The 60,948-nt window shown below is 44.4% G+C and overlaps 2 protein-coding genes across 3 annotated transcripts; both read left to right on the top strand.

The window, feature by feature from the left end:
- The first annotated feature begins 19,229 nt into the window (after positions 1-19,229).
- On the top strand, positions 19,230-49,229 carry LOC131259413 (serine/threonine-protein phosphatase PP1-beta catalytic subunit). 2 transcript variants are annotated; one of them, XM_058260895.1, is made up of 8 exons: positions 19,230-19,367; positions 20,518-21,062; positions 38,386-38,466; positions 47,977-48,108; positions 48,190-48,405; positions 48,470-48,609; positions 48,695-49,033; positions 49,104-49,229. In XM_058260895.1, exons 2-8 carry the CDS (start codon positions 21,011-21,013, stop codon positions 49,209-49,211), a joined length of 1,068 nt encoding a protein of 355 aa, XP_058116878.1. In that variant the 5' UTR covers positions 19,230-19,367; positions 20,518-21,010; the 3' UTR covers positions 49,212-49,229. The 2 variants fall into 2 exon arrangements, with proteins under 2 accessions (XP_058116878.1, XP_058116879.1); XM_058260896.1 differs by lacking the exons at positions 19,230-19,367; positions 20,518-21,062; positions 38,386-38,466 and adding an exon at positions 46,612-46,621.
- On the top strand, positions 49,229-50,963 carry LOC131259414 (uncharacterized). Its single transcript, XM_058260897.1, has one exon. The coding sequence runs from the start codon at positions 49,497-49,499 to the stop codon at positions 50,187-50,189; it is 693 nt and encodes a 230-aa protein (XP_058116880.1). The 5' UTR covers positions 49,229-49,496; the 3' UTR covers positions 50,190-50,963.
- The last annotated feature ends 9,985 nt before the right edge of the window (positions 50,964-60,948 follow it).

The raw sequence follows: 60,948 nt of genomic DNA, 5'->3' as shown, positions 1-60,948 counted from the left end.
CGAACAATACCGTTAAAATTGATTTAGCCTACAACGCTCCAAAATAGGGGGTTCTCAAGAAATGTCCGTGATGACGACTCACTGTATGGCTTTTAGCCCATAAATTTTTTGTAAGAAAATAGTTTCCGTGTGGAACATACCTGTGTCTGCAGCTCATTCTCTTGTTGTTTCAGCCGTTGCTGTTCTTGTAAGTGATGTTCCATATTTTTCACTAGTTGTTTTTGTTCAGCAAGCTACAAAAGAATAGGAAAACAATAAGTAAAGGCTTCAAATTGATAAGCAAAAACTATTTATAGCTTATCTTCTCGATTATCTCGAGATAGATTGTAAATAAAATGATAGATTTTAGCCCATAAAATGTTTATAGGAAAAAGGCTTCCGTGTGAAACATACCTCAGTCTGCAACTCAATAATTTGTTGGAGCAGCCGTTGCTGTTGTTGTTGGTGCAGTTGTTGCTGTTCTTTCAACTGTTGTTCCAGATATTTTATAATTTGTTTTTGTTCAGCAAGCTGCAACAGAACATTAAAACAGTTACTAAACGCTTCAAATGGATAAGTAAAAACTATTGAATGTTTGAAAATAAAATAATATTTTGAGCGTAAACTACAATAGAACCATTGAGGTATTCAGCAACTGATTGCCTGCATCTCTTACTGTTGCGCTGGAATAAACTTTCCGGTGGCTAACGAAAGCTATCTCAAATGTTCAATGCGATCATAGGTCAAAATAATGTCGTCACTATGTTATATTTTCTACAGTTATCCAAGTAACTATGATAATAATATGATAAATTATAATTATGTTTATTATATAGACGTACATAGAATATCCTTTAAGCTGAAGATCGTATTAGGATTAAGAACCAGAATTCGGTCTTTCAATGGCAATTGGAAATTGTCAATCTTACCTCCGCAGGAGGCTGTGGCTCATTCGCTTGTGGAGGCTGCGGTTGTAACTCGGCATTGCTGCTACCACCGCTGACAGCAGCTCGTGGTATTATGCGGACACACAGTTGCGGTCGTTCGAGCAGCATCCTTTGAATCGAGTCTTCAGCCATGTTTAACTGAATAAGAGACAGTATAAGAGTTCCATAAAGTAATAATGTACGGAAAAATCTGTAGGGGGCGGTATGAAGGTGGCCCCATGGACCACACATTTTATGACAGAAAAACTTGCACGCTAAAAAAGATTCGGATCAAGTACGAGTAAGATCGTACTTCCAATGCTTGTTAGATTAGGATAGCGCGAAGGACACGAGAGTAGGAATAAGCGACGATAACCGATAACCGATAACGCGGTTGGTACAACGGGACGCGCCCGTAAATCTCGCTAGGCTTAGAATTTGCATGTGTAAACTCTCGGTACAGTTGCGATTGTGATCCTTAATAAAAGGAAAGGACACGACGCGTCGGTACCAAAAGGTTTAGGCGATGCGTGGGATCGACAAACGTTGCGCATGGCGCAAATGTAATCATCAGAAACAAAATGCGAGATAGGACCCACGCATCCCCTTTCGTTGAAAGCAAGATGAGGCTAAGGTCATAAAATTTGGGTCTCGAAAGTTAGAAAGATCTCACTTACGTTCATTAGGAGATAAGGAGCGTCTTACTATATAAGCGCTCGAAAATTTGAATAAAGCAGATATTTTCACCAGGACACCTGCGAGTAAAGAACCCGAAATTCTTCTCTCCAGCATCCAACTTATCCGAAAAATCCAGTACACTTTCAACTTACGCTTGATTCTTCTCTGTTCAGCGGCACGTCACGCTGCAGACCGGGTTCTCGGTTACCTTAACTTTAGATTGAGGTATCACACGTTGTTTTCTCCGGGGTTGGCACGTCACAGCCCGGACCGAACGAGTTGATACAAAAATCGACGGACCTCCAAATCCGGCGAAGATTCTCGCGTGGCAAACGACGACGCACTCGGTCTGTGTTTGTACTTTTTATAAACATTGAGTTTAGACCAGTCGGTTGATCCTTGACATAAAATTAAGCACCAATCACTAGGCACACATTTCTCCCTAGAAAAGTATAAATAAGAGCGAAATAAACAAAATCTCTCTCTTGATCCTCGCACTTCGTTGTCACCGTTTGGGTAACTATTTGTCGCGTCCGAAACAACGATCCGAAATTTCGCGCTAGATCATTGGTGCCGTGACCAGGATGTTCACGAATTTTGGTGTGTTTTAAGTCTTCGTGAATATCAATCGTTGTTAAAAGCCACGCATAGGAAAGTGTGCACGAGTGCATAGCGACTATGCGGGACCCATCTACTGGGAGATCTTTCTAATCATAGTTGACGCATTTTCGAAGTGGCCAGAAATTGTCAGAACATCCAGTACTAACACGTTGGCCACCATAGCAATTTTGAGGTCAATTTTTGCGCGTTTTGGAATGCCAGAAACAATAGTCAGTGACAACGGCACACAATTTGTCAGTATGGAGTTTCGTGAGTACTGCAAAAAGAATGGCATCAATCACATGACTACTGCTCCGTTTCATCCCCAGTCAACGGCCAAGCTGAACGGTTTGTGGACACCTTCAAAAGAGGCATCAAGGAGATAACTTTCGAGGGAATGGCTATGCAAGAGGCCTTGGACTTATTCTTGCAAACTTATCGCTCAACGCCAAATACCCAGCTTCCAAACAAGGATACACCAGCGGGTGTTATGTTTCAAAGACCTATCCGCACGTGTTTGGAATTGCTACGGCCAACCGGATCTCTGGAAAACAGTAATCAGCGTATAGAAATTCGAAAGTTCGCCAAAGGATCTCCAGTCAACGAGAAAGCGCATCAGGGCAACGGATCTCCAAGATGGACACCAGGAGTTACCTCAAGCACCAGGGGGCAGAGTCATGTATCGTGCAATGACTGACGAGCGTGGTATGGTGCGATGCCACATAAATCAACTGCAGACGGATGAACAACACGCAAAGCTCCTCCAAAGTCGGCTGTCGATCGATCACTTCTATTCATGGAATTCCAGCGGGCCGGGTTTTTTTTTATAATATAAATATTGTGGACTTGTAACACTTACCTTCGCGCACCTTCGATTGCTAAAGAATGTTAATTTACAGTTCGCCGAGGTCCTCTCGATTGCAAATCGTTTAGGCAGCAACTATCACGAGAGTCACACTCTACAATAGACGATACGCCGGAGTTAACGCTCCAATCGACGACCTGCAATGACACGGCAAATTAATGGAAATTGTCACTACTTTCATTATTATAATGATATTAGGTAAACAATACCTGTATACGAACCGAGTATTAACGATGTAGAGGCGTTATATTATAATGTTAAACTTAATTTGTTTCTAACGTCAATACTTTGTGCAATTTTGTCGAGGACGAGCAAATTGATATTCGTTGAACACTTTTTTGTAGAAACTGACTCTGAGATTAACAAATAAAGCGAGTGAAAACTATTCGCACAACACCAAACCTTTTAATAAGCTCAAAACTAAACTCCACTTGAATGATAAAAGTTATCCAATCGAAAGTCGCAACGTAAAGACGCTAAATAAAATTTAATGCTGGCAAGTTGGTAGCTCTGCAACAAATCAAGGTTACTGGAAAGAAACAGCTTGCTTCAAGTGAAATGTTTCATTTGCCCTGCCCCTTTAGGGCGTTTATAAATAAATAGCGTTTATTTATTTATTTATTTATTTATTTATTTATTTGGCTAAACCTCAAACGGTGGTCGCAGTGGTGAGCGTGAGCCAGCGCCGGGCAGTTGTGAGAGAGCCCGGGTCGTCTCGCTCATGCTCATTTCTCACTCACCCAACGTTCTGCTCGACTGGTTTGAACTGCATGACTATTTAAACTCCCGCTGTGGAGCTTTCTCCCGTCCACCCGTCTTACCCTCTCTCTCCTTTCCTTCGCACCCCTCTGGCCCATATACACACCAGCCAAACCGGCTCTGACAGCCGCGTGCGCAGCGTTCTCGTGCATGTTACTATTTCCATTTTTATTGAAAAGTCTGCGCAGTATGTTTCTGTGTTTTGCCATCGATTAAGCTATCCAAATTATTGCAGATATATTGTATCGTAGTGGCGGTATACGTTTTATTGCTTACCTATTTTTCAGCACAGCAACTCAATATTTACAGCTACATATTGCCAATTTCATACTTCCCATGTAGGGTGCACTGCCGAACATAAATTAAGAAGGTAGGTGACTATTTGTTTGATTTGCCGCCGAAGATTTAATATTTCACAAGCATTATATCCAATATTGGTGATATATCCATATTTGTCTATATTGTCATAGAACATTGCTGCGTTTGCCGTGCTGTGAATGAAACGCTATGTCATGACGTATTTTTTAAAGAACGGTGTGAAATGTCTGTGTAATGCTCAAATACAATGTATTATCTTAAATTTCGTTGAATCGCAATTTTTGATTACGTAGCAAATGTTTACGAAAGCCCCTGAGATCTCCACCGAAGAAAAAGGAGAAGATCAGCCTTGTGGTCTGTGAAATTTAAAAACAACTTGCGTGAAGCTGCGGAGCGAACTGCTACACATTAAAAGCCAAGCCTTTCGTAAGCTGCGTTCGCTGTTTACGGTGATTACCCGATCCCAAAGGGTGTAAAGTTCGATCTCTAACCGGAATACGGACAAAACCTTGAAGTGCACTCAACAACTGGCTTAAGCGACCGGGTCAGCTGAGAAGGATTGCCGTATTCCTGGTCCCCGTAGTTGAAACTTGATTCCCCGCTCCATTTGGCCAAACTTTGAAACTCCTGGGCTCCCTTGATACCTTTCGTGGAAACGCCGCCCCAAGGTAGGGTGGGTAGTGGTGCTTCTTCTTTTTTGAAAGCACAAGGCTCGGCCTCGGCAATTTGCAGATTACCTCACTGTTCGATGGGGGTGCTAGGTGGTTGTCTGGGGATCTCAACCCCTCCCTCCCATCCCCCCTTTTCACCTTTTCCTGCTCGTCCTGTATCCCTATCTGTGGCCGCAACGATACCAGACGGTATTGGACGGTGTTGATACCTTCGTTCGATCCGTCGTCGGCTTCGTGGTGGTTGTGGCCGCTCTTCATTTCATGATGCTTCGAACAGGAAGGCAAACGACCTCCCCGGGCTTTCGACTGGTGCAAATCTGCTGGATGAGACTTTCTGCGCAGCCAGGGTTTCTTCGGGAGCGCTAGATCACATGACAGGTGTGGTAAAAACGAGGGCATGTGAAGAGGATGTGTAGGGCCTATTCGTCTTTGTCCAAGCAAACGGAACAGTTTGCTGTACCCTCGAGGGGTTCTCTGTCGACACACTAGGTCAACAGAAATCCGTGCCCGGAAAGAAGCTGAGCAATGAAGACGTCCGTTTCCTCATGCTAAAATGAGGAAAGGTCAGGACTTCAAATAAAATGATCACCGTCACAAAAAAACCAACCGTACTCGTCTTTAAAATTATGGAACATGAATTCGTCTTTGCGCTATTTGGTCGTGTGATTGAATGGTACCGTAAATGGAGGTGCTCTCGTAAATTCTAAGCGTAAAACTAATTTTACGAAAATGATTAACGGTATCGCGAACGGTGATAACGGTTTATGCGTTTGAAACGGACGATCGTTTTCGAGCTGTTAGCTCTCGAGCGCCATCTACAAAAAAAAACAAAAAGCTCGTGTGATAAGCTTGCGAGTTGAATTTCAAAAAAAACCGATTACTTGACCGGTAGCCACATCTACATTGTCTGAATTTAGCCAAAACCAATAGTTGAATTTCTTACTTGATTGACACTGCTGTAACATTCATATAAAAGAATGGATGGATGGCTCCGAAAGTGGGCTGCCGAATTACATGAGTTTCTGCCGTATTTGTTGGCCCGACGGCCAGGTAATATGGATCCACGTTCCTATGGTCGCAAACCTCAAACGATGGTTTACGGTCGAGCTGAGAGAGAGTGTGCGCTGCTTGGAGCGTGCGTAAGTGAGAATGTGCCCCACAGCTTGAGCCGAGCTGGTATGATTGATGGTGGACCTCAAACGATGATTTCAGCGATCGGGAAGAACCTCTTGAGCCTCGGAAAAATCATCACCACGTATATTTGGAGTAATTATGAAGCACAGAAGGATGTAACCACCGTTTGAGGTTTGTGCAATATACACAAACCTCAAACGATGGTTGCAATAGGCGATCTATGGTTTTAGCCTAAAAGTATGCATCGATTTAAAAGGATATTTTTGGGCAGACGCCATGACCAACGCCTTGGATATGGTCACAAACCTCAAACGATGGTTCATGGATGAGCCAGGAGGGTGTGAAAGAGACTCCTCGCTCAGTGAAGCGCGCGCGGCTTGAAGTGTGCGAGAGCGGGAGAGTGATCCACGGCTTGGGCTGGTAACATTGCTGGCGGACCTGAAACGCTGGTTTCACCCATGAAATGATGGTTTTCTCCTTGAAAGGATCTCTTGAGCTTCGGATAAATCATCCCGAAGTATATTTGGGTCTATTTTGACAAATAAAAGCTTGAAACCACCGATTGAGGTTTGGATTTTGACAAACCTCAAACGCTGGTTTCACCCACCTAGCGATGGTTTTCCACATATTTAAGGGTATTTTGAGGTCTTGAATGATGTAAAATGCATAATGATCGATTTTCTGCGATTTTTTGAGCCCACGGCGTGGAAATTCGTGCGCCGCCTTGGTTGTCGGCACAAACCTCAAACGATGGTTTACGGCTGAGCTGACGGAGTGAGCGAGAAGGGGAGTGTACTCGACGGCTGCGGTTTTACCTGTTGGCGGACCTGAAACGCTGGTTTCACCCATAAAATGATGATTTCCTCCTTGAAAGGAGTTGCTGATCTTCGGAAAAATCATCCCGACGCATATTTGGGTCTATTTTGACACGTAGAAGCTTGAAACCACCGATTGAGGTTTGGGTATTGACAAACCTCAAACGATGGTTTCACCCACCTAGCGATTGTTTTCCACATATTTAACGATATTTTGAGGTCTGGTAGGATGTAAAGTGCATATTGATGGATTTTCCGCGATCCTTTGAGCCAACGACGGGAAAATTCGTGCGCCGTCTTAGCTTTGGTCACAAACCTCAAGCGGTGGTTTACGGGTGCCGTGAGAGTGTGCGTGAGCCGTACGGTGCTCCACGGCCTGGGCTGGTAACATTGTTGACGAACCTGAAACGCTGGTTTCATCCATTAAATTACGTTTTCCACCTTGGAAGGAGTTGCTGATCTTCGGAAAAATCATCCCTAAGCATATTTGGGTCTATTTTGACACGTAGATGCTTGAAACCACCGTTTGAGGTTTGGGTTTTGACAAACCTCAAACGATGGTTTCACCCTCTTAGCGATGGTTTTCCGCATATTTAACGGTATTTTGAGGTCTGGTAGGATGTGAAGTGCATAATTATCGATTTTCAGCGATTTTTTGAGCCCACGGCGTGAAAATTCGTGCGCCGCCTTAGCTTTGGCCACAAACCTCAAGCGGTGGTTTACGGGTGCCGTGAGAGTGTGCGTGAGCCGTACGGTGCTCCACGGCTTGGGCTGGTAACATTGTTGACAAACCTGAAACGCTGGTTTCACACATGAAATGACGGTTTCCACCCTGGAAGGAGTTGCTGATCTTCGGAAAAATCATCCCGACGTATATTTGGGTCTATTTTGACAAATAAAAGCATGAAACCACCGATTGAGGTTTGGGTATTGACAAACCTCAAACGATGGTTTCACCCATCTAGCGATGGTTTTCAATTAATTTAACGATATTTTAAGGTCTAAAATTATGTAAAATGCATAATTATCAATTTCCAGCGATTTTTTGAGCCGATAGCGGGAAAATTCGTGCGCCGCCTTGACCTTGATCACAAATCGCAATCGATGGCTTACGGGTGCCGTGAGAGTGTGCGTGAGCCGTACGGTGCTCCACGGCTTGGTTTGGTAACATTGCTGGCGGACCTGCAACGCTGGTTTCATCCATTAAATAATGATTTCCTCCTTGAAAGGAGTTGCAGATCTTCGGAAAAATCATCCCGACACATATTTGGGTCTATTTTGACACGTAGATGCTTGAAACCACACGTAGATGCTTTGTCAAAGTCCAAACCTCAAACGATGGTTTTACCCACCTAGCGATGGTTTTCCATATATTTAACGATATGTTAAGGTCTAGAATGATTTAAAGAGCATAATGATCGATTTTCCGCGATCTTTTGAGCCAACGACGGGAAAATTCGTGCGCCGCCTTACCTTTGGTCACAAACCTCAAGCGGTGGTTTACGGGTGCCGTGAGAGTGTGCGTGAGCCGTACGGTGCTCCACGGTAACATTGTTGACAAACCTGAAACGCTGGTTTCACACATGAAATGACGGTTTCCACCCTGGAAGGAGTTGCTGATCTTCGGAAAAATCATCCCGACGTATATTTAGGTCTATTTTGACACGTAGAAGCTTGAAACCACCGATTGAGGTTTGGGTTTTGACAAACCTCAAACGATGGTTTCACCCATCTAGCGATGGTTTTCCATTAATTTAACGATATTTTAAGGTCTAAAATTATGTAAAATGCACAATTGTCTATTTTCAACGATTTTTTGAGCCGATAGCGGGAAAATTCGTGCGCCGCCTTGACCTTGGTCACAAACCGCAATCGATGGCTTACGGGTGCCGTGGGAGTGTGCGTGAGCCGTACAGCGCTCCACGGCTTGAGCTGGTAACATTGTTGACGAACCTGAAACGCTGGTTTCATCCATTAAATAATGATTTCCTCCTTGAAAGGAGTTGCAGATCTTCGGAAAAATCATCCCGACACATATTTGGGTCTATTTTGACACGTAGAAGCTTGAAACCACCGATTGAGGTTTGGGTTTTGACAAACCTCAAACGATGGTTTCACCCATCTAGCGATGGTTTTCCATTAATTTAACGATATTTTAAGGTCTAAAATTATGTAAAATGCACAATTGTCTATTTTCAACGATTTTTTGAGCCGATAGCGGGAAAATTCGTGCGCCGCCTTGACCTTGGTCACAAACCGCAATCGATGGCTTACGGGTGCCGTGGGAGTGTGCGTGAGCCGTACAGCGCTCCACGGCTTGAGCTGGTAACATTGTTGACGAACCTGAAACGCTGGTTTCATCCATTAAATAATGATTTCCTCCTTGAAAGGAGTTGCAGATCTTCGGAAAAATCATCCCGACACATATTTGGGTCTATTTTGACACGTAGAAGCTTGAAACCACCGATTGAGGTTTGGGTTTTGACAAACCTCAAACGATGGTTTCACCCTCTTAGCGATGGTTTTCCGCATATTTAGGGATATGGTGAGGTCTAGAATGATTTAAAGAGCATATTGATCGATTTTCCGCGATCTTTTGAGCCAACGACGGGAAAATTCGTGCGCCGCCTTAGCTTTGGTCACAAACCTCAAGCGGTGGCTTACGGGTGCCGTGAGAGTGTGCGTGAGCCGTACAGCGCTCCACGGCTTGAGCTGGTAACATTGTTGACGAACCTGAAACGCTGGTTTCATCCATTAAATAATGATTTCCTCCTTGAAAGGAGTTGCAGATCTTCGGAAAAATCATCCCGACACATATTTGGGTCTATTTTGACACGTAGAAGCTTGAAACCACCGATTGAGGTTTGGGTTTTGACAAACCTCAAACGATGGTTTCACCCTCTTAGCGATGGTTTTCCGCATATTTAGGGATATGGTGAGGTCTAGAATGATTTAAAGAGCATATTGATCGATTTTCCGCGATCTTTTGAGCCAACGACGGGAAAATTCGTGCGCCGCCTTAGCTTTGGTCACAAACCTCAAGCGGTGGTTTACGGGTGCCGTGAGAGTGTGCGTGAGCCGTACAGCGCTCCACGGCTTGAGCTGGTAACATTGTTGACGAACCTGAAACGCTGGTTTCATCCATTAAATTACGTTTTCCACCTTGGAAGGAGTTGCTGATCTTCGGAAAAATCATCCCGACGCATATTTGGGTCTATTTTGACACGTAGAAGCTTGAAACCACCGATTGAGGTTTGGACTTTGACAAACCTCAAACGATGGTTTTACCCACCTAGCGATGGTTTTCCACATATTTAACGATATGTTAAGGTCTAGAATGATGTAAAATGCATAATTATCAATTTCCAGCGATTTGTTGTGCCGAAGGCGTGGAAATTCCGTGCGCCGGTCACAAACCGCAATCGATGGCTTACGGGTCCCGTGGGAGTGTGCGTGAGCCGTACAACGCTCCACGGCTTGGTCTGGTAACATCACAGACGGACCTGAAACGCTGGTTTCATCAATTAAATGATGATTTTCTCCATGAAAGGATATCTTGATCTTCGGAAAAATCATCCCGACGCATATTTGAGGTTATTTTGACACATAGAAGCTTGAAACCACCGTTTGAGGTTTGGGTTTTGACAAATTTGGTTTTACCCATCTAGCGATGGTTTTCCATTAATTTAACGATATTTTAAGGTCTAAAATAATGTGAAAGGCGTCATGATCGATTTTCTGCGATTTTTTTAGCCCACTGCGGGAAAATTCGTGCGCCGCCTTGACCTTGGTCACAAACCGCAATCGATGGCTTACGGGTGCCGTGAGAGTGTGCGTGAGCCGTACGGCGCTCCATGGCTTGGGCTGGTAACATCACAGGCGGACCTGAAACGCTGGTTTCATCCATTAAATAATGATTTCCTCCTTGAAAGGAGTTGCAGATCTTCGGAAAAATCATCCCGAAGCATATTTTAGGTTATTTTGACACATAGAAGCTTGAAACCACCGTTTGAGGTTTGGGCTTTGAGACACCACAAACGATGGTTTCACCCACCTAGCGATGGTTTTCCACATATTTAACGATATTTTAAGGTCTAAAATAATGTAAAACGCATACAGATCGATTTTCAGCGATTTTCTGAGCCCTCTCCGTGAAAATTCGTGCGCCGGTCGCAAACATCAATCGATGGCTTACAGGTGCCGTGGGAGTATGCGTGAGAAGGCAGGTGCACCACGGTTTGAGCTGGTAACATTGCTAGCGGACCTGAAACGCTGGTTTCACACATGAAATGACGTTTTCCTCCTTGAAAGGAGTTGCTGATCTTCGAATAAATCATCATCATGCATGTTTGGGGATGTTTTTGAGAATATTCCCGTGCATGAAGCATTAGCGTGGATTTTTCGACACATTTAGGCCGGCGATATCGTGCATGTCAACGTGTGTCAACGCATTGACTGGGCGTGAGTGTTATAGCGTATGTTTTGCATTCGTTCTTCAATCTAAATAACTAGGTCAAACTTGGGCGATATCAAGTTCAAGGTCGAGACGAATTTTGAACCCAATTTCCATGCGATTTGTTTTGGCGCGCTTGTGCAAAACCTGCAAACCGTGGACTACGGGTACACGCGCTGCTGTGCGAGTTACATTGTTTTCCAATTCTATGGAAGAGACTCGCCGCTGCGTGAAGCCTAAGCGAAGCTTAAGCGGGAAAATGCGTTCGTAACGGGATAAATTATTGTTCATAAACACCAACCCATGGATTGGCGCATGGGATGATGATTTTCTCCTGGAAAAGATCAGTCGACTGACAGGAAAATCATCACCACGAATATGTAACGATGGGTTTTCAGTACAAAAGGGTGCATAATGCATAGAAATTGATTCGTCAACTTATGATATTTTAACGCCTTTGTGTGCGTCGCCCTAACTTTAGCTACTCACTACAAATAACAAGGGCAACGTTGGTAGAAATTCAAGATCAGTTTTGTAAATCCAATGTTCTTGCTATTTGTGTGGGAATAATTCATCATACAATGTGTAGTTTACCGTTATTTAATAAATGCAATCCCTGTCAAACGGGTAAATAACGGAAAAAAAACTTGAGGGTTTGCAAGGAAAATACGGGTACAAGCGCTACAGCGGGGAACGCTTAACGGTGCGAGTTGCATTGTCTTCTGATTCTAGGGAAGGCTTCGGAAATCATCAAAATTGTTTCACCGAAAAGCACGTGTTGATATAGAGAAATCACAATCGCATCGCATTTTGTCCAGCATGTCTAAGGTTCTGTTGGAAGGTCCACGTCGTAGGGCTGATCAGTCACTTGAGCCTGAAAGACAATCATGGACTGAAGCGGCTCAATTGTCGATGTTCAAGCGGTCAAACCGATAAAGTGTGGAACAGAGCTTCGTGTTATTGAATTGCAGAATTAAATCTTTGTACGTCTAATTTTTTAACGATTTACAAATAAAGTCAGAACGATACACAAATGCTATCGACCCATTCTGTTTGTGCCATTCCGATGCACCAACTTGATATCTCAAGTTGTAAGATTGTATCCTAAAATCTCCAAAGAACTGCTCTTTGCAGTACACAATTCGGGAAAAGGGAGGTAGAATGATTCAAAAAACCATTTGATGTAACCCAGTTACTATTGCCCGTCTACTAATTCTCAACTACTCCCCTAATATTATGTAATTTTCCAACTCCTTTAGCTTACATGCACTCTCATATTATTTAGGAACCTTCAAAAACTCGGACAATTTTGGTGAAACCCTTTCCCTCGAACGCACCATATGTATCGCCTTCTATCTGAGAAAAAAATGCGAATTTTTGTGTCAACTGTAAACAGGACATGCACAAAATATCATGATTGTTTAACTTTAACTATCTTTTCGACGTAGAATGAAATAATTTGTTCCTAAAATCATTATATTTATCGATATCAGTTCTAGCAACAGAATCGTAGTTTTCAATTTTTCTCCGATATTTATAATTTCTCTCCCGGGGTTCTGGCATGCAGCCCATTCCAGTGTAAATAGTTCCTTATAGTTAGAGCACTTAACAAACACTTTTAGTAAAATTTCTTTTAAGTAGTAAAGTAGTAAAAGGGATGAAACGATTGGTTCTTCCTCCCCTTTCCCGAATTGTGTGCTGCAAAGAGCAGTTCTTTGGTGATTTTACGATACTTTTTGAAGTGTTATACTTTTTAATGATGTCTGAATTTGTTAGTTTGCTATTGTAAGTCTAATTTCATATGCTTTGAAATCTTTTTCCATCGTTATGATGGATAAATGATGACGTTTCGTTCCAACAAAGTAGTGTGACGCATATTTCAATAAAAACTTCAATAATATAATAAATCGAATTATCCGTTTTTCTTACATCTTGAGGGGGTCCGCGACAGCCGAGCGGTAGCGCCGGTTAAAAAATCGGCCTATGAGCGCCGGGGCTCACCACCTCGACGGCGTGGGTTCGAATCCCAACCGAGACCGGACCCTCCCCTGTACGAGAGGACTGACTATCCACGTACAACAGGGAAACAAGTCTCGTAAGCCCTTAGCGGGCAGGCATGACCAAGAGGTCGTTACGCCAAGAAGAAGAAGCATTGATTGAAATATTAAAACTATCGTTATATTTTTTGTTTTGTTGATTATCATGTCGATCGACTGATTTTTTCGTGCTTGCGAAAATCATCATCCCACTCGCCAATCCATGGGTTGGTGTTTCCGAACAACAATTTATCCCGTTACGAACGCATTTTCCCGCTCAAGCACATTTCAAGCTGCGCGGGCTTCACGCAGCGGCGAGTCGCTTCCTTAGAATTGGAAAACAATGCAACTCGCACCGCAGCGCGTTTACCCGTAGACCACGGTTTGCAGGTTTTGCACAAGCGCGCCAAAACAAACCGCAAGTGATTGGGTTCAAAATTCGTCTCGACCTTGAACTTGATATCGCCCAAGTCTGACCTAGTTATTTAGATTGAAGAACGAATGCAAAAACTACGCCATTTCACTCTCGCCCAGACAATGCGTTGACACACGTTGCCATGCACGAATGCCGCCGGCCAAAATGTGTCGAAAAACCCACGCTAATGTTTCATGCACGCGAATATACTCTACAACATCCGCAAACATGCATGATGATGATTTATTCGAAGATCAGCAACTCCTTTCAAGGAGGAAATCGTCATTTAATGGATGAAGCCAGCGTTGCAGGTCCGCTAGCAATGTTATCAACCCAAGCCGTGGCGCACCTGCCTGCTCACGCATACTCCCACGGCACCCGTAAGCCATCGATTGCGGTTTGTGACCAAACCCAAGGCGGAGCACGAATTTTCCCGCCGTTGGCTCAAAAAATCGCAGAAAATCGATCATGACGCCATTTACATTATTTTAGACCTTAAAATATCGTTAAATTAATAGAAAACCATCGCTAGATGGGTGAAACCATCGTTTGCAGTTTGTTAAAACCCAAACCTCAAACGGTGGTTTCAAGCATCTATGTGTCAAAATAGACCCAAATATACGTCGGAATGATTTTTCCGACGATCTGCAACTCCTTTCAAGGAGGAAATCATTATTTAATGGATGAAACCAGCGTTTCAGGTCCGCCTGCAATGTTACCAGCCCAAGCCGTGGAGCGCTGTACGGCTCACGCACACTCTCACGGCACCCGTAAGCCATCGATTAATGTTTGCGACCGGCGCACGAATTTCCACGCCATCGGCACAACAAATCGCTGAAAATTGATAATTATGCATTTTACAATATTCTAGACCTTAAAATATCGTTAAATATGTGGAAAACCATCGCTAGGTGGGTAAAACCATCGTTTGAGGTTTGTCAAAGTCCAAACCTCAAACGGTGGTTTCAAGCTTCTACGTGTCAAAATAGACCCAAATATGTGTCGGAATGATTTTTCCGAAGATCAGTAACTCCTTTCAAGGAGGAAATCATTATTTAATGGATGAAACCAGCGTTTCAGGTTCGTCAACAATGTTACCAGCCCAGGCCGTGGAGCACCGTACGGCTCACGCACACTCTCACGGCACCCGTAAACCACCGCTTGAGGTTTGTGACCAAAGCTAAGACGGCGCACGAATTTTCCCGTCGTTGGCTCAAAGGATCGCGGAAAATCCATCAATATGCACTTTACATCCTACCAGACCTCAAAATATCGTTAAATATGTGGAAAACAATCGCTAGGTGGGTGAAACCATCGTTTGAGGTTTGTCAATACCCAAACCTCAATCGGTGGTTTCAAGCTTCTACGTGTCAAAATAGACCCAAATATGCGTCGGGATGATTTTTCCGAAGATCAGCAACTCCTTTCAAGGAGGAAATCATCATTTTATGGGTGAAACCAGCGTTTCAGGTCCGCCAACAGGTAAAACCGCAGCCGTCGAGTACACTCCCCTTCTCGCTCACTCCGTCAGCTCAGCCGTAAACCATCGTTTGAGGTTTGTGCCGACAACCAAGGCGGCGCACGAATTTCCACGCCGTGGGCTCAAAAAATCGCAGAAAATCGATCATTATGCATTTTACATCATTCAAGACCTCAAAATACCCTTAAATATGTGGAAAACCATCGCTAGGTGGGTGAAACCAGCGTTTGAGGTTTGTCAAAATCCAAACCTCAATCGGTGGTTTCAAGCTTTTATTTGTCAAAATAGACCCAAATATACTTCGGGATGATTTTTCCGAAGCTCAAGAGATCCTTTCAAGGAGAAAACCATCATTTCATAGGTGAAACCAGCGTTTCAGGTCCGCCAGCAATGTTACCAGCCCAAGCCGTGGATCACTCTCCCGCTCTCGCACACTTCAAGCCGCGCGCGCTTCACTGAGCGAGGAGTCTCTTTCACACCCTCCTGGCTCATCCATGAACCATCGTTTGAGGTTTGTGACCATATCCAAGGCGTTGGTCATGGCGTCTGCCCAAAAATATCCTTTTAAATCGATGCATACTTTTAGGCTAAAACCATAGATCGCCTATTGCAACCATCGTTTGAGGTTTGTGTATATTGCACAAACCTCAAACGGTGGTTACATCCTTCTGTGCTTCATAATTACTCCAAATATACGTGGTGATGATTTTTCCGAGGCTCAAGAGGTTCTTCCCGATCGCTGAAATCATCGTTTGAGGTCCACCATCAATCATACCAGCTCGGCTCAAGCTGTGGGGCACATTCTCACTTACGCACGCTCCAAGCAGCGCACACTCTCTCTCAGCTCGACCGTAAACCATCGTTTGAGGTTTGCGACCATAGGAACGTGGATCCATATTACCTGGCCGTCGGGCCAACAAATACGGCAGAAACTCATGTAATTCGGCAGCCCACTTTCGGAGCCATCCATCCATTCTTTTATATGAATGTTACAGCAGTGTCAATCAAGTAAGAAATTCAACTATTGGTTTTGGCTAAATTCAGACAATGTAGATGTGGCTACCGGTCAAGTAATCGGTTTTTTTTGAAATTCAACTCGCAAGCTTATCACACGAGCTTTTTGTTTTTTTTTGTAGATGGCGCTCGAGAGCTAACAGCTCGAAAACGATCGTCCGTTTCAAACGCATAAACCGTTATCACCGTTCGCGATACCGTTAATCATTTTCGTAAAATTAGTTTTACGCTTAGAATTTACGAGAGCACCTCCATTTACGGTACCATTCAATCACACGACCAAATAGCGCAAAGACGAATTCATGTTCCATAATTTTAAAGACGAGTACGGTTGGTTTTTTTGTGACGGTGATCATTTTATTTGAAGTCCTGACCTTTCCTCATTTTAGCATGAGGAAACGGACGTCTTCATTGCTCAGCTTCTTTCCGGGCACGGATTTCTGTTGACCTAGTGTGTCGACAGAGAACCCCTCGAGGGTACAGCAAACTGTTCCGTTTGCTTGGACAAAGACGAATAGGCCCTACACATCCTCTTCACATGCCCTCGTTTTTACCACACCTGTCATGTGATCTAGCGCTCCCGAAGAAACCCTGGCTGCGCAGAAAGTCTCATCCAGCAGATTTGCACCAGTCGAAAGCCCGGGGAGGTCGTTTGCCTTCCTGTTCGAAGCATCATGAAATGAAGAGCGGCCACAACCACCACGAAGCCGACGACGGATCGAACGAAGGTATCAACACCGTCCAATACCGTCTGGTATCGTTGCGGCCACAGATAGGGATACAGGACGAGCAGGAAAAGGTGAAAAGGGGGGATGGGAGGGAGGGGTTGAGATCCCCAGACAACCACCTAGCACCCCCATCGAACAGTGAGGTAATCTGCAAATTGCCGAGGCCGAGCCTTGTGCTTTCAAAAAAGAAGAAGCACCACTACCCACCCTACCTTGGGGCGGCGTTTCCACGAAAGGTATCAAGGGAGCCCAGGAGTTTCAAAGTTTGGCCAAATGGAGCGGGGAATCAAGTTTCAACTACGGGGACCAGGAATACGGCAATCCTACTCAGCTGACCCGGTCGCTTAAGCCAGTTGTTGAGTGCACTTCAAGGTTTTGTCCGTATTCCGGTTAGCGATCGAACTTTACACCCTTTGGGATCGGGTAATCACCGTAAACAGCGAACGCAGCTTACGAAAGGCTTGGCTTTTAATGTGTAGCAAGCGGTAGTTCGCTCCGCAGCTTCATGCAAGTTGTTTTTAAATTTCACAGACCACTGATCTTCTCCTTTTTCTTCGGTGGAGATCTCAGGGGCTTTCGTAAACATTTGCTACGTAATCAAAAATTGCGATTTAACGAAATTTAAGATAATACATTGTATTTGAGCATTACACAGACATTTCACACCGTTCTTTAAAAAATACGTCATGACATAGAGTTCCATTCACAGCACGGCAAACGCAGCAATGTTCTATGACAATATAGACAAATATGGATATATCACCAATATTGGATATAATGCATGTGAAATATTAAATCTTCGGCGGCAAATCAAACAAATAGTCACCTACCTTCTTAATTTATGTTCGGCAGTGCACCCTACATGGGAAGTATGAAATTGGCAATATGTAGCTGTAAATGTTGAGTTGCTGTGCTGAAAAATAGGTAAGCAATAAAACGTATTCCGCCACTACGATACAATATATCTGCAATAATTTGGATAGCTTAATCGATAGCAAAACACAGAAACATACTGCGCAGACTTTTCAATAAAAATTGAAATAGTAACATGCACGAGAACGCTGCGCACGCGGCTGTCAGAGTCGGTTTGGCTGGTGTGTATATGGGCCAGAGGGGCGCGAAGGAAGGGAGAGAGAAGGTAAGACGGGTGAACGGGAGAAAGCTCCACAGTGAGAGTTTAAATAGTCATGCAGTTCAAACCAGTCGAGCAGAACGTTGGATGAGTGAGAAATGAGCATGAGTGAGACGACCCGGGCTCTCTCACAGCTGCCCGGCGCTGGCTCACGCTCACAACTGCGACCACCGTTTGAGGTTTAGCCATTTATTTAATTATATTAAAACCCCTTTATCTGAATAATTGTTTCCTGTTCTATCTGCCTTCTTTTGACTGCCGTTAGAATAACCGGCCATCGAAACGAAGTTTGTGAAATTGCATTTTCCAACGGATGCTTCGTTACTAGTGGTGGGTAAATCGAATCCCCAAATCCGATTCCCAAACCAAGAAACAGTTGCGACAACCAGATCTCGACGTAACCATTGATTCAATGTCGGTCTGGAAATTGTTTAGCCTAATCTGAATCCCCATCAATTTGATCACAATTCGCTTTTCCAAAGCGAATAAAAATACGAAATAGCGAATAATAAGCGAAATAAAAACGTGTCACACACTTCTAATCTAAGGTTCTACGCTGTAAGTAGCTCTGTTGATCATGAAAATCTATTCACTTAAGGAAACGATGTTCTTCGCTGATCTGAACCATTGTCACTCCGTGGGCTCAATGGGTTTGGTTGGGTAGAACAACTCGGATGATGGACATTCTACTGTATTTCTTTTTAAAAAATAGGTTCCAGGAATTTTTCTACAGCAAAACTTGCAAATCGCGCAAAAAACTCAATCTATGTCCATTGGACATTCTACCCAGCGTTCGATTTGAGTAAATTTAAATCAATTACATTGTCTCTAGATCGACTAGTTATGTGACTAATTCGACTCAAATCATTGTGAGTCGATTCAAACAGTTTAGGATCAAGTCAGAATCGAATCAAATCGAGTCCCAAACAAATCAAAACAGATTCGAGTCCTAAACAAATCAAATCAGATTAGAATCCCAAACAAATCAAAACAGATTCGAGTCCCAAACAAATCAAATCTTTAGAATCCGTCAAAAGGGATTCGAATCTTTAGAATCCGTCAAAAGGGATTCGAATCTTTAGAATCCGTCAAATGGGATTCGAATCTTTAGAATCCCTCTAGGGATCGAATCTTCGAATCTTCCGAGTCCCGATTCTGCCAACACTAGTACAAATTTGTGCCAGTTGTCAAAAAGTGCTCGAGTTGATTGGTTCGCTGTGCGCTGCGACAGCAGAAAAGTGTTTTTCGAGTGAAAATAGAATTCGCCGGAGAAAAATAGCGTTCGGCCATTGCATCGCGTACCGAAAAACGAGTCCTACGGACTCGATCAGCCTGCGTCTTGCGGAGTATTCCGAGTGAAAAAGGTCTGTGCATTGTGGAGCAGCTTGCATCCGCGAACTGCAGGTGTCAAAAGTGAAAAATATGTTTCGTTTTCTCCTGCCTTTTGCCAATACTCGACGCTTCCATCCCGTTTGCTGTTAAATATAACGTTGAATGAATTCATCAAGTAGACAGACTTACCATCACTTCTCGCGGGGCACACAGTTTGGATAAAACGGTTTCGGCGCTCTCGTTGTCGATGGAGAAGTCGCTTCAGATAAATTGCCATGTTTTGCTGGCCCTGCCCCACTTTGGCAAATATTTTTCGTTGCACACAGTATCTTTGTGAGGCACGATATTCTAGAGAACCCGTGAGTATTCACGGTCGCAGCAGTTTGACCAGGGACACCTTAGATAAGGAATCGTCTGAGGCCGCCTTATTGTGACCCCTTTTTTATCTTCACAGCTTTAGGTGTTCCGCTTCGTTGAATCTGCAGCTCCCATCGTCGGGTGACGTTGGGGGTACTGCTTGCCAGCGGCCGGGTTTTTTTGGTGCGGCGCAAGAAAACGAGGCAGGAGAAAGGAAAATGGAGAAACACGGACGGTGGTGCGTGCGTTTTTCCGCCGTCTCGATTTTTAGGGTGTGAAAAATAGCTCGCACAGAAGTGGCGCGCCCGCTTCTTGTGTGTGCAGCCAAAAATAAGCAAAACGCGGCGGGTCAGGTTGGAGTGGTGACTCAATTTTTCGTTCTGCGTTTCGCGATGAACAAAAGGAAAAACTTCATTTGGTAGCAGATGGTGCGGAGGTATACGCAATGAGGAGCACATGCGGCTAGATGTTTGCTTCCGAGCACTCCCTTCGAAAACGCGCGATGTATTCACACACCACTGCCCTCTGCACACCGTTCGTCGCATCGTCGCTGCAGCGTTTGTGAGCGGGAAAATGAAACCCACGGCGCAAGTACAAAATCATTAGCGCGTGCGCAGTCAAACAGGAAATGTACACCACTACCGGCTCGAACTCTGTCGGGGCTTCGCTGCTCTCCATTTCATCCGTTTGGTGTTTCCGGTTTTGCGTAAACCTTGGCAAAGGATAACATGTTAAATCCAGTTCAGTTGTGTTGTTTGTTTGCGCATTGCTATCGAAATGCAACTGTTGCTGTCTATCACATTACCAATTCTTTTTTTCCTACAGGATTCTGTGCAATCTAGCTGAAAAATTAGAAAGTGAATCATCGTAGTGCAGAGAACAGAAAATAGTAGCCGGTGCGTTTTAGTGACATCAAGTTGCCGTGTGGAGTTCAAGTTCTGTTTTCTGTTCCATTCGTTTGCTTTCGACTACGCGGTGGTGTGAAAAGTTTCAAGTGATTGCTAGTAAATTTAATTTGCACCCAAACCGAGAAATAAACGGCATACGTGATGCAATATGAATAGCGAGTGTGGTTGCAGTGAGCTTTTCAATACGCAAATGTTGAGCAATTGTCGCATCTAGTAGCCGACTGCAGACTGACTGCTTATCGGTAGCAAAGACGTGTAAAGGAACGGTGTTCAACCTTAGCGCTGGTTCCCGGAAAACTCTCATCAGTAAGGAGGCTCGTTCAGCGCAAGTCGCACTCGTTCGTTCTGTTCAACCCGGATTCGAACTTTAGCTCCCGCAAGGACACCATCCCGAGACGGCGCCCGTAAAAATGGTGGATCACGTACTGGATGTGGACAATCTGATCCAGCGGCTCCTGGAAGGTAAGCAGGCGTAGTCGTGTGCGTGTGTGGCACGTACCCCCCGACACTCTTTGTGCACCATTTCTCTTTTCTTTTGTTTTTGGCTCACAATTTTTATTTCATACACTTCAACAAACATCGTTCACGATGATGGCGAAAGGATCAAAAGCGTCATCCGAGGGCGGTCCATATCCACGTCTAGCAAACATGCATAACACGGAATAGATGTTCCTGAGGGCTAGTACTAGGTTTATCCCCATATTAGCAGTGTTTTATTAGTCCGCCACGATTCGCTACATTACAATACCTCAAAACACTTGCAAACTCATCCCAAACGATATCTAGGACGAAGAATGAGTTGTAATTGACAACTTGTATGATTTGCCATTTTTTAAACTGTCCCTACCTTAGTTGTTCAAATTCAATTTCGTTTATTTCATAGTTCATTCCCTACTGCTATTATCATGCGGTCACTTTTAACACGTTCTATGAGTCCAATATTTGACATTAGAAAAACCAAAACCTCAGAATGTTTTGCCGATAACACTCATCATTTGTTTGTAGTCCCATTGCAATATTCCGTCTTACTACATTTGTTGATGCAGCTGATTGTTGTATCAAAAACAAACTCATCATTTCCTCGTTTGACTTCTGTGTTTTGTTGTGTTTGCTCGTCTCAGCCCACACAAGCGCAGTCGCGTGTTGTTTTGGCGTCTTGGTTGGTCGATTCTTGTTTTTTTTTTCTTACCCCAGACAAACGAGACGCCCGGTCTTAATTCCCTCGCAAATCGCAAGAGACATTTTCGGAACGCTAAATGTATATTTGGCCGGACGTTTTTGGCGCTAACTGTTGGAGCATATTTTTGTCAAAGAAGCAGAGGGGAGGGAGGGCGCTATCCATTACCATCCCCAACCCGAGAAGGCTGATGCGGGTGCGCTATTTATTGACTTCAATTGCTGGAGGAATATTTTTATCGTGCCAATCGATAAAGCGTTCGGTCGTTTGATGTTTTTTGCTTCGCGTCACGACTACGTTCCAAGGGCCGGGGTCAAACCGGGTGAATATCTAATACATTGTACTGTTATCAACATTTCTCTTTCTTTTTCTTTTTCCTACTGAAGCATATTCATATGGTCTGACATGTTTTTCGGTGCCAGATTCGGTGCTAGTAGGGATGATGAGGTTCTTGTAGGTGGTGGAGATACTCATCTTTGACACTTGGGAGAGATAGTTGAAAATGAAACAAAAAGAAAAAAACAATGCATCGTGTAAAAAAGTATGCTTCTGTGTTACGACGTTTGATCGAAACAAAGATAAGCACAAAAGTAGTTGTAGTAGCAAAAGTGTGTTTTCTTGTTCCATTTAGATTTGCAAGCGATATTATGGTGGGTTTTGATAGCAACAACATTATGATTAATTTCGTCAAAAAAAAAAAGAATTCCCTCTGCAGAATAGAAAGATGACCTCATTTATATTTCTATTTTGAATCATTCTCAATTGAAATCGTATGTGTTTCACATGCTTGTCTTACCGTGTTAGGCCATTAATCGCAATTGCCACGGCTTCAGATTGGATTCCTTTGTATATACCCCCTTCCCCCTAACACTGATATAGGAGGGCAGATTTATGTAATTAAGAATCAACCATTGGCAGGGTGATGACTGCGGTCCGTTAGATCCGGTGGCGCTATTTCTTTTCTTGGCTTTTCTACGGGAGGCCGGGGGTATCGGGTAATGAAACAAAGGCCCGCGGCGTACCGGGTGGGTAGAACGAAGATCGAGAAGACGTTAAAACGACCAGTTTGAAGTGCGATGCGCGAGAGGAAAGATAACAGATAAGTGTAAGAAGAAAAGACCAACACGCACACAGAAGAACCCCCTCACTCCCCCGGGCAATGAGCGAAGGTGGCTGTAAATTTATTAGGCCACGGATGGGCGACGATGATCCGATTTTTCTGCTTTTCTTCCATCCCGCCGCGAGTTGGCCGCCCGAGGTAGGTTGGTTTGAGAGGCTCATTCTATGGTAATTTCCCGGCGCGTTTGTTCCTTCTGCCTTCCGTCAGTTGTCGTGTTTTGTTTTTTGCTCGCCAAAAACCGTTCTCCCCCGGACACACACCGTCTTACGGTGCTGTTATTTTCTTCGACTTGATGAGATGTTTTATTTTTTCCCCCCTTTCCATCTTTTGCTCTCGACCATTTCTTTCTCTATCCGGCTTTTGCTTGTTTGCTCCATTTTGGGCTGATGGATACCGCTAAACGGATACACCCACCTGATTCGAGCGACCACCGATGAGGCAATGATGGTGATGATGATGCACGCAGCACAGTAGAGTATCACCGGAATAGGGTGGTGTGGGAGGCTGTCTTATTTCGATTTCGAGCCAGGGATTGTCCTAGAGAGGGGCCCTGTTTTGCATTTGATTGAGATGAAGGAGATAGGGAATTAATGATCATTAGGGCGGTAGCTTCTAAGCTATGCACCTGTAATGAATTGTTGGTTGACTTTTACATTTGACACACGATTACGGTTAGTTCATGACCTTTCATTGATTTGTCCTCCATCAACATTTAGTTTATCTTAAGCTAAAGTTAACTCCAGACGATTATTTTTCTACAACGAAAGAAAGTATTTATACAATTTTTAAGAGCTGTCATCGTTGGAAAGATTGAATGTATCCAGTTTAATGATGACAGAGAATGACAATTTTTAGATTACAAATTCGTCATTATCTAAATATTCTAATCGTGCTGCTTCGACTTGAGCGACGACGCTTACTTTACAAGGCAGCCTTTGGCAGCAGTTTTCTCTTGTTATCTCATTTTTGAACATCAAATTTCCTGCCTTTCGTAGTACGCGCTCGTTAGCATAAATCAAAACATTTGCTATGCGAACACCGCTGCCTGTTCTGTCTACACGCTTTTCATTCTTATCACACACATACCGCCTTCCCCTCTAACCTGTTCTTTTTTCTCGTCCCTGTCTGGTTTGTCTTGATATGGCATTTGTTTGACATCTTCGAATACCTTCCGTTCTGGCGGATGGTTGCCAAAATAGAACCTTAAAGCTTCCTTCGAGCTTCACCAGAGAAGGTAGTTCGGCAAACGAATTCGTGTGTGTGTGTGTGTTGAGGGGAAAGGTCGTATATGATGTACGGGGCCAATTTTCTTTTTTCGCCATCAGTTTTTCTTACTCCAAGCATCTTCTCTTGGAGCTCGTCTCGTCGTCGCTTCTTTGAGCGCTACTACGAATATTGCCAGTTCAGCATCATTGGGCGCTTTTGTTCGACGCTTTCCATCGAAGATGCTATTTTTATGTTGCCGGTAAAGCCATTGCCGGGGAAGCATCTTTGTTGGGCTTTGGTAAAAATAGGAGAAAGATTATTCCTGCCAAATGAATCCCGCAGCGTACGGGCCAGCAGAACACTTGCATAAAGCATAGCAAATCTAAAACGCTTCCAACGATAAGCGGCTTGCCCTCTTGCTGGAGAAGGTGGCAATGGTGTGGCACATTTTCCGCGTGCGATGGTGCTTAGAGAAGTGATTAATGCTTACCGGCAAATATTTGCCGCAGAACATGGACTTTAGAAGATAGTGATTTTGCTTGCATCGTTCGAGGAGAAAGGAATGGAGCACAAAAGAAGCCGATGCCAAGGGAAGCAAGAAATGGTAAAATATTATTCTGCCGTTCTGTGCTCTTCGTGGGGAATCAACAACAAACCGGTGGAAACTTAAAACTGCTCTGGATTTATTTTTCAATGCTTTAAAATAGTCACCGCAAAGTGTATACCCCGGAATATGGGTGGAAACGAAAGCATGCGGAAAAAAAAACAAAACAGCCAGCTCCTAATCCGTTGTTTATTTGAAAATAATTCGCCCAAACCCATCCAGTGAAAACGTTATCCACGGCAGGATGTTCGGTTTATTTTTGCTCTCCATGCTCCACCCGCCTACCCTCCCTCTCTTCCATACGACGGTGATGGTCCCGATCGAGCAAACATCGGGAGCCATCGTCGATCTGCTTCGATCACGCGTCGCGAACGGGAGACTATTTTTAAAAAGGTTTCTTAAAGCACCGGGTAAACGTTGCAACGGATTTAGCATGGCGTTCGTCTGAGAGTAAATATTGACAGCATCCCGCATATGGGAAGGAACCGTTTTCTCCTTATCGTCCACCGAGAGATGCGCCTTTATTGAAGCTTTATTTGTTGAACAGCGTCGGGAAATGTCACCTCGGGTGGCACAAGTGTGAATGAAAAACGACAGCACGGGGCCGAGGGATTTGGTGGGAAGGTTCGGGTGGTACCCTTGGATACAATTTTACGACAAATATCGCCACGTTGCCGCGGAGTGAGAGAATGGAGTCGACAAAGAAAAAGTACATCGATGATGCTAATAGTAGATTACTTTATTTCGGTGTAAATTGATTTCCAGAAATAGGCACCCGTAACGAGGCGTTTAATATTTAAAGGATCGATTTATATGCACAACGTACTTCATCAGCCCGTCGCAAAGAAGTTTGTTCACTTATTTTGGTTTCCTCTCTTCTGATTGTATCGCGCGGTGCGATATAAAATTCAACGCCCAGGAAAATGGTTCCTATGTTTCCGTTGACTTTTATTCGACCTAAATGTCTGTCCGTTTTCCCAGGACATTCGCAGGACAGCGGTGTCCACCTTTCATGTCGTTGTTCTTCTTGTTCGTCTGTTTTTGTTTTTGTTCTCTTCTTGTCTTCAAAGTTCAGTTCCCCGATCGTGCTGGGTCTTTTCCTCTGGGGAGCAACCGGTCACTCCTTTAGTGACAGGTGTGGACCTCGGTTGACCTTGTGTAGCTTAGTTTGGCGGATTTCGGATGAAAATGTCGGCCATTCCATAGCGCACATTCCAGCAGTCACTGGTGTGTCCTTCCTCGACCCCCCTCATACGTGTGGTTTACCAACGCTGCTGGTTTTTCAGTAACTCTACTCCCGAGGAACACCGGGAAAGCTGACACCACACCCAACCCCCTACCCAGGAACATGTCAATACGTAATGGAATCCTATTTTTAGCGTGCATATCTCTGAGGGTGTCAATGGTGGGTTGGATGTTTCCTCCCACCTTTCACCTTCTTTTTGATTACACTCTCTCGCTGTTCTACCTGATCGCCAAACTATTCCGAAAACTCCACACGCGTTTCCCATTTTAGCGTAACGCGCTCCCGTCGACACCGTGTTTTCTTTTCGGTTTTCCCACATTTTCCTCCATTCCAAATGATTACACGTGATACACACATGTGTTCGCTTCCTCAGTCACATACATACACAGGCCCACATTTTGTAGCCTCCCAAGCCATTCTGGAGCTCTTCTTCGACGACGACGACGACACAAACCTATCTCGGAACAGTTTTGCGCTCGAAATCTGTTTCGCTTCGGGGTGAAAATCTGATCATTTTTCTTTTTTCAATGGGGCGTTGTCAGTTTTCGATAAGTTTCACAAGCCGAGTCCGCTGCCATGGTGAGAAAATGGTGGTGGTTGTACTTGTGTGTGCGTGCGTGTATCTATCAGCAAAACTCCCGCCGTTAGTAAAGCAAATTTGTTGTTTTGGTTATGGCTTTTTTTTTAGAGGAGAAAATTTCGCTCAGGAGTAATGGCACCGTTTTTTCCAAAAATAGATTTCCACCATTATAATTTTGAGTCGCCGGTGTAGGCAGGGGTTGTTGAGAGCGTTGCTCGTTAACTTTGTTTGGATGTTGGTCGTTCAGGAGAGAGGTTTCTAACTTCCGAACAAGGGATTGGTTTCATTACCTCTAAATTACATTGTTTGCTCGAATTAATGGGTAAAGTGAGCTTGACTTTGTTCTCGTCGTTGCTTACCGACTATAATTTGGTAGGCACAAGGCCCCATTTTGGAGTCTACGCTCTTTTGTTTGACGATTGACTGTTTTTTCTCTCACTATTTTCGATATTTTTTGCCTAATTTGTGTCTAGCATTATATATTTTTAATGTTTGAAAATTGTAAACTGTATAAACTGTGTCAGAGTGGATGCACAATGTCAATTTATTGCTCAGCAGAAGAAATCCCACACAGTTCTTTTACTGCGTTATCTTATCTTCTATCTTCGATAAGCCACAGGTTAATCGAGTTATGGTACCAGGGAATAAAGAATGGTATACAAGTTTATTTAAAGAATAAGCTGAGCGTTGAACTTGGTGTTCCAGAGTTTAACCATTCCGTAAGTTTTATTACGGCATTGGTTAGATAGAAAGTCGTCCGCAGATAAACTTTCCCAATCAAGCTGGACATTCATACATTTCCACTTTTCTTCGCCGGCGTTCGGGATCGTGGTTCTGAGGAATTCATTTCGCCCCCCGGAAAGTACGTTTGCCCGTTCCATTATTTATGACAAATCCCATTTACTTTTCTGTGGCGTGTAAGGTAGGTGAATGAATGAAGCATGAAAATAGGGCTGAGGGCGGTTTTTCCCCATTCTACCGGGGAAAAAAAATTCCGAAAAATCCGTTTAGTTCGTCTCGCTACAGCGACCTTTTTCTTCCAGCCAAACCGTGTGGCTTTTCACCGGCATCGAAGAGAGTTTTTTTTTCTATGCCAGGCGCGTTCCTTCCTCCCTCCCCACTCTTGGCAATGGCTCCAATTTACACGTTCCGCCGAATTGGGCCACACTTCCCTTTCTTCTCGGCGGTCGATTTTTCGCTGCGGCACGTGCTGGCCGTTGTTTTGCTACCATTTGGAAGCCATTTCTACGTCGTTAGCAGCGACGCTGTAAATATGAAATCCTACCATCGTGTGGTGTAGAAATCGGTTCTCTCCGTCACCGCAGATCCGCAGATGTCAACGCGCCATGACGAGATATTCCTTACCGTTGTTTATTTGACGAAAAGCAATCTCTCAAAGACGTAACATTCACCAGGTGAAATGAGTTCTTTTCGCGCCTTCACTCCGTCGGAGTTCTCTCTCCGAAAAAGTGGAAGATTTTTTGAGAAAAACCTACACCTTACCCCACTTTGCCCGGAGGAAGTTTCATCTGCCATCGGCTGGATTTTGCCATACCCGATGCATGTTTGCATATCAAAATCCGTACTTTTCGGTTGGGCGTGGTGTGAAACGTGACGGCTTTGCACGCACGATTACCCAGCACTGCTCGAGACAACGGTCGAAGTTCATTAGTTTGCGAATTCTAAACAGGCCGCCTAATGATGCAAACGGTTCAGTTGTTGTTGGATGGTTAATGAAGTTGGTTAGTTAATGCACGAACCACAACTCTCTACATTGCGTAATCAGACATCTTGCCTTTGAAATTGCATAATTGTACGTCGTTTGCGTGCGCTCTGTTTAGTTTGAATATTAAAACCATGTGTAAATGTACTAAAGCACTTCTCTTTTCCAGCTTAATTTCATTGTTATTCAACGGTTTTTAATTTGTGTCCATCACCTACCGTAATTAAGGGCTTAAATCGTAAAAGCAATTTCCATTTCACTGAGATCCACAATCGCTTTGTTGATGAAGAAATGTCAGACAAATTAGATCACCTAGTTCTAACGCCATCGACGCCAAGTCGCCGTGAAGGGAATCGGGGGTTCGTTTTTCAAGGTGCGCGCCTACTAAACTCGACCTACTGCCAATGGAATATGGAAATACTTTTCCCATTATCCTAGATTCCTCGTTCAGCTTTTCCTCCGGGCTGCGCACGAAACCGACAGGATGTAAATCAGGCTCTCGAGCGAGAGAATAAAAGGGGGCCAACACCGGTTGCTGCCGTTCCTTCGCCGCCTGGGAATCCTTTCGATGCATAATTACGTTACCCGTGTGCACTTCTGCACACACACACACACACACCCCCCGCCTTCAACCCATTACACACAACGACCTAACACTGACTTCATTCGTGAGCCATTTGCTCCAAATTCCCTTCCTTCCTGTGGCCCGGATTATGGTGCTCCCGATATCGCCAACTTTCGATCGAGAATGTCCTTGACATGGAAGTATGGGGCGCGCTTTCCGCAGCCCATTTTGTGTGTGTGTGTGTGTTTGTTTGTTTGTCGCTTACCGCAGGAGTATGCGGAGACACTCAACAGTTCACCGCGAAGATTGGGTAGTTTTTGCGTGAAAGCGGGCAGCGATTAGTGGAGGTTTATAATGGGTTCTTTGTCGGTTTTTAGTCTCTATTGGTGCATGATAATTTGAGGTTTATTATTTCACAAGCGCCAGGATGTCTTAGGAGAAGTGTCTAAGCCTCCAAATGCCGCAAGATTCGCGTGTTTACTTTTCTTCCTTTTATAGCTTTTGGGCCGTACTTGTTGCCTCAGTCTCTAAAAGTGCTACGAATATCGGCCATGACGGCGTGTATGCACATTGTTCGTTTGCATTCTTTCCGTAAATCACGATAGCGTTCGACCTCCTCCACTAGCGATGCCTCGTGCAAACGCTGCTAATGCAATTTAAAATGTCAAACGACGCTCTTGGCCTGTTCCCATTTACCACCGCGAGCCTTCTTCCGCCGGGCCACTTCACCGATCGTTGTCTTTCCGGTGGGAGAAAGGGTAGCCTGCGATAGAGAAAATCGATAACTCATACCCGAAGGCAGGGAGGCGGAGAACGGTGCCGTTGGTTGGTGTGCGATGGAGGTCAACTTTAGTTTGTTGCTCCATGGTGGAACCTTCCGTGAAGCTTCCGTTTGCGCCGTGAAGAAAGGGGGAAAGTCCAGGCGAAAGAAAGGACGACGGCTTAGTGGTGTTGGAGTAGTGTACTACTACGACTACTTTTACCACCACCACCGAGATGTAGCCTACGCTCGTACCGGCACAGTGTTCCCCAGCAGGGCACACGTTTACGAATCGCAGAAAAGGGTAGCGGTTTGCCGGGAAATTCGCCATTTCGTTCCGTCCAATGGTTTCCACGGACTTTCCACGCTGTTCCACATCTTTACTTTCCCTGTCTCGCTCACACACACACACATTCTCTTCGAAGTTTCCACTGAGCCACTGACCACACACACACACCCACTGTGAAGAGGCTCCAGCCGGTAGGTTCGAGAGAAAAACTCCTCTTGCCCTTCCGGTTGAAATCCGCTTCACCTCGCTCCACTCGATCTGAAGTTTCACTGGAAAAACAATGCCTTCTGCTGAAGTGTCCGCACCGTAATCGAGTGACTGGGGGTTTCCCGTAGTCACCCGGGACACAATCCCCCCCACCCTTCCAACCATCACAGTCCACAAATCGATTCGGCTTCAAGAGCCCTTTCGGGTTGAGGATCACGTTTTTCTCACTTTTCAATGGCTTCCTTTTCGGTTTGCCTGGGAGAATTTTCCTCGGTGCTTGGTTGGCAGATAACGCCGCAATCCATCGATCGGCACTCAGCAAGTGCACTCCGGAAGGTTTTTGGTGGGGTGCGGGGAGGGCACAAATGTGTCGTTCATAATTCACTGGGAGTACAAGTATACCAGCCTGTAGCAGCATGCTAAGGGGATTTGAAGTAAAGTAGATATTGATTGCTTCTCTGGAGTAACAAAATTAAGTAGTGTTGGTTAAATAGAGCACTACGATAAGTGTGTCTGCGTTTTGATTGTGTTTGGACAAAAGAGAATGATTTAATGTATGCTTTTTAAATTATTTATTCGTATTTAATTTGTTCTTTTGTTGTACGTAAGAATATATCCAATGTCTTGTCAACTCTGGGTGGAATCACCTTTCATATTGACCATACACATTGTATTTCAAAACAAGCTCTAGTACGATGATCCGAATGTACGCCACATCTTTTCTAATCCTGAAGCTTAGCTTTATTAGTCAAACGAGTCGTGAAATATTCACCGAATGATACATAAACAGGCCATTACGAAAGCGTTGACATGCCGAAATGTTTTCTACCAATCCCTTTAACTGTCACATCGTCAAATGTTTATCGGCTCTCCGGCCCGGAGCATACGGTTATTTCGGTATTTTATTATACCGCCACACATAATCGATTTGCCCGTGAAACTGCGAATGAGCTCAACTGCTCATGACGATGGACGAAAGAGCAGCGTGCTTTGGGTCGGTTGTTGTGCTTCGTCCTGGTAGAAGGTTCTTGAGCGAGCGGCCCGTACCACGACGTTCCTCGTTTGCTTCTCGAAGTTGGCAAGAAAAGTTCCGACGGGCAGATAATTACTTTCAAACTTGCCCTTCTGCACTCGCTGGATTTTGAAATGTAGTTGTTTTTTTTTTGGGCTGACGAAGGGAAAGGAAAGAGCTCCGGGAAAATTGATTAAATTTTTCTCATCCGATGCGAGGGGATGAAAAAAAACAAATCTAATAAAATAAGTTACTGGAAGGCAAGAAGAGATCGATGGCGAAATGCGGGAAAACAAAGTTTCATTCGCGGTAAATAACGTGCGGACTGGGAGGTCCATATGGAAGTGTACCGGACATCGGTTGGAATCAATGCAACGTACTCTTCGTTCCTCCGAGAGTGATCATTTTAGGGTTTTGGTGTTCGGTTCACGTTCTCAACATGCTCCTTGTTCTGAGATGTTCTTTCAGTCAGCTCGTGCCGAGGTTAGCGTTTTGCATTTCCTCTCGCCGGTGCCAAAAACGCTCCGGACCCGCGTGGGGGTGGGGGTGCTATTTATAATTTTCCACCCGATCGCACAACTGCTCCCGTTCGGCTGTGAGTTATTCAATAAACGGGGCCACACGTCGCTATGAACGGCAAATTGGCCATAATTTTAGGACGCTAGTAAAGTTGATGTAATCGAGAAACGCGAATGTATGAACCATGAAAAATATATCTTCCTCCTAATCCGCTTGGGTAGAATAAAAACGCGTCATCGAAAACGGCACGTGGTTGTCAAAGGATAATGAATATCGCGCGAAATGTACGAAAACCGCAGTCTCGTTAGAAAAAAAAAAAACCGTCATGAGAAGCGAGTTGTTTTTGTGGACCAACGTCGGGGGGGTTTAGGGTGACCTTAAAAAATGGCGCTTGGTCAACGTCAGCGTGTAGCCAACATCCAATTTTTGCCCGGAAAAAACAAGCAAACTGGACATAACCTTGACCATCTCGCCACTTCTGGCAGCTGAGCTGTTTGTTACGCTTTGGTGAGTTTTTTTTGGGAGCTTGGAGAATAAGAAGGGTTGTTGTTGTTTTGTGCGGTTTGGTTTTTTTCCATTTTAATTTTGATCACATTGCGTTGCCCGGCGGGAAAGCTGGCGGCTCGTTTGATGTAGAACGGTGGAAAAAAGTGACCCGCACGTGTAATGTATCCCATGGAAAACACGTCAGTTTTGGACGGAAAAATAGCGACGTTTCCCGAGAAGAATTTCACCACACAACACACACGTGTGTGGGCAGTTTTGGTGGGAGTTTACCTTGGCCACAGTCAATGGCGATGAGGAAATTGGCTGCTTTTTACCTGTATTACGTCAATCTCGAAGTACGTCCATTTTCATCTGACATAATACAAAGTGCTTACACCTTTCCCTATGTATGTGTGTCTTTTAATGGCGCAGAAAGGAGAAAGAACGGTTGCGTTTGAAATTCACTTTATGTTTTCCTTCTGCGGTCGCGGGCTTTGAGTTACTTTTATTGCAGTTGAAGCAATTTCCACCCACGATCGGTTGCCAAGTACCTGCCAGCCTGCGCCGTGTGTGCACCGGCTTGTTAATTTTATTTATGATTTACTTACCGTCCATTCCCGTCCTTCTCTGGAAAGGCGTCCAAGCATTGCACGACGAGATCGTACCGCATTTTCCGGACGACGTAAAACGTAGAAAACATAGAGATGTGGGCACTACTGGAGTCATAAGCACGGGAAGGCAATTGAGTTGGCTGAGATAATTCAATTTTCCCCGCCCAGGACTCTCTCCGCCCGCGTTGCCCGCAGGAGACCAACATTCTGCGGTGGTGGGTGGAGTCCCAGGGGAGGGAAAATTATGCACTGTCAGAGACAGCTGTGGTGGCAACAAGTGGAGGCCGAAATATTTATGTCACGGATGTTGCTTCTCGCCCCCGGGGGAGACGCGCTGCTAACACATTTATCTAATTTTAGTTTCTACCCTGTCGAAGAAAAAGTGAGTTTTCCTTCGAGGATGTTGCGTGTATCTCGCGAGCATTAAGGCACACACAAACACACACATTGGGTGGCCAACTGTCGACTGGTCGGACTGAACGTTGTAAATCATTATCGTGTTATGAAGGGAAGCGCGGGTTTTCCCTATCCTTAGAGGTAGAAGGAAAACTTGGCACATGTTGTTGTTGCTGCCGCCGCCATTTTTCACTGCGCTACTTCCTTGCGAAAATTGCCTTCCTCGATCGAGCGGAAGTGGTGTTGCATTTTTTCCTTTTTCGCCCGAACTTGTTTGAGTAGTAAAAGGTGGTGATGCATCTCTCAGGGTCCGGACGGTTCATGGGCGAACGGAACATTACTCATTTGCTGTTTGATTCCCTAACAGCAAAACCCCCTCGGCACCTGTATGGATAGTGATGGAGGAGGTGAGTGAGGGGGGGAGGGTGGGGGGGGAGGGTTCGAGGCCAAACATATTTATTTCGTGTGCGCACCCGAGCCGACGAAAACTGGATGCACCTTTTCAAACACCACCACCGCCATCAAAACATCCGGAGCAAGTGGAAGAACATTGTGTAACGGATTGAGGAAAAGAGAAGACATGAGAGGGGGGAGGGTTGAGGGAGGAAGGGTTGGAATCAAAACACATTGATCAAAATTGTTCCACCCAGCGAAGCGTGATTCGCGTGCGCCAAATCGAGGAAGGGCCTTGCGATGTGTGTTGTTGGTGTAAATATGTCACTCAATCGCATATTCGCGCTCCCCCTCCCCGTTCGTTCCATTCCCTTCGATGCACCGATGCATGATCGTATTGTTTATGTGTGTGTGTGTGTATTTGTTAGTGCACTCAGTGCAATTGCACAGCTGGTGCATTTTTCTGCAGAGTGGGAAGGGTTTTCTTCACAAAATAGTAGCAGCGTTCGGTGATAGACATGTTTTCCTGCGTACGGTTGTATTTGCTATTCTTTTATTCAGTTGTGCCGAAGCAGAGGGCATATGTTGTATTGAAATGTTTCAATATGCGGAAAATTTGACCTTCTTTTGTCATCGTTTCCCCATGATGGTTTGTAAAGTCCAACACCAACTTCTACCGCGATTGCATATGCAACGTTTAGGGGGGATGCGTTGGGGAATATTCATCTGGATTAGTGATGGGAATATGCGATCCATCCAGCTAGGATTCGATCCGGCTGATTCTGATACCAACCTCTGCTGCGATAGGTGACTGATGACAGATTCAAAGATTAGATTCTGGATCTGGATTTCTAGGATTCCTCCCAATATCATCCCAATCCTAGGCTCAGAGGGACGCCTTAGATTTAGTATTAAGTATCAAGTGCCTCAATCGATTCATGATTACTTTTTCCACTTTTCGCGGAATTGATGTTTTCTGATGAAATCGACATCTGGTCTCAATCCATCGCGATACTTCCGAGAAATATTCTCAATTTCCGACGAACGGCTCGTTTTTCCGTTTTGGCATGCGATGCAGAAGCGTGACTTGCGTGGCCAGCACAACACCACTAGCTCTAATTGGCGTCTTTTGCCGTCACCGAACTGGCATAAATGTGAGGCAGATGATACAGCATTGTATTTACTGGCCTTATCGGATATTTAGGAAAAAGGATTAGTCCAGTGTGCGGCGCAAGGAAAAATAATCTGCATGGAATATTGTTTATTGGTATTTTTTGGGCCGCACCACAGGACATGTGAGTCCAACTCCAGGTTTTCGAATTTACAATCAAACAGGCCAGGCGCGAAAACACGATTGTCTATCGAATTTTTGTGGTGTTGAATTGAGCTTTCTGTTCTGATTGCGCTCGTTACAATCTTATTTCCCTTCGCCCCTACAATGGGAAAGGTGTGTGCATGTGTTGGTGCACAGCACCCATTCAATTGCAATCGACACCCATCGATTAGTGGCACGCGGTTGGAAAAAAAATGTGTGCTGGGAAAAATGGCCAGGTCTAGTTTATCGAACTAGAAAAACGTATACGAAAACAGTACAAACCCTTTACACAAAAAAAAAAAAGGTAGACTCTAAACCACCCACAAGGGTGCAGTTGTGTGTGTGTTTGTGGAGGGATAATGGGAAGGTGGTAACGTGCACGTGGTTTGTACGAACATCGACACGCTACAAAACTGCACTGGAATTGTTTCCACCGAACAGCCGCTTCGTAGGACCGCGCTCTCGTTCGTGCACCTGGCGGACGGGAACAATTGTTTTCCCGCAACTTTTCCGCGACACGTGAGTTCCTTCTGTTGCCTACGAGCTGTGTTTGTGTGCTTTGCCCCGGAACCGTCGAAGAATACCAATTGCGACGAGATTGCACGCGACTATTGAGATGGATATGAAGAGAGGAGATGCGCATTGACATATTACAAGAAAGAGGCCAGTCATAATGATGGTATTGGTGGGGGTATATCTCTTAAATCTCTGCATTGCTTACACAATATATTCTGCCCCGTTTGTGATGCGCTATTTTTTTTCTCTCTCGTGGTTCACCAACACTGGTCCTATCGGCAGGGGTTAGTTTTAACTCCGGAAAGCGCGCCATTCCATGTTGTGTGTGTTGGGTTGTTAGTTTTAGCTTACGCTTACATAACTGCTCGTGCCAAAAATCCTTTAAAATATGCATATAAAAAGCTAGCACAACGTAAATCACGTCTTGTCATGTCACTTGAGGCGAAATGTCTTGAAGCAGCAACGGGAGACAGGTACGATCCATGTCTCCGTCAAAACCGAACCTTCCCCGGTCACGGTTGGCAGATGGTGGCGTTTGGATGATGCCTCATGTTTATCACCTTTGATACGGTAAACGATCCGGGTTCGGTTTCGTTTCACGTCACACCACAACGTCTTGCCTTATGCCGTGTAAAATATTACGACCGGATGCGTAACTTTTTGCGAAGGGCGAGTGCGCGCGCGTGAAACGTCTTGCCACATGGAAAAGTGGTGGAGGCCATCCTCCGGGTGAAGAAAAACACCCGGCAACGAGATAATTTCCAGAAGAGAGGGCAGAGAGTGGCCGAGGGGTCGGGCTGTTAAATTCAATATTGTCTCATTTGGCTACGAACTTGTCGCAGTTTCCTCGCCCAATGCTCAATCGTGCGACCAACGATGAAAACCATCGCACCGTCGGCGCCATCATCAACGGCCAGCTCCGGAGGCTATTTTCCGGCCCCTTTCATCTGCCACCACCACCACCCGTTTCCCAACTCACAACCAGCTGGCGATCAGTTTTATGCCTCGGGGAAGCAAACTTCCTATGGGGGAAAAAAAGGTGAAGGTGAGAACCGATTTGGAAGTGAATTCGATGTCGCGTCAAAACTACGTCAAACGACGGGTTGCGAACGGAAAGTCGAAAGGTTACACCCCATCCTATCCTTCTTCTCCCGCTTTTTTTCTTCCGAAGTCCAAAGGAGGGAGGGTGTTTAAAACGGGAAATTGGTTTGCTCGTGCAATTTGGTCCCAACATAATTAGGTTGGCGCTGGAATGAAATCTCTCCCTTACCTCTACCGTACCATTCCGTCCCCGGCAGTCGTTTTTAAACGAATTGGGAAAACTGCGATGTGCCCGCAAGCAACACGTTTACTGCTGAAGTGGGTTTATATTTTTTGGAGGGCAATTTAAAGTGTCTCCTCAACGTGTTCGGTTTCACTTTTACTACACGCATTGCAAATCGAATTGCAAAATGTCTGACAGTCTGATGCTTTCTACCCAGACTGTATGCAAATGTTTGGAAAAACTAATCAATCGTACTGGTATGGCCTTTGGTGTGTTTGTCGCCAGGCGTAAGTTCGCTTTCTCCTAAACTACTTCGAACAATTTGCGAAGGCAGTGAACCTTTCGAGTTGTTTGGGTTCAGGCCGTAAAGGAATTTCCCAAGCATCGCAAATTATTAATTATTAATCTGGAAAATGGAATCAACAAACCGGAAACCGTCACACTATTGGTATTGGTTTGTTTATCAAAATCGGCGTTCCCCGAAGGCGAAAAGGTCCGTGGGACGGACGGTTTATGGAAACAAACTCCTCAACCCTTGCGAAATGTTGTTGCCATCATTCATGCAACCGCAAACTGCGTTGTACATTTAATTAATGTAACAAAATTGAGCCCTGGGGAAAGGATGGGAAAATTCAGAAGTAATCGAACTCAATGTTGCCATGATTGCGTTGTAACCAAGGAGAAAGTTGAACTTTGACGATACGGCAATTCGTGTTAATAACTTTCACTCAACACAGATTATAACTCTTTCGGCGAAAATGGAAAAAAGAGAGCTTCTTTTAGGATTGAAAGTTAAATGGCCAATAGATCCCTTGAACCACCACCATCCTATCGCTAGTACGCATGAACCGACTCATCGCTAGTTATAATTCTAAAATCCGTGTTTTGCTCGCCTTAAAAACAAACCTTTGCTCTCACCAACTCACCAACGTCATTTGGCAAGAATATGTACCCCCATCGTGCTATCGAAATTGGTTTATGTGGCTATTTGTTGATTAAAAGTAATAAAAAAAGCGCACACACTTCATCGCCGTTATCGCCGCTTTTTAATTTGGCATACCATTAGCAACATCAATATTTATATTAAATGTACTCTTTCGCAGGGATTATGTTTCTTATCAGCTTTATTTACCGTGTTTGTTTGTTTCTTTTTCTCCTTTTCTTTCTCTTGCTGCTTTCTGCATTCTGGATTTTGTTCTGATTTAAAACCCGACAAACACCACCACCACGACCATTGAAACAATAAACGAACGTGCACACACGCACACACAAACATGCACACATACACACGTACAATGGAAAAATAAAATCCCCTTCCGGGTGAAACGCATTCGATGTCCTGTGCTGCATCTTTGATGTCCTTTTCTGTCGCCTTCGCTGGGTACAACAAAACGTCTATTGCGTTGTCTGACATGCCCATACTGTTGTGATGTTGTCTCTCTACGATAAACGTGATGTTTGTGCGTGTGTGTATATAAATCTATTGTCTCGGTGTTGGGCTGCTACTGCAACACAAATTTACCACGTCTGCTCGTCTTATGCTCTACCACCGACACTTCTACACCTTTACTGTGCTACTTCTATCACTTCTACTACATCAACCTCTACTACTGCTCTGCTACTAACCTCCTCGTGTCTCTGTGTCGCCGCTTTCCCACCATTTTCCCGGGGCGTGTCTCGCGACCGCGGCGGTCTTGTTCGGACGATTGACGACTTCTCTACTGCAACCCTCCGATGATGGGCCGGGCCGGGCAACATGTTTCTGCAACTGCAACCGCATCCTCCGTGCGCTGCAGCTCACAAACTGCAACAGCAGCAGGCACAGGAATCGCGCAAGAAGGGCAAACTGAAAGAGATATTCTCGCACGACTTTATGGGTATGGGGGGCTGTGCTCTCTATGGGCAGGAATGACCGATTGCGGAGATACTTAGATTGGTTTCTTTTACCCGTTCCGTTTCCTTTTTTTTCTTTCCGTTTTGTTTTTGCGTTTCGTTCTTGTTCGCGAGTAGTAGGTAGGATTGTGTATCATTAGTTGTTTAGTTTTGCTCCTTGGTTTTTGTTTTGGTTTCCCTTATTGGCCTCGTCCATTCTCCCATCGTATGTTTGTGCTTATTTGTGCGTTAGTGCTACTATCGTTGAGTTTGAAGATCGTCGTGTATGCGTTGCGATTGTGTTTTTTGCGGTTGTATTTTGTTTCCAGTGTTTGCAAGTTGCATTCGAATTTCTTGGACAGACTCTGATTCTTATTACTCCTTTCGTCCTTCTTTTTCCACACTCTGTGTACCTAGCAGTCTGTTGCGAAATCTTCTAAACTTTACCACCTTCTTTCAATCACCTCTACTACAGTTGGCTAGAAACTAGGTATATGTTTTTTTTTATGGTTCGATTGCGTATGGTTTGCTAATGGTTTAGTTACTGCTGTTACTGCTCGTTCCCATTCCTACAACTTACCGCCAGTACCCGACGTCGGTTTAAACCGGGTTTCAGTTTGATTTTTCCCCCTAACCTAAATCAATTTGAAGACTATCTACCGTTATTTCAAGTTTACATATTTCATTGAGTTTCCACTTTGACTTGTTTTTAAAAACATCATTAGGTAGGTAGCAATCAATACAATTTTCGTTCATGCAGGGAAAGATAATTGACAGAAATGTATAGGACAAAATCATCCACCATTGAAATGATCGTTGCGGCGCTACCAAACGCTCTCAACCGTTGCGATAAATCAATTTCGCGAGACATCATAATGGATGTTCGTACCTCGCCATCGATGGCATTCGATTATGCTGCTGCAGAGCCGGCAAGATCCACGGTTTTTGTAGCACGTGTTGTGCGGGCGAACGTATCAATCAAACTGTTTATGACTCGTGACTAGCTGAACCCAGAAGCGTTTCATCATTCAGACCCACCTCCACACCCCTCAAAACACTTCGCGCCGCCGACTCCCTTGTCTTGTCTTGTCTGCGGTGAAGAAGAGCATTCCCCGGAGGTCAATGTGTGGGATGTTATTTCTTTCTTTTTTTTTTGTATGCGTCTTTATTATCATTATACGTACGTTCGTCTCGCATTATTTACCGGTTGAGTGTGCACTTGCGGATACGCTCTGGTGCGAAGTGGAGGAGATGATAGTGAGTGGGTATCATATGACGAGAGCCGCATGAGGTGCGAATGGACGATTAATAATTGATTCGTTGAAGTTATGTTCCGTTGTGCACAGTGGAGTGCTTTTGGATCATATTTTTTCCCCCCCAAAAAACAACCGTTTATACAAAGGTTCAGAAACGGCACCGTTTTGGGCAGTGAACTTATCATCTTGCGGGTTGGGAGGCAATCGCTTAAACATTCAACTGTATGTTTCTTTAGAAGAGATGTTCTTTTTATTTGGGACAATTTTATGTCAACCAAGCTCATATATAGCATTACATCAACATATTTTGAAAAAGAGAACATCAAAACAAATACAAATAGTTTGTTGATTTTATGCTACTCCTTTCTCAGACTCCGTTGCCTCGTCGGTAGGATGGCAACATATGTTCCACACTGCACTCTAACATATGCCGGAATAAATTCGCTGGATGAATTCCTCCTCCTTGGTTCCCCCCCCTGTTTCCCGGAACCCCGTTTCTCGTTGAATATGTAAATTTTCCGACGACAGGAACAGCGTACCAACCACCGAGAGCTTGCTGTTGTGCGAACTATGTCTCTCTACTTCGTGTGTGCGCTAAACCGCACCGAAGTTCCTTTCGCAACTGTTGTAAACGTCCGTGTTGCGGTGCTGGTTGCTAGCTTCGGCATGTTTCGGCGTGGTTACGCAGACGGCGAGGAAGGTTCGACGTTCCGTGCAGAAGATATGTTTATCTAGTCGATTCGCGGCGTTGCGAGCCTTGAAATGGGGGGGAGAAAAAATATACTGATCCACACTCCTACCACTCTCTTCAGACTGCCGATGATTTAGCTGTCAATGTCATTACCATGTGGATGAATCCGAAAAGGGGTTCACTCACTCCGCCATGGCATCGGTTGGGGGTTATTGCTTCGCTCGTTGATATTTTATTGCGATTGTTATTGTTACTATCGTTTATGACTTAATTGGATGATCGGTTGACTTGATAAGCGTGTCTGCTGTCTGTGCTGATTGTATCTATGTGTGTGGGTGTGTTTTTGGAAGCATCAAGTTCATATCATGATTTTGATGAGTGTCCTCCGGAGAGGACAGCGACCACAATCTCTTGCATTTGGTTCGGGTTTTGTGCTCATGGTGATGATGGACGATAAAGAAACGTTGTCCAGATACTGCCAGATACACCTCATTCCGTGATTTATATCTGACGATTTCTGTGAAATGTTTTAAAAACCATGAGGAAATTATAATTCATTCCTAACTTTTGCTGTCTTTTGAAGCAAGAAGCTTCGGATAGTTTCAGCTTGCGCCTAACGACGCGGAAAAAGCACGGAAGGAAAGCACGGCATTCCAAGCAGTGGAAACGCCTTACGTAACCACCCTCCTTTCACTTCCCGCCACCCCCTTTTTTGCTCCCACATTTTATTTATCGCTGGCGCTGGTCCATTTTCACGGATACATCTCACGCGAGCGCAATTCAGCGCAAAAGCCAAAAATCAATGCTTTAAACTTTTCCCACGAAACCATTAGCTGGTGGTGGTGTTGGTGGTGGTGTGCTGTGGGCTGAGCTTTGATAAACAATGCGGCAGTGCGTGCCGCTAATCTGCAACACAAACATTTCATTTTAGTGATTAACTTCAACAATGCTGTGTGGCTCTGATTATAGTCTGTGTTGTACTTGTAGTATTGCGGCAGAGTTCTCTTTGCTAATTACCGCCGAAGGGTTTAGATACTATTGGAGATTGGGCGTTCGCGAAATTGTACACATTGTGGTGAGCGTTTCAATTAGCTGCTACCCCCTTAGATCCGTCTCCACATGCACGGAAACTAATCTGCTGCCCGCCCGGCTCGCCAGCTGACGAACCGGTTTCCGAGGCATAAGCCCGCTTCTTCGAAGGCTGGCTTGCATATCCGTTTATTTTTATAAAGCCCGATATGCGGGCCCGCTTGTGTAGGCCCCGGCCTTTTTCCTTGCTTATCAGAAAAGGCGCCTTTTTCGCAAAACCCATTCCCTCGGTGATGGATTGGCGTAGATCCTCTCACGACGTTGGAGCGTTGGTGTCTATGTGTGTGTGTATGTGTGTCTTTAGACCCAGCGAATGATTGATTGTATGGTGCGGTAGGATCATCCACCGTTTTGTGTGCCAACATTTTCGTATGCCGGTTTGAGCTCAGCCGCAATCTCTTACGCCGAAAGATAAGACCAACCGGGTTCGAGCCACCGGGCGCCTCCATCGGAAGTTCACGCTCGAGTGAAATGTGTTTGGTACGTGTTCTCGCTATCGTTGACACCCCAAGACGGGCTCAGCAGTACGGGCAAATAATCTCTGGCACTCAGCACTGGCGTGTTTGGATGTTGTTACAACATTTAAATCTTTCGACCAACGGTCGCTTTCTTCAAGCTCTCCAACATCATCAAGCCTGCGAGGTCATACGAAAAGCTACTGTTTACCGAAACCTTGGTATAAATATTGTTTGTTTCAAAATTAAACTTTGCCACGCCATCCGTGGACCGAGAGGAGAAATACGACAGGGGGGTAGTACGAAGGTAGGAGCTCCCGGTTAAGCCTCACCGGCCAGGAAGGATTAGTTGCGACAGCTTAGTTCTCCTCGCCATTCGGCTCGTTTCCGTTGGGTGATGATTAATATTTTATGATTTAATTAAAATTCAACACAGGCTAACCCCCTCGCCATCGCTATGGTGTAGTGTTGGTTTTCTTCAACCACCCTCCTCGAGGTGGTTGCTTCGTTGTCGGTAAATAAGTATGTTGATTTTGCGTCTGTTGGAATCGGTATGTTTGTGCGTATATCTGTGTGTTGCAAGTTCCTTTGTAGGTAAAATTTCGATATTATTTAATCATGATGAGTTGTAAGGTATTCCGAAAAATATAGGTCAACCCACGACGAAACAGACCGTGCATTGCTTTAAAACGGAAATATATTGTATTGCAGAATTTTGAATTGTCACTTTCGGAACCCTGGCAAAGGTATATGAGAAGGTTTTATATCAAAAGATTTTCTTTGCATTGTTGTAAAAGCTAAATCTACTCTTGTCTCCCGCGCTCTCTCTTTCTCTATTTCTCTCTCTCTCCCTTTAGTGCTCTATCTCTTCTTTCTCTACTAAAGTTAGCGTTTCGCATGTCCCTGTAGTGTTTCTGCCGGAAATTCTTCTCTCCGTCGACATTCCGTTTTTGTTCCTTTCCTCTCGGGTACTACTGTAGAGTCCTTACGATATTAACGCATCTTGCGCAAATGTGTACCACTGTCTTAAAGCTTGGTTTTTTTTTCTCTCTAGGAACCAGTAGACTGTTGTGTTGTTTGTTGATGCGGAATGCGGATGCGTTCGTTCTGCATATATGACGTTGACTATAGCTACATGTCTTGTATTATATTTGCTCTCGAACAGTAGCTCTAAGTAACGTTTTGCTTGCAATGTTTGTGACATAAGCTCTATTTTAATATTTTTCTTTTCTTCTTCTCTTTTTTTCTTCCTTCTTTCCATTGCAGGTCAGTATTCCTCTTCGAATGGTTACGGATGTATGAAATCACACTCATTTCGGTCGGTAACAGATTATATTTTGGTTTAGCCTTGTGGAAAGGTTAACAATATGCTATAAATGGCCAAGAAGGTTAACAGGTGGTGGTTACATTTTTATTTGCACTTTTTACCTTAACACGTTAACCAGGACTAAGTACTAGCAGTAAACTTTCCGTTCACGCTGCGTCAGTCCCTAGAAACTGACAACGAACGGACACATAAGTATCGTCGAACTGTGTGGCGTGAACGGAAACTGTCGCAAAATAAGGTTGAGGGGTGTAACGTGTTAAGTAAAATGAGCTTAATAAGCAAGTTTTTTTCCCTCCCCCCCCACAGTAGGAATTCAACCATATTTGTTTACTGATGTGGAAAACGAGCCGTGGAGAGCTCCAAACCAAATTTCGATTCTATTTCTACACCAACGGTCCGTAGCCACCTTCTCCGTCCGTCTGGAATCCCATTCCAGCTGGATCGGTGTCGCAAATTCCAGCTTCGAGCCAATCCAAGCGTAACGAATTGTCATCATCTCGTCTGTATGCGAGTAACACGGAGAGCAGTAGCGGATCTAAAGGGGGAGGTGTAGTTGACGGAGGTGAATTGGTTACCGCCATCGCGAGCGATTACCAGCGAGTGAAGTTTACATACATAACGATCACGCTGCGCCACTCGCTGGTGCGCGCGCTGTAACGGAAGAGGAAGCAAAGGAGGAAGGGTTGTGGCACATAATGTGGCGTAACGTCAACAGCGTCTCGCGCACGCCACCCTCACCATATGGCGCTGGGGTTCCTCTCCCCCTCCATCCATCGAACGACGGAGCGAAACTGTGAAGTTCACGGTCACCGGACTTGCTGGAAGTGATCGCATCCAAATTGTGGAGCGGCGTCACGCTCGAGCGCTTTTACAGCTCTATTGTTCATTTACACCCGATGCCCGCGGGTGGCCCGCCCGCCTGCCGATTGTGTCCCTTATTCTTCGGAGCGAGCGAACTGCCCCGATTGGATGTTAGAAGGGAAATTACGGGTCACATGCAGCAGGAGGACGAGCAGGTGGAGGTGATGGACAAGCAATCACGACGTTGGGTTTGTCACCGGTGCACTTGCCTCGTCGGGTAAACCGTCCATACCGTCCACACGCTCTCCTTCCTCCTCCGCGTTCGCTGCCTTTAATGGTAATATTCGATTTCGTCGTGAACTACCCTTCACAACGTGACGGTCGAGAGGGGTGGAGTACAGTGGGTGTTAGTTGGATGGTGGATCGGGGGGATACTGTGCTGCTGTTGATGGACCTCAGTGCCTGCGATCGATCGCTATCGGACGTTGGGATTAATGGAAATAAAGGGGTGGCGGTTGAGATTGATGAGTCAATTTTCATCAATAAATATCAAATAAACAGAACCTCCAGCAGGCAGCACAAGAGTGCCCGTGACGGGTCGTTAGTATGCGCCACCACCACAGCAATCCGTTGTCCCGGGTCGGATGTCGGTACGGAAGTAGGAGTGCGGAAGGCGTATGGGAACAAGACTAAACTGTGAAATATTGCACACGAGATGCACATTTCCATCGACGGTTTTAGGTTTGGTCGATCAACGCTCGAATCGGTTCACTTTGATTTAGCCGAACACGTTATTCTTATCATGTTAGCCGTGTGATGTTTACCAGATTTAATCTGCCGATTATACGGCTATTGATACCTTCAACGAGCAATCAACTATTGATTGAAATGTGTGTTTTGGCTAGCATGGCTCATGAATGTTCTTTCGAAAAACATATTGATTATATTATGAGTTAAAACTGAAAACATTACATTAGTATCAATGCAAATAAAGTAGTTTTAAAACGTGATTCCAATCTCACATTGCCTTAAATCTACGCCAATTTAAATACCTCCTTACGCGGGCGGATTCTGATTTGTGTTTAAAACCGCAATTTCCTAGTTCCGAGGAAACGTCCGAAATGGTGGGAACCACTTCTAGTGGCCAGAGGGATTCTCGAGCATGCATCGGCATGTGTTACTGCCGCGTGGTTTTCTAAACTAGTATTGGTGTGTTCGCTTGCTAGAAAGCATCGTACATCTCTACAATTAATGCGCCCACTCGATCGATCTGGGTGCGCGCGATGTGGGCCGGTTGTTGACGATTTTGTTAAAACCCTCCTTGTCGATGGTCAAGATGACGACGTCACCGTTCGCTCACCCAACAATAGCACAGTGCAAGGCAATGTACACCGTAAGGGCTTGAGAAAAACTACACTTCATTCCCTCCGGCGGGCGCATCGCCCCCCTCTTCCGTGGGGTAACGTTTCGATTTTCTTCCATCACACGCGCAAATTAGTTTCAATTGAAGTCATCTTAGATCTCGTGTCTACCGCCACCGCCGCTCTCCGTTCCGATGCAAAGTAGCGTGGATACGAGTAGCTCGAAAACGGGTTTAAACGGGTGGCACGCTTTTTTGTAGTTAATGCTATTTTTATTGCTTCATCCCATGTTCGCTACGTTATAAGTAGAAATAATTCTGAATGTTTGATTTTAAGCTTGCATACATTCCGATTTCAAGCCTGTTGAAAACAGAACGGAATGCCTGGTAAGATGCAACCGTCTGTCAAACTTGCATCGAAACTGTTAGTCGGCGTAGTCGGAACTGTGTCGAGTAGAGTAACTCGTGGGGATCCTACACCCTATTATTATCATCGTAAAACTAGTTCCCTACCATCCACCACTGCTACGTACGTAGGCGGAACGCATCCAGCTGAAACCGGAGCCAGCACGCTGGAGCGTCGAGCGTCATTATGTGTACATGTGTAACCATTTTCAATGGGTTTCATATTCGCATGTTTACGAAGCTTCTCTTCCAGAGCTTCATCTACCGTTTCACGATGCCGGAAAAGGCGAAAAAGCTGTTTCTTATTTCTCTCATGAACGGGCCGGGAGGAATAATCGACGAACCGAACTACTTAATTGTCGAAGTTAGATAATGACAGGCCACAGAACACAGAAGCTAGCTGTAGTCGGGCACGAATTAAGAGTTTATGCTCTATTGTGTTGCTCCGCTGGGTGCATTTTGAACTCGTTTTGGTAAAAAAAGTCCCAAGTGTTTGCGAAGAAATAGGACTTGAGTTGTATGAGCCAGTTTTATTTCGTGATGCAATTATAACAAGGCTTTCAATGCTTATCTCTTAGGGGATTATAAAAGCCATAAACTGCTCTGCTCTTTGCCTCTTGCTTGATTCTTCCCCACAACAAATTTTGCAAGAGATAATTAAACTCGAAAAATTTTGAACTCGTTATTAAAGTAGACACTGTTATCATATGTTCGTCTTTATTTTGCAGCATCTCCATGCTTTGAATCATGCATCGGATGCATATTGTTAATGGAAAGTCATCAAGCGAGGATGGGGGGCGATTAAGATGGCTCCATCGGGGTTGATACGTATGGCAGTCTGATGATTTCGGGTAGAGCAATCGCTAATTGATACGAGGAAGTTAGCTGTACACCCGCTCTACACCCTGCAGCTGTACACTCTAGTAATAATTGAACTAGTTTTGCATGAATGTGCAGCGGAGGATAAAAATAGACTTTTCATCATCATCCTCGATGGAGGGAAAATGGGTCTGAATGAGAGATAGAATGTTTGTACGAATAAACATTTTATGATCGCACTGGGGTTGGCTTGGGCAACGATTTTCAAGGTTTTGTGCGGAAAAATAGATAAAAGCAGAAGCAGACGATAAAATATATAGTAGTAGTAAACTCGAAGTTGTTGTCGGGCGTAAGCGAGATTCATTTACGTCAAGTTTGCTGCAGGTCGATAGAAAATGTGTTGTTTTAGCAAAACGAAGTTTATTTCATTTTTTACGCAAAATAGATTTAAACTGAAACAGACCATCACGTTTATTGAACACGTGCGTCACGTGGTGTCGCTTTATCCTTTTCCCATAGCGTCCCATGCAATATTGGTGTTGCCATGGAAGCCCTGTTCTGCATTCCGTATAAAAAAAAAATTCGCTATGGTTCCAAAGAGTCAGTTACCGTGCCCGTTGTGACCATTGTTGGGAGAATTGTTTAAACACACGAGGGCCCGTATAATGAGGGACAAAATTGCATGGCCATCGCAAAAGGCGAAAGTGTTGCGACATTTCTAGCTTTGGCTTCACGGTTATGCGTTTGTACGGAAACCGTTGTGGTGCTCATTGGTCTTCTCCCGGGTCACATGGCATTATGCTGGAAGTGTGGTGGTGCATGTGGAGAAAGGACTCGCCCGTGACCGTCCAGAAGCAGTGCACTCTTGGCGATTATGCTTTCCATCCGTTTGTCAACCTCGGCACCCGATTAAGTGTTATGCCGAAGCTGCAACAGTACCTGAACGGCATGAAAAAAGGAAAATCCATTCCAACTATTGCCACACTCAGCATATTTATGGCCATGAGTCGTAGGATTTTTAGATTATTCCAAGAATTGAACAATATTTGTCGTAATTTTTATACGCAATTGCTCTTCTACGTATGTTTATATGCAATATGAGGTGTTTAATATGTTAAATATGATATGTTTTCCTATCTCCTTTATGTAGGAAATATTAGGAAAAATTTCACAAATGTGTTGGTTTATGTACAGAAATGATTTCCTGCTTTTAATAAAATTTGCAAACTTTTGTTCGAAATTAATCGCCGTTTGTTTCTAACAAATAATTTTTGTATTATAATCCGTTTTCTTTCCACTTTTTCCGTTTTAGTTCGAGGATGCCGTCCAGGAAAATCGGTACCCATGCCGGAAGAGGAAATCCGAGCGCTTTGCTTAAAATCTCGTGAAATATTCCTACAGCAGCCAATTCTGCTGGAACTAGAGGCTCCACTTAAAATATGCGGTATGTTTGATTTGCGCTTTCGTCATTTTCTTTCTTGTATCGTTTCGGAATGTTAACCCCAATTTCGCATCCTCACTCCAGGTGATATTCACGGCCAGTATACAGATCTGCTGCGGCTGTTCGAGTACGGCGGCTTCCCACCGGAGGCCAACTATCTGTTCCTGGGGGATTACGTCGATCGGGGCAAGCAGTCGCTGGAAACGATCTGCCTACTTCTAGCATACAAAATCAAGTATCCGGAGAATTTTTTCCTTCTGCGCGGAAATCACGAGTGTGCCAGTATTAATAGGATATACGGTAAAGTTTGAACGGACAAAGTTCACTAAGTGCCTTCTACTAACGAAGCGCTCTTCTTTTCCAGGTTTCTACGATGAGTGCAAGCGGCGGTACAATGTGAAGCTGTGGAAAACATTCACCGATTGTTTCAATTGCCTGCCCATCGCTGCCATCATTGATGAGAAAATATTCTGCTGTCACGGTGGCTTAAGCCCGGATCTGAACGTAAGTGCGCACGACGGTGGTGGCGAACTTTGGTCTGAATCATGAGGCAACTGTTTGTAATACTAAAATGCACTTCTGCCCGTAGCATATGGAACAAATTAAACGCATCATGCGGCCCACAGACGTCCCCGATACGGGCCTGCTGTGCGATCTGCTGTGGAGCGATCCGGACAAGGATGTAAAGGGCTGGGGAGAGAACGATCGAGGCGTCAGCTTTACGTTCGGGGTCGATATCGTCGCCAAGTTTCTGCTGATCCACGAGCTGGACCTAATCTGTCGGGCGCACCAGGTCGTTGAGGATGGGTACGAGTTCTTTGCCCGGCGGTCGCTGGTGACGCTTTTCTCAGCACCGAACTACTGCGGGGAATTTGACAACGCCGGCGGCATGATGTCGGTGGACGCAAATTTAATGTGTTCGTTTCAGGTACGCTACATGGAAAAGTGGAGTTTTGGTATAATACACCATATTAAATGTTGTTCTCTTTTGTTCATAGATATTAAAACCCTCAGAAAAGAAGGCCAAATACCAGTACAGTGGAACTAACAGCCAAAGGCCGCAGACGCCCCAGCGCAACCAGAATCCAACCAATAAACGGAAATAATAATTTCTCTCCCTTCTCAACCGCTACCTAACGAGACGCAGTAAGAAAAAATCATCATCTGCAGCAGCCAGTGGAACACCGAATGCTGGCACTACGAGCAATACCAACAACCCCACCACCACCACCACTACCACCAATAGCAACACCAACGTTCGCCCAAGCAATGCCGACGAGGACGACGAAGAGGAAGAATTAACACTGACGGGTACGTCCGTCCCGTACGATCCGGCGGTGGATAGTTTTGCGCACCAAGAGCCAGCGCAAACGTACGCATCGTCTTCCACCATGCAAAAGAACCGAATGGCGTCCAACAAAGCAATAGGATTCACGGACGAACCATCGAAGTGCAACGAGGTTGTCGTCGGTTCAGCAGCATTGCATTTACGACCCGCCACACCATCGGTCGTGCGGTCGGAAGCGGATCTCATCGGAACGCTGGCTGAAGACGACGACGAAGACGAGGACGAAGCACCGCCTCCACAATCGCTGCAAACGGTTCCAATACTACAACTGCAAGCGCTTCAGTTGCATAAAACAGCAGGCCAATATCAACCGGCGGATAAATCGCAAGAGATGATGGTGAAAGGTACCGCCAACGTCACCGGGCCTGTGCGAAATTGCTTTTCGCCACCTCCGCCAGCGATTGTGGCCGTTTCGGTCGCGAACAACAGACAAACGATGCCCCACTATCCACCGGCGGTAACGCTACCGAAACCGACGCCCCTCTGGGCCAATGCTGGGCCCACAACTTCATCCGGCAGTGCGAGTAGTAGCACCAGCAGTAGCGTTAATATGAACACGGGCACGGTCGGTGCGAGGCAAAGGCCATCGTCGGTAACGACGGACCTGTACTCGGTGGCGTCCACGATCAGCGTGACCACAGGCAGTAGCTGCCCGGCCGTCGTCTCGAGCGTGCCGATTCTTCGAACATTTGGTGCCTCTGCTGGTTCCAAACGGCAAAACTCTTTTGGCAGCTAGGTTGCGTCTGGTTTATTTTTGCTACTTAAACACACCCGAATCCATGTTGTTTCTTTTAATAATTTCGGACTTTTAGTCGAAGTTAGGTTGTAGGTTCAGGGGAAGATCAGAGATGCATTTATAGTTCGGCGTTAAATTCTTTTTTCAAATTGATCTGTTGCAAATGAATTATAGTTTACAGATGGTTTTTTAACGTGTCTTTTTTATTGAATTTTTTAATGATTATCTGTTTTCCATTTCTTTGTTATCGGTAACAATACTTGCTGTAATACCGAAGAAAACACAAACAAACCAATTGCTAAAAGAAGGTGTAATGGCTCGTGGAGATGCTCGAAAGACATCATTACATAAAGATGATGATGATGATGATGATGATGAATCAATGATTGTGTCGCGACAAAACGGAAGCGAGTGAGAAAAGGAGGGAATGAACATAAATAGGAACGAAAGGGGGCGAAATGTTAGCGAACGAGAGGATAAAAACAGAGGGAAACAGGAGATAACAAAATAAAAACTAGCTGATAAGGATATGAACTTTCGTTGCTACAAAACGGCAACTTACACTGTGCGTCCCAGTGGAACCTATAGTGTGCTTTTGTGCACGCCTGGTATAGTGGGAAGAAGTACACAAACAATAAATATCTACCTATGGACGATGCAAAGAATGAACCGTTCGGTATGGAGGGATAAACAAAAGGCGCGTCAATGGATAGAGTAATGGAAATTAAAACAGCATAGAGCCGTATTACCGTAACAGTGTGCTACAACGGGCAACCATGGTTAAACCTCTGATGTTTTGGGAATAACACAAGTACGAACAAACCGAATGCCAATGGACGGCACTAGAACGTAGTAAGAAAACTCATACATACACCAATTCTAGGGATCCTCGGTGGAGAATTATGGATGCACCGGCAATGAGTGCATTATGAGTGAACGCATTAACACACATACACACACATCAACACGTACTCTGCAGAAAGCCGCAACATAAGCATACACGAATTCCTAGCTCCAGAAACATCAGAGCACATGTAAAAACCTGTTATCAGTGTTAGTGTTTGCGCTATGAGCGTTATAAGTGCATCTGTAACAGCCGGGACGAGGAAAGCATCTGTATCTATAGCCGTTGAAGCAACGGAGAAGGAAAGAAAAGGAATCATGCAAATCATACATATTCAGCGTAGAGGCGAGAGTAGAGTTTATCGGCGTGTACACTGGGAACAACACAAATCCTGACACCTGAAAAAAGAACAGTCGTCCTACTTTGCGGTCAATATTAGAGAGTAACTTGTTACGAAGTATGTATATATCTCTTCTTCTTCTTCTTCTTGGCGTCAACGACGGGTCTGGTCTCGGTTGGGATTTGAACCAACGCCGTCGAGTTGGTAAGCCTCGGCACTCATGGGCCGATTTTCTAACCGACGCTACCGCTCGGCTATCGCGGACCGCCATATGTATATATACGTACTCTAAAATTAACCACACAACTGGAGGCCTGTTCCTTTTCTTGGGGAGCCAGATTTGCTTTGTTCCCAGAGTAGATAATCGAAAGCCGACTGCAGCTTGCCGGCGGCTCGCAGAAGAAAGAGTGAAGGGAAAATATTGCAAATGATGGCTCACTCTTAGTGACGCAATATATTCTCGAAGATGAAGAGGGAAGGAAAGGTAGAAGTGCCGGAGGCACAGAAGTAGAGAAAAAACAAATATATATATACACACTCTATATACATGTGCATATACATAAAAAAGAATAATTCATACACTACCAGCGAGAAAGCGAGGGAGAACGACGATGCGAGTAGACAAAGGAGAGAGTTGCACGTACGGAAGATGGAACTTCCGATTACTTTGGATAAGATCGGTTCATATTGCCTTCTAAAAAAATGCTAAATAGAAGTACTATATTTTCCCAACAGATGAGTGGCACGAGCTGTGAATGGAAGATTGCGGAAGATCAAAACACTTAACAGAAAAAAATCAGGATTATTATCAAAAAAAATGCCGCAAGAACTCAAAGAAGAAAACACGTGAACGAACTTGAACTCCATCAGGACGTTGTGGAACAGTTGTGTCAGGAAAATAATACAATCTCCGGAACGTGCTGGCAGGCAGGCAGGAAATAAAAATAATGTAAAAAGGACTATAAAAAATATAATAACAAAATATTTCATCTTCGATAGCAAAACTGAAAAGAACGAAAATGATACACAACACCACACATCAAACATACCACAGCGGCAGTCGCGTTCGGTCACACTTGTGTTGTTATGGTTACTATGGTGGTGTTGCGGTTGCAAGGAACAGAAGTAATTAATTTGTATGCATTTACACGAAACTAATTGAAAGGAAATTCATAAAAACCCCAAAAGATCGCACTTTTTCGAGCAAGAGTTGTCCAACAAATGAAATTTTGTGGTTATAATTGTATTTCAGTTACCCCATGTGGTGGTTGCCCTCTCTTTTACTTGATGCTCGAAAATTATGCAAATAGAAGTCTTTAATCGCTACACAATACATGTCCGTAAAAAGTCATATATCAAACACACTCACCAGACACAAACTTAAAACAATTTAAAGCAAACTGTGCGCCGAACTACATCCCTTTGAGTGGTAAGAAAAATTCATCGATAAAAACTCTCGTGCTGTACGCCGGTCAACCAAACACCGACGTGCCCCTTGATGCCGGGTAGTAAGAAAAAGCCCTCAAGTATGAATCCCCGGTGAACCAATTTCATAAACAATACAACACGACGTTTAGATGGCTTTTACAAAATCAAACTTTTTCTACAAGCGAAGATCGACCGAGCAAAAAATGAAGGACACACGCTGGTGAATGCGCTTTTCGAATGCTGTTTTGTTGAGAGATTATTTTTCCGGACCAGTGGCATTTTGCCGGGTTCGCTAAAACTTTTCCTCTGCCAACTGTCGTTGAAGAGGAAGAGATTGTAGCTTGTGTGAAGGAGGAAGGATAGGCTAGTTAGCGCTTCCCCGGCGCCTAATCCACTCCACGTAGTCCATGATGTAGGCACGCATTCATTCTCCATCTCCTTCATTCATCACTTTGTTAGCGGTTGAATTTCTCTTTAGGTGCGCATGCAAGGAAAGCAAACAAAACACACGCAATGATAACAAAACACGCCGAATGAATAAAGAAAAACAAGCAATTGACATAAAAAAGTAAAGCATTAAAGCAGCATAGTAAATTATTCTCATTAACAACACAACACAAAACAAGAAGAAAACACGCCGCAAGCATAACCCGGTTCGGTCAGACCCTCCCGGAGAAAATACGGGGTAGATCGGACGGGCAAACTATGTTGGAATGATGAGCAATGTAATGAATAAAGGATCATTATTACTATTACTTGCACTTTTGCTTACATTCGTCTTGGGATTGGAAAAGAAAGGGATGCGTTAACTTCGCTTTCGAAACACCGTTGTTCACTTTCGTGCAAGCAGTTTATCTACCGGCATTTGCCTTCCTATGCTATCGTCGGTGTGGCAGAATATTTGTGATAAAGCGATCTACTAACCCCTTCACTCTCTCGGACACATGCCCGCCAGGACAAAAGCGTACAAGCAAGTAATCGGGGTGCATTTTCGTCCGTCACTGTCCGGACATTATTAGCAGCGAAATGAAATAAATAAAAAAGAAACCTTTATAATCCGTCCATTTCTCATCTCGGCGGTTGTCAGTTGAATCTGACAACTGGCTAACAAGAAACGGGGTCTGTTGATTGAAGCAATACGGTAGCTGAAAGAAAGAAAAGAGAAAATTCAAATTAAAATAAAATAAGCAAATAAATCGAGCAAATCGAATTGCCATTTGCAACCGTCAGCGAAAAACCCCCGATTGGGCGGTAAATTCATTTCCATATTGCAATCAATTCATGTATACAGCGTCGTGGTTGGCTATGATTTTCCCAATCGAAATCGTCCTGTCAAGCGATGCTAGCAAAAAAATCCAGTTTCCCGACAGTGACTGAAATTGAAGAAGTGTTGTGAACCATCCGCACCAGACCGTTGCAAAGTGAGTGAGTGGTTTAAATTTCTATGAAACTAGTGATAATTTTCAAAACAAAACGAATGAATTCCCGGTAGGTATGGAACGATTTTTTTGTAACAATCGTTGGCTAACTTTTCCAAATCAATTTTGGAAACGACTTTCTTTTTTTGCACACAAACCCTCTCAGCTGTTGTCGGAATGAAAATCGCGCCAATCTCCTCATCGGTTATCAGGGAACGGAAGTATCGATTTGAAACACGATGGTAAGCTTTTGCGAAGTTTTAACGTAAACTCTAAACCAAAAAAATTGCGAAGACGCCATTCGGAAACACATCCGGAGAGTGTTTCCATGCCAACAACGGTTGGAAGCGCTTCTTCAGTGCCGACTGCGGCGTTTTGCTAGAAGATGGCGTGGAACTTCGTCTTTTTTATTTAATCTTCCTTTACCCCTTACGCTGAGAGCAAAGTTGGGCAATCAATTATTCGACGCGGGATGAAATGGGGACATTCAATGTCAACACCGTTGTCCAGAGCCAAAAACGGGGATGGCTCAGTTGAATCTTTTCTGTTCATTTCTTAAAGTTTGCTTGATACATTTGTTTCAAATCGGACGATTTACTTTTAATTTACGATTTCAACATGATATACGGTTCCACCGCACGATTGGTGAACAAAGTAGAAAAACTAGAGAAACTTCAAGGCAGGCAAAAGTATGCGCCGAACTAGCACTTCTACAGCCGGTATAAATTGTCGCTCTTAGAAAGTTCTGTTTCGAAACAATGAAGCAATCCCGGACACACATATCCGGCGGGTAGAAAAGCGTGCTAAGAAAACTTTCTTCCTAATCCGAACCTCTTTAGGGGGAGGCACCCGAAAGGAAAACAAGGGAATTGCTTTATTTATCACAGTACACTCAAATTCATCATCACTCTGTCAGCACCAGGGGCAGAACTGTTTGTTTCTGGTCGGTCTTCCGTTGGCTCCTGTCCTCTCTCCCTTTCCCCCAACCGATCCACTCCTTTGGAGTGTGTTTGATGACGTTACGGATTAGGTTTGGGAACTTGGACTGGAGCATCGGTTTCCGCACGACGAAACACACAGCCCCGGGGCAACCTGCGGGCTTCGGTTGTGTTTTGTGCACGGACCGTTTTCTGTGTGGTTGTGGATGTGTGTGCTTTTCGGGAGTGGCCACTTCACACGAGCTTTGCAAAGATCCAATGCCCGGAAAACGTTCCGCAGACGACGGAGTGGAGCGTTGATTTATGGTTTCCACTTAAGCCAAGTGAAAGACTCGGAACGGATCACAGACCAAGTGAGAGTGTCCTTGTACCCCTTGTGCCGTGTCCCGATGCACTGGCAATGCTTCCAAAAGTTTCGTTTGGATGTTTGGAAATAAATTTCCCATCGTTTTGAACGGCACGCTTTTGGCTCGCCATTGTTGCGGTTTTAGTTTCGGAACTGTTACAATTGTCAGTCGTGTTTTTCAAGGCTACCAAAGCAGAAGTAAGCTGGGGACATTTTCTTTCACCAAACAACTTCCCCCTGTTTTCTCCCTTGAAAATAGAACTCAGAACTGCTTTTTTGTTTCATAAAATAACGTTCAAATATTTCCCTTGTCACCGTCCTGCACCTTCATCATGCCAGCGGCACTAAAGATCACGGATGCAAAGCAAAATGCGGCAAAGACCTGAGCTTACCGGTATTGTATTTTCAGTATGAATATCAAATATTCCCAACCCGTAGCGTAAGTTTTCGTCGGGGCAGTTTTTGAAGTGGCCGGCACCGTCGAGCACATTGCATTTTCCCGTTGGCTATCCACTTTCGAGAACCGAGGACTCGGGAGTGCGGAAAGTCTCCGGAAAGGGGTAGGGTCAAAAGAAAAAGAAAACTCAACTCCTGATATTTCTTGTTTCAGTTCTGCGGTGGATTTGCAGTTCACATCCTCTGGCGAAACTCAAAACCCTCCTTGGACCCGGGCAGCTTTTGAACGAAACGATTCGACCCGAAAAATGCAATGGTCACTGGTGATTTGCTGGCCCCGCTAGCTCTGGGCGGGACATGAAAAGGGAAAATTGTACTCCTCCCTTCCAGGTGAGCCCCTTTTCTCAGTGATATTATATATCACATATATAATATTTGAATTTAAAGAGTGTTACGTTGTGACACCAGTTTCGAGAAAGGAAAAATTAGAAAAAGGAATTGTTGAAAGACAATTTTTCATCGAAATACTACTTGTTTGGTGATAGAATTGAGCTTTTCACATAAATTAATTTTGTTATTATTTAATATGTGCTACAGTTACATCTGTTTATAAAGCACAACGATTATCTTCAAGGACCTCACAGAATTATTTACATTTCTCATGAACGCACATTCGCCAACAACTTGCTAAACAAACGCGTAACACAAATATAGATCAGTTCCCACAAATCCCGAATGCTCGATTTTCAAACCCATTCACCACCATGTCGATTGGTTCGCTTTCGTGGTTTTGCTCGGTGACTCAATTAGTGGAATCCTTTCCCGCTTCAGTCGGTCAAGTCGCTGCGGTGTAGTAGGGTAATTCAATTAACCGCTCTAATCATTCCGATTTGCACATTTACCGGACGTGATCGGGTTCGGGGGAGGGGTTTCGGCGTGTCGAGTGCAAATTGCAATTGTTTGTCAAACATCTGAAACGCTGGGTCGAAATCCGGATGCGGTACGTTGTTAAACATTTGGTATAATATTTGAGTATATGGTTCACGCAAACATTGATGCGCATCGTCAAACATGCCTCAAACCATTTGGGTTATGAAGCATAGAGATTAGTGGTGGCAAATATGTCCCAAAGATGTACACTCGGTATTTCTTATTCTTAAGTTCCATCTGTTTTTATTTCCTTCTAGCTCATAACCTAGAAATACGAGTAAGATGTGTTTAGTTGTATTAGATAAATTGAATGATTATTAAAAAACATTACAAAAGATTTCCTTAGATGAGGTCATCCTTGTTTTCTTCGTGCGTTTATTGTATATATAACAAAATTGCCTCCTTAACATGATTCCTCACACCATTTGTTATAAAGATAATGCACTAACCTTGCGGCAGCTAATGGAAAAGTCGTAAAAAGTAGTCCATTTGGACGGTTTTTTTTTTCATTGTCGTTTTTTCACTTTTCCTCTACAGCTGGTCAACCAATCAAGAAACGATTTCTAGGAATGCATTAAAGATTTAAAGGTAAAATTGTGTGTCTCAATTAAGGTAGGTTTTTAAGTGTACCATAAAATTATCTTAGCCCCATCCTTACACGTTGAGTTTCTTCGAATGGTAATGAAACCATGGTGAAATATTAATATTTATGAGTAATTATTTAATCTGCTTGGTGCTTCGCTATTTATCTTCAATTTCACAGAAGATGAGCGCCAACGAAGTCGCATCAAAAGCACTTTAAAAAAACTTCGCGTTTCACAACTAATTGGAATTCGATGAAAATTTCCCTCCGTAGCTCACAGCGTAAAATAAAAATGAGCAGTTCGACTGCTCAAAGCTTGTGTGTTTCACAACGAAAGCTAATTACATTTCCATTGCTTGTGCTCGGTGGTAAACCTCTTCCCTCTTGCTTTCGTTTTACGCGACGGATTATGAAACCCGTTCTTGCGCCACGGAAATATTATCCTCGGGTTGCAGCGATCTGGTGAGAATCTGCTTACCTTTCATCGTTTGCGTGCAAATTTGCATTTGGCATTTATGGCCCTCGCTTTCCTCCAGTTGGGTGGAGCATAAGAAAATTCCTCTTTTCCCGATTGCACCAATGCCTATCGTTCATATTTTGGCTCCTTAAAGGACACGTCTTGGGTTGGGTATTTACCGATGCTAGACGATCCTGAGACGGGCAGATGGGCTCTGCTTTCCGTCACGCCAAAGTCGGAAAACCAGATGCGGTGCCAGCTGACGGGGTTTATTGTCTGAAATATTTAACCACACCAACCGCAGCGCATCCTTCGGGATGTGCGATGCAACTGCAAGCTGATGGTGAAAACGTTGTGCAAATATTTGACGAGTCGAGTGAGCGGAAACGGGATGAAAGATGCAAAGTACCATTTTCGCTCCACAAAATGTTTATCTACGTCGTGGAACTGTGTTTTTATGTTATTCAGACTCGAAGCGAGTGTGTAAATATTTTTCCAGATAAAGTGTGCATATTTCGCAGCTTAACTGATTCATCTTGTTTTGATACAAAATATATGGGACAAGATGGAAAGGAACGAAAAGCGACAGGGGAGTCGAACAAACATTCTCATCAACACCATGGCGAACAGCTGCAGCTGCGTTGTTACCTCCCTCCGTAAGTTGAGATTCATCAGGATCTACACACACCCGCACCCGTGGACGTGGTCGGGCGGATGTTTAGCATGCTCGGAAGGTGATATATTACCGGTTGGGAGCGTCGCTTGTTGCCTGCTTGTAAATTGTCTTGTTTCCTGTTCTGCATTTTACGAGCGCTATTTAATGATTCCGCACGCCTGTGTGCCCCCTCCTGAAACCCGCTGCGGAAGGCTTCGGTGTCTACCCTCTCCCAGCAACCGTCCGCAAGTTTCTGGCGTGGTGTAATGCACTGCCGCAATAAATGCCATTTCTCGCGTTATGGAGTGTTAATTGAAAATTATGTGTAAAGTTGGATGGATTTTTGCCCGTTTTTTTTTTTTTTGTAAAGTTGTGAATGATGTCCAATCATGCGTGATAAAATCCATGGTAATCAGGAGGCTTAACATGAAATATCTTGCTACTCTTTTTACATGAATTTGCATTTGATATGTTTTCGGAGGTAGATATTACGCTTATAGGGTTTTACTGTTTATACAAATCGTTTTAGTTTACTTTGAAAACCCTTTCGATAACATATTTTCTCTAATTAAATATTTGATATCTGATAGTTTTAAAATATTATGTTATAGTAAATTCACAGATTTTAAAAATTTTTCCAAAGTAAGAAAACATAATTTTATTGCTAAGATAACCTTTTCAGTTGGTTCAAATTACAAATTTACTGAAACTGATAAAGCTTTGCTCTGTACTATGCGATCAAAACTAACTATGCAAAATTTTAACTTATTGCTAATGAACAATACGCCTCTATCCTGATTTGTTGCTCAATGTGTATTCCAACTCACATTTCTAAGATCTTTTCTAAAATTTGAACTGTTATTTCGAAAAATAGAAATATTATTTTTAAAATTTTACTAAACTTGCTAGTTAATCTCCCAGGCTTTTTGCTGAAACTTTAATCAAAAAAGTGGCAATGGAAATCCCCACCCATCTGATAGTGCCTCACTTCAGGTGTGCTTCGGTTTGTGTTCCGTCCAAAAAACGAACCAAACGAAAACCATCCCCGGGCGTACGATTTGAACGCTTCGGAACATCATTTTGCTCTCCATTCGCGTCGTTTGTTTATGAGCACGCGTTCCACGCGTCGCAAAAATCGAACCAGATGAAGCGTAAACGTCCAATTCGTACGAGGCCGAGAGTCGGTGCCAAAAACAGGCAACCATTCAGTCCTCATGAGCGACGTGCCGGTCGGGATCGATCCGGTTCATAAAAACCGATGCCTCCCGGGTGCCATCAACACGGGGACAAAATCAATCTGTGCACTCCCGGTTTTTGGCCAGTGTATATTTTAGTTTAAATGCACTCCGGGCACTGCTGCACATGGTGATGAAAGTGGGATGGGTAGGGTTCTCTCGTCTGTCGACTTCGTCGAAATACCAAAACCCGAGTGGTGGGAGTGACATATTTGTAGAGTCGTCAAGGTAGAGTTTTGCATACGAGTGCCAGGTGACACATTGCGATGCGGAAAAGTATCCAGAGTGGCAAGTCTGGATGGATCCATGAATAAACAATCAGGCCTTCGACTGTCAGGATGATTTATACATCACTACTTTGGTGCAATTGATTGGTAATTTGAAGGAAGTACCTATTTTGATGTAAAATTAATGGAAACCGAATTGTTGGTTGCAACAAAACAGTGGAAGGCGTTAGTTGAAAATAATTGTTTCTACACTCTAATAACATTACCCTTGTGAAATGAAACGTTAGGTTGTCCATACATTGAATGTCAATGGTCGATGCAATATCAAATGAAATGCTTCTCGACCCACCCCAAGTGCTGAAATGCTGCTCGATCAATAAACGATTCAACGGGCTCTTCTCGGTACATACAAGCGCTCGCAAGCCCTCGCTAAATGTGAATAGGAATCGGATGTTTTGATCACCCAAAGCCGTTCGTTCACGCTCCGTTTTAAAATCAAAACTCAGGTGTTGTGCAGGTCCGAGTGCTCCACATTCAACGGTAAGTAAGATTAAAAGCTTTTTTGCCAGTTACGAGATCACAGCAACAGTCAACAAGTAAATTGGCGATGTCGAACGGACGGACGATGTCCAACATCCAGCGATGGCAATCGATACCTGGCCGTATTGAATGCTGATGCAGGCGAATGTTCTGCCATCGAACCGCGAAAACTCGCGTTTGCGGATTCGTGTTGGCTTCCGTCTGCCATTGCAAATGGCTGATGTATCCGAGGCGAGAGCGAAAAATGAAAAACGCGTTTGATGTGCAAAGCGCACTTCAAAGCGGCCGCTTGTGCACATTTCCCGAATGCAGTTTCTCTTCCATACAACGCTGTTCAAACGCACTTAATAAAATTGGGATGCATTCGATGCAGCTTGCTTTTCGTTACGTTGTTCAATGGTATAAAATAGACTTAGTTAAAC

This window comes from Anopheles coustani, chromosome 3 (genome assembly GCF_943734705.1).
Source record: "Anopheles coustani chromosome 3, idAnoCousDA_361_x.2, whole genome shotgun sequence".
Taxonomy (NCBI): Eukaryota; Metazoa; Arthropoda; class Insecta; order Diptera; family Culicidae; genus Anopheles; species Anopheles coustani.
Note: the sequence above shows the minus strand (reverse complement) of the source record. Positions and strands in the feature narration are given on the sequence as shown.

Excerpts from the sequence above, each read along its gene's own strand:
- LOC131259413 (XM_058260895.1), top strand. The coding sequence starts at position 21,011 with ATGGTGGATCACGTACTGGATGTGGACAATCTGATCCAGCGGCTCCTG. Across the intron at positions 48,406-48,469 it reads CAGTATTAATAGGATATACG|GTTTCTACGATGAGTGCAAG; the intron begins GTAAAGTTTGAA and ends CTTCTTTTCCAG. Across the intron at positions 49,034-49,103 it reads ATTTAATGTGTTCGTTTCAG|ATATTAAAACCCTCAGAAAA; the intron begins GTACGCTACATG and ends TTTTGTTCATAG.
- LOC131259414 (XM_058260897.1), top strand. The coding sequence starts at position 49,497 with ATGCAAAAGAACCGAATGGCGTCCAACAAAGCAATAGGATTCACGGAC.